Below are 72,089 nucleotides of genomic sequence, written 5' to 3' on the forward strand. Positions count from 1 at the left end.
GTAAATGGATCAAGATAATTCTATAGGGACATAGATTAAAAGATAACATACTTTATAATTTTAAAAACCATGATAATTTTTGTTACATGTATTAAATGTGAGAGAACAAACAGCATAAAAAATGAACTTTTGGGGGGATATAAACAAGCACTGAGAACAGTGTGAGGAATAAAATTCTCATCCTGGCTTGGTGTGGGCAGAACCTCACAGCCTGAGAACAGCCCCAGTATGTGGTGGTGTTAAGGCCCCTCTGTATAAAAACTGTCCTCATTTACCGAGAATTGAGGTCTCAGGAAAAAGAAAAAAAATTGCTAACTTCAAAATGAAATGATTGGTTCATCATTTGATATACCCTGTGCCTTTACAACATAAACAATTGTGTTGTCATTCTATAAGGTTTATCATTTGTTACATTTAAAACGAGAATAATTTCAAATTTGAAGTGAAATAAGTCCCTTAGAGAAACAAATTTCAAAATACACCCACTACCTATCCATATCTATATCATCTATGTCTGTGTTAGGCCATTTTTATATTGCAAAAAGCAAAAACATCCTTCTAGGCCTTCTAAATTTTATAGGATAACACAAACATTGATGCAATGGTGATAGACAAAGATGGATGTTAATATTATTTGGAAACATTTTCATTTATAGTATTGTGAGGAAACCATCAAGGGGTTGGTGGTCTTAGGCATTATTTCCCACTAGGGTCTATACCTTTGCATGTGAAAAGCAGGTACTAGAGGAAGAGCGAAGAGAGAGCGCTCATTGTTCCCAGAGAATTGGACTAGAGAAATATGAAGTCGCCTAGAGAATGATTGTGCACGCAGCGCTTTTCCCTGGGAAAGCCGTCTCATCACTTCGGTTGTATATTTTACTACAATGATAAATTATTGGTTTGAGTTTAGATGTGTTCATTAAATATGGGTTAATGTTATGGTCCCGTAATGTTAGGACGATACACAGAACCTGTGGGAAATTATCAGTCACTCACATAACCAAGGAGAAAGAGAAGACAACGGTGGGTCTCTTGCATTGTGATGTGATATTGAATTGACGGATTAAGACAGCCAGTGTGAGCTACCCACATGCAGCAACTGAAATTTCCAAAATAGATAATTACGATGTGCTAAGATCAGTTCATATGAAACACACATATTTGACGTGAACATTTTAATTTTGCATATCCGGTGCGTATGGGCTTTTTGTTTTGTTTTGTTTGTTTTTGTTTTTGTTTTGAGACGGAGTCTTGCTCTGTTGCCCAGGCTGGAGTGCAGTGGTGTAATCTCGGCTCACTGCAACCTCCGCCTCCTGGGGTCAAGCAATTCTCCTGCCTCAGCCTCCCGAGTAGCTGGGATTACAGGAGCCTGTCACCACACCAGGATAATTTTTGTATTTTTAGTAGAGACAGGGTTTCACCATGTTGGCCAGGCTGGTCTCCAACTCCTGAACTCAGGTGGTCTGCCCGCCTCAGCCTCCCAAAGTGCTGGGAGAGTATTTGTTTAAGCCGGCCTTGGTGCGCAGAGCGCTGCCTCTGAACTGGGGTTGCCCGTTCCTAGGGAACACGGCACGCCCTCTTTGCAGGGGAGCCACCAGCCCTCACGGTGCGGGAAAGAAGGCTGCTTATCTCCAGTGTGATCTGAAAAATTAGGGATGGGCCTGCGCGGTGGCTCACGTCTGTAATCCCAGCACTTTGGGCGGCCGGGGCCGGCGGATCACGAGGTCAGGAGTTAGTGACCAGTCTGGCCAACATGGTGAAACCCCGTCTCCACTAAAAATACAAAAATTAGCTGGGCATGGTGGTGCATGCCTGTAATCTCACCTACTCGGGAGGCTGAGACACGAGAATCGCTTGAACCCGGGAGACGGAGGTTGCAGTGAACCGAGATCATGCCACTGCACTCCAGCCTGGGCAACAAAGCGAGACCTTGTCTCAAAAAAACAAAAATTACGGATGCCTGTTTTACTTGTTTTCCAGACTTGTCTCTGGCTTGATCAGGGCATATAACTATGTATTTTTTTTATCTGTGTAACAAAAATATGTTGGTTTTTAAAAATAAAAACATAAAAGGAGCCTCCAGCCCGCAGCGGCTGGAGCCGGAGGCTGCGCTTGAACAGGCCAGGGAGCCACGAGGCAGCGCAGGACCTGAGCCCAGAGAAGCGACCTGGAAAGGAAGCTTCTCACAGAATGCAGCGCGGACAGCGGCTGCCGAGCAGGGGCTCTGGTAAGCACTGGCCCCTGAGCCCCAGCGCAGCGCAGGGTGACGCGAAGAGCCCAGGGAGCAAGGCCCCCACGCGCAGACGCGCTGCGCTCCCCCGCGCTGTGACATCATTGATGACCCCGCGCAGAGGCCTCCTCAACGCAGGCGCCTCCCTCTCAGCGCTAGAGCCCAGGCCACTGCCAGGGAAGTGTCCCTGCCAGGCGAGTGGCCCTGCCAGGCGCTCCTGCTGCTGCTTGCGGTCGCTCGCCAGGAAAATCTTATGTGGCGTGTCTCCTAAAACCGCTCGCATTTCAGGGTAAAATGTTTTAATTATGTTGCAGCCCTTTAAAACAATCGCTGATCATTATTGATTTCCTCAGGTATTTATTGTCACAATATTAATCATGATGACCTCGCTCGGTATTAATGTGCATGTCCCAACTAGTTCTTGCAGTGAATAATTGCACAATTATTTTAAGGGTTACCAGTTTTCCTCATGCCTCCTACTTGGCAGGAGTTTGGGTTGCATTTTTGCAGATACAGGGTGCAGCAGGTACACTTGTCCTCTACCTTCGGGGTCAAAATCAGTCCTGTGTTTAAATCTCACAGGCTACTTGAGCTTCTTGCTCTCCGTTTTCATTCATAGTCTCAATACGTCAACTTTATTAATCTTTTAAAGATTACTCATCTAATACAGGTGACTGTACATTAAATATGGATGGAAGTTGGCCTGTGAGGAAATACATGATTTTTTAAAAGGCAACCAACAAGTACTAGTTCTTAACTAAAAAGTGGGGGCAAGCTGAGAAACTAAAGCAGAAAAGGAAATTTTACCAGTCCGAAATAGATCCATTCTCGGAATTCACAGAATTTTCATAACATCTGACTCTCAGAGGGCATGAAGTGCATAATCTTCCCTAGATTACAAAAAACATATAGATGACAGATTTGCCTATGAAACTTCAGTACTACAAGAAACATAAAATATTTAAATATGAGATTTAAATATATTTAAAATTATTAAAGTAATATAAACATTTTTTAGTGACCGTGTTATGTTTTTCTGGTTATTTTCTTTTCTACTAGTATTTTTTCTGTAAAAATTGTAAAACTATATCAGCAATTTCTAATGCCAAAAAAAGTAAAAACTAGTGTGTATATAAATGCACACCATATCTCTTCCTTATGCTTTTATCTTTTGTCTCCCGACGACCCTAACCCAAACAATTACACACATGAGGAGGACAGTTTCTCCATGTTTAAGTATTATTCTTCAACTCTTGGTTATCTAATTACCAAAGTACACTTTACCATATATTCCAATTTGTCAAGGATGACAGTCCCTGCATTCAAATTTTGGATTTGCGTTTGCTTTACATTATATTAGTTGAAATTTTAACCTACTATCATATAGGTTAGGGAATGTCAGATAAACTTTAGTCAACAGATAACCACCATTATTTCAGTAGATCATTTCAACCTAATATATAGCAACGGCATAGAAATATTGCCTTTTTGTTAATATTTCCACATTTTATTTATTTATTTATTTATTTGTCTGATGACAAAAAAACTGGATTTTTAATAAATAAACTTTCAAAAATATTCTTAAAATGCGCAGTATTCAGAATAAATATGTTTTAAATTAAATAAATTTTAAAGATATCAGAGACAATGTACTAGGAAAAGCATGAGGCTCGAGAGAGAAAACAATACACTGTAACGATGATGACAGAATAATATAAAATGAGACCCCTTTCTACTCTAATCATATGAAAATAGCACAGACATATAACACCAACCACATCAAAACATAGTCTCCCTGGTTTGCAAACTGTTCACTGAAATAAAGTTTCTTTTCTCCAAATTCCTTTTCAGAGACCTGTTGTTCACATTAGCAACTCTAGTTAAAGCAGTAGAACAATCCAAAAGATATTTTAAAAAATCATTTTCAAGTAAAGAGCAAATGGACAGATAAAAAATAATGGTAAATGAGCAGTATAATATAAAAATAGACTAGAAAAAAGTTGTCAATTATTAGGACTATGAGAAAGAGTAATAAGTGATGTAATAGAAAAGTAACTGATACAAATCTGAAGATATACTTAAAATGGAAAAAATACACAAATTACTTCATAATGAGTACAGAGAAATAGATGGAAAACAGGAAATTATATTAAAGTAAATAAATGATAAAAAAAAAAAAAAAGATCCAGGCCAGGCATGGTGGCTCACTCCTATAATCCCAGCATTTTGGGAGGCTGAGGCAGGTGGATCACTTGAGCTCAGGAGTTGGAGACAAACCTAGGCAACAAGGCTGGACCCTATCTCTACAAAAAAATACAAAAAATTAGTCAGGCATGGTGGCATCTGTGGTTCTAGCTACTCCGGAGGCTAAGGTGGGAGGATCGCTTGAACCCAGAAGTTTGAGGCTGCAGTGAGTTGTGATCTCACCACTGCACTGCAGCCTGGGTGACAGAGTAAGACCCTGTCTAAAAATAAAAATAAAGAAATAAAAAGATCCAATAAATGTCTGATGAAATTTATCAATAATAAAACACTACTAACAGAAACATCAAAGGAGAAATTATGGTAGGAAGGAAATTCATCTCAGGAAAGATCTGGAAAGCAAAACAAAGTAATTAGTTAATACTAGTAAATGTATTAATATATCTAAGAGAATATTGGCTCTTAAGACAATTCAATACAAATTGGACCTAAAATCTTAAACAAAAGTAGTAAGGCAGATTCAAAGGAATATTTGGTTTTACCACATATTGGGGAAAAGATATTTATTAACTTTAGGTTTTGTTACAGTATGTATGCACGACAAAAATTTACAAACCTTCTAAAAATGTAGAAAGGAAATATGTAACTATAAAAAATGACAGAAATAGAAGTCAAAAAATAAGCAAATAAAATATTTAATTGAAATAATAAAGAACAGAATTGGGGAAAAGTAAGTTAATAGAAATCATAGTAAATAAAACTAAAGTCACAAAATAGCAACATAACATTTCAGTAACCATAATAATTATAAACAGGCTATACAAACCAATTACTAAAAACAAAATTCTGAAATTACTTGAAAAATTAATATCCAGCTATAATTATTATGACACAAAAAGTGAATTACATACATTCTTTCACTTCAGAATAAACTGGAGTAATAGTAAGCAGATTTACTTCACACTGTATAATCTAGAAAACTAGAAAATTATATGAAAACAGTTTTCATAAACATTGTAAAATAGGACTGTGCAGGACTGTGATCTATGACATAAAGGAAATAAGAAAGCTAAGTGTGAAAATATTACGTTTACTCCCTGGAAACTGTTTCCAGGCCGTGAAGCAGAGAATGGCAACCCGCAACACGGCCCACCAGTCTGGTAGCATTTGGAAGCCAGAAATGAGAATTCAGGAAAACGCAAAATGTTAAATTAGGGGAAAAGTACTGGAGAAAAAGAATCTGCAAAAGAAAAAATATTTTAATAACAATGAGTACCACATAAAGTTAAGAGTTATAAAACCATTATTTCGTTAACCTGATTTCAACAAATGTCTTTATACTGATAATTTTTCTAGTGTTATTTGTAAAACTAATAAACCATTTGTTTCCATACAATCATTAGTTCCACTTTTTTTTTCCTTGTTTTTTTTTTTGGAGACGGCGTCTCTTTCTGTCGCTCAGGCTGGAGTGCACTGGCACGAACTCAGCTCACTGTAACCTCCACCTCCCGGGTTCAAGGGATTCTCCTGCCTCATCCTCCCGAGTAGCTGGGATTACAGGTGCACGCCACCATGCCCAGCTAATTTTTGTATTTTAGTAGAGACGAGGTTTCACCACGTTAGCCAGGCTGGTCTTGAACTCCTGACCTCAGGTGAGCCGCCTGCCTCGGCCTCCTAAAGTGCTGGGATTATAGGCGTGAACCACCGCACCCAGCCTAGTTCCACTTTTAGTTTTGTCTGAGAAAATATATATTATACACATTCGGTTTTTTTAAATTTTGTATAAAGTTATGGGGCACAATTGTAATTTTGTTACATGGATATTTTGCTGCATGGGGTGCAGCCCGGGCTTTTTGAATATCCATCACTGGAATAACATGCATTGTACCCATTAGTAATTTTGCATCTTGCACCCCCAACCCTTCCAAGTCTCCATCTTTTCACACTCTATGTCCACGTGTACACATTATTTAGCTCCCACTTATGAGAATGTGGGGTGTTTGTCTTTCTGTGTCTGAGTTGTTTCATTTAAGGTAATGGCCTCCAGTTCCATCCAAGTTGCTGCAATAAACATGATTTCATTTGAAAATACACATATATGTATACATAGAATTTTTAAAATTATCTTTAAAATTTTTGCTTCTTTCTGGTTATTTCCTCAAGGTCATCCATATATCTCCTGCAGCTGAATATCTCGATATGCCTCTGCAGCCCTCTGTATCCCAATCTCAATTTTTATTTTTATTTATTTATTTATTGAGACAGAGTCTCGCTCTGTGTTGCCTAGGCTGGAGTGCAGAGGTGCAATCTCAGCTCACTGCAACCTCCGGCTCCTGGGCTCAAGCAATTCTTGTGCCTCAGCCTCCCAAGTACCTGTGACTACAGGTGTGCGCTACCACAACACGGGGTTTCACCCATGTTGGCCAGACTGGTCTCAAACTCCTGACCTCAAGGGATCCACCCGACTCAGCTTCCCAAAGTGCTGGGATTACAGGCGTGAGCCACTGGCCCAACCTCTCTCTAAATTTTTTAAATTATTCTTGAATAAGTAAAAGTAATATGAATCATCTTGTGCTTTTTTAAAACTTCTTGAATAAAATGTAATAGTTTACATCTTATTAACAAATTTATCAGTCCAATTCTGCTAAAGCAGAATGCCATCCCTTGGGAACCACAGCTTATTCTCTAAAGAGAGTTGAAGATACGCATTTAGTTATAATTATTTAACATGAAAAATGTATCCATTCCAAGCCTAACCTGAGAGATACAGATAATATACACTCCTATAATTGATTTCTAAAGTGCATTTATTCTTAGGATAAATTTTTAAAACTAGAATCTGTGGAGAACCAAGATCACATGTAAAACAAATATATATGTTTTTGTAAAGTATGTAAAAATAGCATAGAAAAGAATAAAAATCAGGCAATTTGTGAGTGGAAGGAGAGATGGCAAAAGTCTTTATTAACAAAATAATCATAGTTATGGAAGTTTTATTACATGCCGGCCACATTCTCAGTATGTTAAATGTATTGGCTTATTTAAAACTCACAAGAATCTCATGAGATATTAATATTTCCCCCATTTTAAAGATGAGGCTCAGAGAGATTAGAACTTGCCCAAGCTCATACAATGAGTGACCCTTGGAGCCCAGCAATGAACTGAGTCAGTGACATTCCAGACGTCATGATAAAAATGTGACTCTTGGCCAGGCGCGGTGGCTCACGCCTGTAATCCCAGCACTTTAGGAGACCGAGGAGGGCGGATCACGAGGTCAGGAGATGGAGACCATCCTGGCTAACACGGTGAAACCCCGTCTCTACTAAAATACAAAAAATTAGCCGGGAATGGTGGCGGGCGCCTGTTGGCCCAGCTACTCGGGAGGCTGAGGCAGGAGAATGGTGTGAACCCAGGAGGCGGAGCTTGCAGTGAGCCGAGATTGTGCCACTGCACTCCAGCCTGAGCAACAGAGCAAGACTCCGTCTCAAAAAAAAAAAAAAAAATGTGACTCTTAGGAAAAAAAAAGAGCAGATATTTGTTTCCACCAGTGGTGATCTTTAAAATTGTTACTCCCAGTTTTAGAATCTCTGGCACGATGAGAATAATCAGGCTTATATCCACAATGTATTTTAAAGGTGAATTTGTTTTGGAGTGGTTATAAATGAAGCTGAGAAATTGACAATAAGCATAAGATTGGCAGAAAGCAAAATGCTGTCTTACATATTGATGCATTGATGCATTGAAACATAATCTGCACAAAGAAAAATATTTCATTTTGAATAGACAAGCCTATCTGCGTCAATTGAAAGTTGGCCAGGTTTCTGTTCTCCTTTGTTTTGCATTATTTTCAATTGAATGGAAAACTATTGTTACTAAATTGGTTAAAATTATTACAGGAAGAATGTTGTTTCGAAGTATAAAGTAATTTATTCAGAATTTCTATGTTACATTATCTGATTGAGACAGTTAAGCAAAACAAGGTCAAATTTCTTCTTTTTTTTTTTTTTTTTTTTTTTTTCTGAGACAGTCTTGCTCTGTGGCCCAGAACTGGAGTGCAATGGCACGATCTTGGCTTACTGCAACCTCTGCCTCCCGGGTTCAAACGATTCTCCTGCCTCAGCCTCCCGAGTAGCCAGGATTACAGGCACACGCCAACATGCCCAGCTAATTTTTGTATTTTTAGTAGAGACGGGGTTTCACTATGTTGGCCAGGCTGGTCTCAAACTCCTGACCTCTTGATCTGCCCGCGTCGGCCTCCCAAAGTGCTGGGATTACAGACGTGAGCCACCTCGCCCAGCCAACAATGTTAAATTTCTTTTTTTTTTCTGAGACAGGGTTTCACTCTTGTTACCCAGGCTGGAGCCACTATGCCCGGCCACAATGTTAAATTTCAATAGCTTCAAGTGTAGTCATTAATTATCCTCTCTGAAAAATGTTTATTCTGAAATAATTAAAATTCAAAAATCAATTGATTCAATATATATTTTAATTTTGTTTTCACAAGTTTTGTTTTGTTTTGTTTTTGAGATGGAGTCTTGCTCTGTCTCCCAGGCTTGAGGGCAGTGGCCCTATCTACTCACTTCAACCTCTGCCTCCTGGGTTCAAGGGATTCTCCTACCTCAACCTCCTGAGTAGCTGGGATTACAGGTGCGTGCCACCACATCCGGCTACTTTTTGTATTTTTAGTAGAGATGGGGTTTCTCCATGTTGGCCAGGCTGGTCTTAAACTCCTGACCTCAGGTGATCCACATGCCTTGGACTCCCAGAGTGCTGGGATTACAGGCGCAAGCCACCGTGCCTGGCCATTTCACAAGTATTTTTATGTTAATAGTGGCAAGATTTAAAGTATATGTATTAAAATTATACCTACTGCCTATTATTATTTCATATGCATGCATTTTAAATAAATAGAAATATAGCAAGAAAAACATTTAAGAAATACTATGCTTTAAAACATCTCAATACATTGTTTATCTTACTAATATCTTTTAAGTTTTTGGTTTTTCTTTAAAAGATGAGGTATTTCAATGCTGCCCAGACTTGTCTCAAACTTCTGGGCTTAAGCCTCCCGAGTAGCTGGTATTACAGGCGTGCACCACCATGCCCAGTGTTGCCTGTTTCTTGACTATCAGGTAGGAAGCACATTAAATAGTTTTCATTCATTCACTCAACAACCATCATAACTAAAATTTCCACGGGTAAAAATCTGAATTCTCACCAAATGCATACACTGGAATGTTTTACCTGTATTTATCGTCTAGTTTGACAAACACCATAGTTATATTGCTAGACATACCCATTAAATTATCTTCCTTAAGGTATTAATATCCTGTTGTATCATTTAGGAAATACATTTTAAAAGTATAGTATGCCATTTTATCAAGATGTCCGGTTTCACTTTCATTTTACTCTGATTATAAGTTCTCATTGTTTTGCAGGTTTGTCTTATGCTCTATGTCATAGGTTGGCCAACTTTTTTTCTAAAGAGCTGCAGAGTAAATATTCTATGTGTTGCAGGTTATTCCATGCCTACCTAAATTGATGTGGCCATGTCCCAATTTTTTCTTTCTTACTAAAACAGAGGGTCAGCCCGATTTGCGTATAATCTCACAGCTGCTTGCCTCACTGCCTATCACTCACCCCCTTAATGCTTCTGTCTTAAATGACCTTTCTTTTGCTTGGGCAGACTTTAATTCCTAGATTAGATCTGCTGTGCTTTCTTTGCCCTCTGACTGTAAATATCTATCCATGTGTTGAAATGTCACCTCTTCTAGTGGCCTTTTCCAACCAGCTTCGTCTTGTAGCTGCATACATACCACACACTCTATGTATTAATTAGAGAATTGTATGTCCAATTGTGTGTCCTGATTTACAATGAAATGCCCTGGTCTGGCTGGCTGCAGTGGCTCACACCTATAATCCCAGCACTTTGGGAGGCCGAGGCAGGAAGATCAGGAGGTCAGGAAATTGAGACCACCCTGGCCAACATGGTGAAACCCCATCTCTACTAAAAATACAAAAATTAGCTGAGTGTGGTGGCGTGCACCTGTCATCCCTGCTACTTAGGAGGCTGAGGTGGGAGAACTGCTTGAACCTGGGAAGCAGAGGTTGCAGTGAGCCGAGATTGCACCACTGCACTCCAGCCTGAGTGACAGAGAGATACTCCGTCTCAAAAAAAAAAAAAAAAGGAAAGGTCCTGGTTTACATGGAACAGACCTGGTTTATTTCTGCTACTCATATATCAAATCTAGTAGAGTCTTTGTTCCAGATACTACACTGTTTAAAGAAATACTGTTACTTGCAATACATAGGCTGGACAGGGTTTGACAGAGCTCTTCTTTTTTTTTTTTTTTTAATTATACTTTAAGTTCTAGGGTACATGTGTACAATGTGCAGGTTTGTTAGATATGTATACATGTGCCATGTTGGTGTGCTGCACCCATTAACTCGTCATTTACATTAGGTATACCTCCTAATGCTATCCCTCCCCCCACTCCATGACAGGCCGCGGGGTGTGATGTTCCCCTTCCTGTGTCCAAGTGTTCACATTGTTCAGTTCCCACCTATGAGTGAGAACAAGCGGTGTTTGGTTTTTTTGTCCTTGCGATAATTTGCTGAGAATGATGGTTTCCAGCTTCATCAATGTCCCTACAAAGGACATGAACTCATCCTTTTTTATGGCTGCATAGTATTCCATGGCATGTACATGCCACATTTTCCTAATCCAGTCTATCATTGATGGACATTTGGGCTGGTTCCCAGTCTTTGCTATTGTGAATAGTGCCACAATAAACATACGTGTGCATGTGTCTTTATAGCAGCATGATTGATAATCCTTTGGGTATATACCCAGTAACGGGATTGCTGAGTCAAATGGTATTTCTAGTTCTAGATCCCTGAGGAATCACCACACTGACTTCCACAATGGTTGAACTAGTTTACAGTCCCACCAACAGTGTAAAAGTGTTCCTATTTCTCAACATCCTCTCCAGCACCCACTATTTCCTGACTTTTTAATGATTGCCATTCTAACTGGTGTGAGATGGTATCTCATTGTGGTTTTGATTTGCATTTCTCTGATGGCCAGTGATGATGAGCATTTTTTCATGTGTCTTTTGGCTGCATAAATGTCTTCTTTTGAAAAGTGTCTGTTCATATCCTTCACCCACTTTTTGATGGGGTTGTTTTTTTCTTGTAAGTTTGATTGAGTTATTTATAGATTCTGGATATTAGCCCTTTGTCAGATGAGTAGATTGCAAAAATTTTCTCCCATTTTGTAGGTTGCCTGTTCACTCTGATGGTAGTTTCTTTTGCTGTGCAGAAGCTCTTGAGTTTAATTAGATCCCATTTGTCAATTTTGGCTTTTGTTGCCATTGCTTTTGGTGTTTTAGACATGAAGTCCTTGCCCATGCCTATGCCCTGAATGGTATTGCCTAGGTTTTCTTCTAGGGTTTTTATGGTTTTAGGTCTAACATTCAAGTCTTTAATCCATCTTGAGTTAACTTTTGTCTAAGGTGTAAGGAAGGGATCCAGTTTCAGCTTTCTACATATGGCTAGCCAGTTTTCCCAGTGCCATTTATTAAATAGGGAATCCTTTCCCCATTTCTTGTTTTTGTCAGGTTTGTCAAAGATCAGATAGTTGCAGATGTGTGGCATTATTTCTGAGGGCTCTGTTCTGTTCCATTGGTCTACATCTCTGTTTTGGTACCAGTACCATGCTGTTTTGGTTACTGTAGCCTTGTAGAATAGTTTGAAGTCAGGTAGCGTGATGCCTCTAGCTTTGTTCTTTTGGCTTAGGATTACAGCCAATATCATACTAAATGGGCAAAAACTAGAAGCATTCCCTTTGAAAACTGGCACAAGACAGGGATGCCCTCTCTCACCACTCCTATTCAACATAGTGTTGGAAGTTCTGGCCTGGGCAATCAGGCAGGAGAAATAAATAAAGGGTATTCGATTAGGAAAGGAGGAAGTCAAATTGTCCTCGTTTGCAGATGACATGATTGTATATTTAGAAAACCCCATCGTCTCAGCCCAAAATCTCCTTAAGCTGATAAGCAACTTCAACAAAGTCTCAGGATACAAAATCGATGTGCAAAAATTACAAGCATTCTTATACACCAATAACAGACAAACAGAGAGCCAAATCATGAGTGAACTCCCATTCACAATTGCTTCAAAGAGAATAAAATACCTAGGAATCCAACTTACAAGGGATATGAAGGACCTCTTCAAGGAGAACTACAAACCACTGCTCAACAAAATAAAAGAGGACACAAACAAATGGAAGAACATTCCATGCTCATGGATAGGAAGAATCAATATCGTGAAAATGGCCATACTGCCCAAGGTAATTTATAGATTCAATGCCATCCCCATCAAGCTACCAATTACTTTCTTCACATAATTGGAGAAAACTACTTTAAAGTTCATATGGAACCAAAAAAGAGCCCACATTGCCAAGATAGAGCTCTTCTTCATACATCCTGCTTTTGCCATAGTTGCTTCTAATACCACATGAGATGCACCTTCAGTGAACAGAGTTCTCCCTGAAACAGATCATCAAATGTGAAAGACAACCAATGATAACCTGCCTCTCTTTTCCCAACTCTTTCCTTCTACTTGAAAGTAAATGTAATGAACTTTCCTTTCAAGGACATAAGGCTGTGTGTCCTGACATAATAAATCATGTTTGGATGTGAAAGCTAGGGGCAGTTTTTTTTCAGTCTCCAGTGATGTTGGGAAAAGTTTTAGAAGCTGCCATCCCCATGCTGGCTTCTTATTATACCCATGTCATGCCATAAGAAGTACACAAAAGCATCAGACCTACAGGTGACGCTGATAATACCAAATTCTGGCTATGATGTTGAATGGCAGAAAATCACATTCATTGCTGGTGGAACAAAATCATAAAATCCAGCATTCACACTCCTTGATATCTACCCCAGTGAGCTGAAAATTTATGCACACGAAAACCACACTTAGATATTTAGAGCAGCCTTATTCATAATTGTCAAAACATGGAAGCTGCCAAGATGTCCTTCAGTAGGTCCACAGAGAAATAAACTATATTACATACAGACAATGGAATATTATCCAGTGCTAAAAATGAATGAGCTATCAAGCCATGAAAAGATATGGAGGACACTTAAATGCGTATTACTAAGTGAAAAAAGCCAATCTCAAGAGCTACACAGTGTAAGATTTCAACTATATGACATTCTAGAAAAGGCAAAATTATGGAGACAGTACAGTGGTTGCCAGGAGTTAGGGGTGGGGTTGAGGGGATGAATAGGCAGAACACAGAGGATTTTTAGGACAATGGAGCTATTCTTTAAGATACTGTAAATGGTGAATACATGTCATTTTACATTTCTCCAAACACATAAAATGTACAACACCAAGAGTGAATCCTAATGTAACCTGTGGGCTTTGGTTGGTGACGACATGTCCATGTAGGTTCATAGACTGGTTGAACCACTCTGGTGGTAGTGTACCACTCTGGTGTGAAATGTTGATAGTGGGAAGTGTTGTGTCCATGTTGGGGCAGAAGGTCTATGGGGACTCTGTACTTTCTGCCCAATTTTGCTATGAATCTAAAATTGCTGTAAAATATAATGTATTAGAAAAAATTTATTGAGCACTAAAGCAAATGCAATATTTGCTGGCTCACCAACAGATGATTGGTTATGTCCTCTAATTTGATGTTATTCACTTCAACGGCTTTATTGCCTTTTAAATGTTTGAAGTTCACTCATAATTAGGAACATAGAATAGCACAGCATTCATTTGCATTATTTCAGGATAGACTGTGATTTCACTATATTTGGAGTTGTTGTGGATAGGGATGTTGTCTCTTTGCATTCCTAAGACCTAATGTAATGTCTCATACACAGCAGGCACTGGATTAGTTATTGTTGATTGAGAGAGAAAGACTTCTTTAAAAAAGGGTTTTTGTTAAGGAGTCTGGGAATCATGGAATCATAGTGACCAACTGTTATGGACTGGATTGTATCCCCCTCCAATTCAGTTACGGTGCTGCTTCAGAAAGAAAAGAGGTGAGCTGTTTTTCAAAAGCATTTTTCTATTGGTTTTGAAAATGCAACATTCTATCATGAATAGAATGTTGCTAAAATTCTGAAAACTGAAGGCCATTCTGGTGAGGTCTCATATGGAAATGAGATGCGGCTTATTAGAAACAGGAGGAAAAGTGATCCTTGTTATAAAGTGGCAAAGAACTTGGATGTATCACGTTCTAATATTTTGTGAAAGGTAGATCTTGCAAGTGATGAAATTGTATATTTTGCTGAGGAGATTTCTAAGCAAAGTGATGAATGAGTGGCATGGTTTCTCTTTACCACTTGTAGTAAAATGCAACAGAAAAGAGATACATTAAAATAAATACTTAAACAAAAAGGAATCACAGGCCAGGTGCAGTGGTTCACTCCTGTAATGCTAGCACTTTGGGAGGCCAAGGAGGGCAGATCACTTGAGGTCAGGAGTTTGAGACCAGCTTAGTGAAAACCTACCTCTACTATTTTTGTAAAAATACAAAAAAAGAGCCAGGCGTGATGTCATGCACCTGTAGTCCCAGCTACTGGGGAGGCTGAGGCATGAGAATCACTTGCACCTGGGAGGAGGAGGCTGCAGTGAGCTGAGATGGCACCACTACACTCCAGCCTGGGTGATGGAGCAAGACTCTGTCTCAAAAAAAAGAACCACAGCTTGAACATCTGGAAAATCCTCAGCCTATCTATATTGCAAAACATAAGACACATGTTCAGCCGGGTGCAGTAGCTCATGCACATAATCCCAGCAGTTTGGGAAGCTGAGGCGGGTGGATCAGCTGAGGTTGGGAGTTCAAGACCAGCCTGACCAACATGGAGAAACCCCATCTCTCTACTTAAAATACCAAATTAGCCGGGCAGGTGGTGCAGGCCTGTAATCCCAGCTACTCAGGAGGCTGAGGCAGGAGAATCGCTTGAACCTGGGAGGCGGAGGTTGTGGTGAGCCGAGATTGAGCCATTGCACTCCAGCCTGGGCAACAAGAGTGAAACTCTGTCTCAAAAAGAAAAGAAAAGAATGGAAAAGAGAAAAGAAAGCAAATGAAAAAAGAAAGGAAAAGAAAGAAAAGAAACAAGTTCTGAACAGAAAACAAAAGGTGTGGCAGAACAGCCATATGATACAGATCATGGGCGTGACTCATGGATTTAATCAGCCATCTCAGGAAAAGCCAAGAATGGAGACGGATTATATCCACAGAGATAGAGCTAGTTTGAACTAAAGAGGAATTAAAAAGTGGGATGGCATAAAGGAAGACTGTCAAACTTCTTGGATACTACAGGACAGGACAGTAAAGCTGTTAGGCTGCAAACATTTTCTTGAATGCTGTCTCATTTAGGCTATCTCAATGTATTCGCAAAGTTTCTAACTTCTCTTCTGTGTTTTCATTTTTAGGCTGCTTTCTGTATAGTTTCTTATGACCTTTCTTCAGGCCTATTACTTTTTTCCTTCATTTAAATAAGATCTGAAATCACTCCCATTCAATAATTGAAAAAGGAACAATTTCAGTTTTGAAGTTTTCAGTTGTAAAAATTATACTCTATTCATTTTCAAGTTTTTATGTGATTTTCTTCTATTTTTTGAGTAACCAGTTTTCTGATCAAATTTTACTATCTTGGCTTTTATTTCTTTTTTCTTTCTTTAAATTTTACTTTAAGTTCTGGGATACCTGTGCTGAACATGCAGGTTTGTTACATAGGTGTACATGTGCCGTAGTGGTCTGCTGCACCTGTCAACCCATCATCTAGGTTTTCAGCCCTGCATGCATTAGCTATTTGTCCTAATGCTCTCCCTCCCCTTGTCCCCCAGCCGCCTGACAAGCCCCGGTGTGTGATGTTCCCCTCCCTGTGTCCATGTGGCTTTTATTTCTTAGAACAAAATCATATTTGCTTAATCATCTAAGCCTCAAGATCTAAAATGTGAACACTTTTTGAGAATATTTCCGTTGTGAATTATTTCTCTTGATTTTTCCTTATAGTATCATGTCTTGTGTATCTTTTTATCTTTATGTATATCTTTATATCTGGAAATTGTATCTGCTAACTATATTCCTAGGTCTTTGAATCACACAAATGAAAATGACTTAGGTCCATGAAAATGTGATTATTGGTTTGCTTTTTGAGCTACTAGAAGAATAATAAATTATGTAACCACATTATATGTGGAAGAGAAAATATCAGTTCTCATAAAATATAGGACTTTTATTAATATTTTAATAATAAACTCATCCTTAAATTTTGACACTTTTATGCTAGTGCTATTATTGTTTGGAGTTGACATATTAAAATAATAGATATTCAGAACTGTTAAGAATTTAAAATATTTTATTCAGTGTCAACAATTATATAACTTTTTGGTTTGAAAAGTAATCTTTATAGAAATATAAATAAAGCTTGAATAACATCTGAATAAAAATGTATTTGTACTAAGGTATTTTGCATTAGATACTGAAGACTATTTTGATAACACATTTCTGAAGTACTCTGCACATTGGAGTTAAAGAAGATCAATTTCTTTTGGTTATAGGTTGGGACACTTTGACCTTGTCCCCGTCATAAGAATGGGCTTCCTTAATTTTGAAGATGTTCTACACACATCACATAGGTCAGGATTTATCAGTATAGTAATTGTGCTAATTTAAGTTGCAAGTAAAAGAAAATCCAGCTTAAATTTGCCAACCAATAGAGGGATATGACTTACTAACAAAAGTCAAAGTATAGGTTTCAGGACTAGTGTATTTCAGTGTGTTAATAAAATCATAACACCTGGTTTGTTTCTATTAAGTCACACTTGGTTTCTTGTTTTCAGATAGTTTCCCTTGCAAAGTTATCAAAGTGCTCCCCAAAAGGCATTAGGTGTTTGCTTTCTAGTCTACATACAATGAAAAGGAAAAAATGTCAGTTCCTGAAGCTCTCTCAAAACATCAACAGATGGAAAGACGTGCCCATGTCCTCCCCTCGGTCCACTCTGGGGGCTTAGAAATGCTGCAGCAGGGAGCAGGCCCCAGGCTGAACCTGCCCTGTCCTCATGACAAGTGTGTGCAAAAGTGAACAATAAATCATTTCAAAAATGCAAGGAATAAAAACCAAAACATCAACAGAATCGTCTTTCCCATAATCTTCATGCACCTCCTGGTCCAGATGAGTTCATGTTCCCATCTCTGAGCACAGGGATTGATTATGATGGCATTTATAGGACTGAGCGCTCCCACACTCTGTGATCCAGCATGGAGTTATGATTTAAATCACCACAGGAATAGTACAGAGGCTTCGACAGAAAAAAAGGCAAATTTTCAAGTAAACGGGCAAAGGATTTGGGGAAGGCATTAAAAATTTCTGCTATATCAGAGATATGATCCAAATTACAAAATGTTGCAAATCAAAACATTTATGCTTAGTTTAAATAGTTTTCAGAAGATGTGTGCTAGGCAAAGCCATCGTCCTCTGATGAAAGTTTCACTGAGTTGCTGTCACGGAGTGAACAGGAAATATTCGTACATGGAAATGGATTTTTTTCTGAGTTTTAAAAAGAGAAGTTTTCCAGTTCTTTGAAATTATCAAATATATTAACCATGAACAATCTTACCTTAATAAAGAGAGTTATTTTCGCTTTTTCAAAAAAAAATCCAAACACAGAACCAACAACAGTGATGAAACTACAAAAGAAAAGGTCCACAACAAAAGCACTGATATGGAGCATAGAAGATCTAGAATCACACAAAGACTCTAAGCCTGACTCACACATTGACTGTTGTGACGTTAGTGCAAAACTTACAATGATATGTATATACAAAACTTACAATGATATGTATATATAACACTTATATGTATATATAATCCATTTTACCTGGTTTTGGGTCTCATAAGAATAACAAATAATTTATATTTCAGGAGCCCCACAATGAATTAATATGTAGACAGATGTACTGATTCATTTGTTTCTATTTTATTGTTAAATTGATTGAATTTTATCACAAATGAACATACCATTTTTACCCTCTTAACCATTTTTAAGTATACAGTTCAGTATTTAGTATATTCATATTGTTGTAAATCCAATTTCCACAACTTTTTCATCTTGCAAAAATGAAACTGTGTACCCATTAAACAACTCCCAATTTCTCCCCCTCCCACCCCCTAGTAACCCTATAGTATCATTCCACTTTCTGCTTCTAGGAGTTTGCCCACGCAAGATACTACATATAAATAACATTATACAGTATTTGCCTTTTGTAAATGGCTACATTTCACAATGTAGTCAAGGTTCATCCATGCTGTAGCACGCATCAGAATTCCTTCCATTTTGAGGATGAATAACATTTCATTGTATGCCAAAACGTGTACCACATTTTGCTTATACAATCATTCATTGATGGACACCTAGGTTGCTTCTACTTTTTGGCTATTGTGAACAATGCTGCTTTGAACATGGGTGTAAAACTATCTCTTTTAAACCCTATTTTCACTTTTACTTGGTATGTGTCCAGAAGTGGAATTGCTGGATTATATAGTAATTCTGCTTTTAAGGTTTGAGGAACTGACGTACTATTTTGCATAGCATTTGCACCACTTTAAATCTCTTCCAACAGTGTACAGGGGTTTCAATTTCTCCACATCCTTGACAACATTTGTTATTTTCTATTTTAAAATACAGTAGCCCTGGTTATTATTTATTTTATTCACTAGATTATCTTCTTCGGTGTTTGAGTTTTATAAGAATATCAATTCTATTTTTCTACTATTATCCTTTTATAAATATTTCATGTAAATATCTCATCAAATAAGAATTTATTGTTACTGTTCTTATTTCAATGCTTTATAGTGAAGGCCACTGAAGATATATAAATGATACATTTTGCTGTGAATGGCTATCAATAAAAATTTTTCAGTAACTTACTATGTGCCAATCACTCCACGATGTTCAAAGTAGGCTTTAACGTTGCTGTGTTAAACTTCTCTGCTTGTGATTTCTATATCTAACCCAGTTGGCAGCAAGACAGTTTTGTTCCTTTGTTGAAATGGCTCTGGCTTTATGTAGACCATTCATTCACTTTCCATGCCACTTCCCTGAAATATTTGTGGTTCATTTTTTCAACTCAAGTAAACATGTTTTTTTTTCAATACTCTGCTACATTCCTGATGTCATACACACTATGCGAACGGTCAAAACATAACTCTGGTCCTTTTCAGGAGAAATATTTCACTAAAAATAACTTATGAAAACATGACCAAAATATGATAGACTATTCATTTGTCTTTTAATTAGGTAAATGCTTATTTGTCTTTCTTAAATGTTTCACCTTCTTCTATAAGTTTATCATTTTACTTTTTTACCTTGTCTTTTGATTTCTAGATTATATTCATTTCTACAAGACCACATTTTAATTTTTATTTCACTTTCTATACATTTGGCATTCCTATCTGGCAAGCTTCCTTTGTCATTTAGTGGTATACAAGTAATTGCTTCTTTTTCATTTATATTTTACTGTCTGTGACATCTTTACAATTAGTTGATAATTTCTGTCATGCATCATTAGATAACTCATTGCTATAAATGTCCAATTTTTAAAATTTTTCTCAGCTCCTTTTCTCATTTTTATTTTAATTCTTCATATATTCTATTTTCTGATTCTTGTTTTTTAGGCTTCAAAAATACCTTTATATATCCCTCTGGATTACTTTAGTTTCACAATTATTCTTTAAATTTTATATAAGCCTTACATACATTTAGTATTTTCTGGATAATGATATTGTATTTGAAGCTTGAGTATAAATACAAAAAATCTTTTTTTCCCAAGACATTTAATAAAAAGAAATAGTGTTAATGTAGTTAGAGCAGATGATTAGATGAAATGCATGACTTTCCCACCCATGAATAATGGTGCCTCTTTCACTTTGCCACAAAGAACATGCCTTATATAAAGGACAGTATTTTCTTTCCTATCTGCATATGAAGATTTCACAAGCCTTATGCCTGTGATAGCTAATTTTAACGTATTAACTTGTGTGGGCCCAGTGCCCAGATACTTGGTCAAACATTATTCTAGATTTTTCTGTGAATGTGTTTTTTGGATGAAATTAACATTTAAATTGGTAGACTCTGTGTAAAGCAGATGACCTTCCATTCTGTGGGTGTGCCTCATCCAATCAGCTGAAAGTTTTGACGGAATGAGGGCTGACTTCTCCCAAGCAGGAAGGGATTGTGCCAGCAGACTGCTTCGGAAGCAAACAGCAACTCTTTCCTAGGTCTTCAGCCCGCCGGCCTACCCTGCAGTCTTTTAGACTTTGAAGGGACTGGCTCGCATGATTGTGTGTATCTATATCTATATCTAATCTATATCATCTGCATCACTCATTTCTCTGGAGAACCCTAATATATGCCCTTAAAGTTCATTTTATATCAAGCGTTTATTTTTGCCAGACATGATTGGGTTGCACTAATATTTGCCTTCCTTTTCTTAAAATTATGCCTTCATTTTTTTTGTTGAATATTACATCCGTGACTTATCTTTCTAGTGTGAGTGTGTTATTTGTTGTCAAGATGAAAAATACACATACACAATTTAATAAACATTAAAGGAACTGTGGTGACCAAAATGCAGATGGATGTGAGAAAGAAGGGCTGTGAGCTGCCACCTCATTAATCCAAATGGCACCATTTTTCTCTCACCTTAACTTTTAGAAACTTTCTTTCCACCTTACAATTGCTTATGCAATAAACTTCACTCTCACTTAGACTCCATAACTTATCCCAGGAACCTTAATGCCTCTAAGCAGCAACAAATAGACTCACAAAGAGATGTGTTACCTTGTTCAAACAACCCGATGATTCTGTGAAAGTACATAATGACCATCTTCACTTTACATAGTTAACCCTAATTGCCAATTAAATTGAATTGTTCTCATCTGATGTGGTTATTGGCCTAGCTTTTTCCCTGTATTCTTGTACTGGAGACATTTAATATGGTCATCATAAGTGAAGGTAAGTTATTTCAAATAAATATACTAATTGGATCAGACTCAATTCTATTTTACTTTTTATATTTCAACTGTGCATGTATACATGCACTATTAATTTGGTTTTAATTATAATTTTGATTATTAATTTGAATCTAAACTTATCCCCGTCCCTGATACTTACCTGGCCAGAGTTAGCACGATCTTTGACTGGATTATAGCAATTGCCTCCAAATGACCCTACTGTGTTTGCTTTTGCCTCCCATTAATGCTTGCACTCAGTCCAGTGGCCAGAATGTTCCTTTAAAGATACACATCAAATCACATTACTCCTCTGCTCACAACTTTCCCATAGCTCTTAATCATACTTCAACTGAAAACTAGAATCATTAAAATGGCCTGCAAAGTGCATTATGGTTCAGTGCTCAGTACCTTTCTGACTATTTCTCCTGCTGCTTTTCCACTTTGCTTTCTCCACTGAAGTTATGCTGGCCTCCTTGAAGTTTCCTTCTCAGCACTTTTCAGCTATAGGAGGTTTGTGCCCTATCCTCCTTCACCTGTAACAGACTCTTGCAGGTATTTCTACAACTCACTCCTCATATCATTTACATCTTCTCTCAAATGTTAACTTCACAGTGAAGTCTTCCTTCCATATCCTACTTAAAGTTGTACCAAGTTTACCAACCCAGCAGGAGCTTCTGTCTCCTCTGTGATTTGTTTCCCTCCCAAGCACTTATCGCCTTCTAATAAATTATACAACTTATTTTACTTTTTCTCTTCGTCTCTTTTTATTGCTTTTTTGGTACATTTCTTATTGTATCTCTTCCACCAAATAAATTTTGAATAAAACTTTTATTATTATTATTATTATTATTATTATACTTTAAGTTTTAGGATACATGTGCACAATGTGCAGGTTAGTTACATATGTATACATGTCCCATGTTGGTGTGCTGCACCCATTAACTCGTCATTTAGCATTAGGTATATCTCCTAATGCTATCCCTCCCCCCTCCCCCCACCCCACAACAGTCCCCAGAGTGTGATGTTCCCCTTCCTGTGTCCATGTGTTCTCTTTCTTCAATTCCCATCTGTGAGTGAGAACATGCGGTGTTTGGTTTTTTGTCCTTGCGATAGTTTATGGAGAATGATGATTTCCAATTTCATCCATGTCCCTACAAAGGACATGAACTCATCATTTTTTATGGCTGCATAGTATTCCATGGTGTATATGTGCCACATTTTCTTAATCCAGTCTATCATTGTTGGACATTTGGCTTGGTTCCAAGTCTTTGCTATTGTGAATAGTGCCACAATAAACATACATGTGCATGTGTCTTTATAGCAGCATGATTTATAGTCCTTTGGGTATATACCCAGTAATGGGATGGCTGGGTCAAATGGTATTTCTAGTTCTAGATCCCTGAGGAATCGCCACACTGACTTCCACAATGGTTGAACTAGTTTACAGTCCCACCAACAGTGTAAAAGTGTTCCTACTTCTCCACATCCTCTCCAGCACCTGTTGTTTCCTGACTTTTTAATGATTGCCATTCTAACTGGTGTGAGATGGTATCTCCTTGTGGTTTTGATTTGCATTTCTGTGATGGCCAGTGATGATGAGCATTTTTTCATGTGTCTTTTGGCTGCATAAATGTCTTCTTTTGAGAAGTGTCTGTTCATATCCTTTGCCCACTTTTTGATGGGGTTGTTTGTTTTTTTCTTGTAAATTTGTTGGAGTTCATCGTAGATTCTGGATATTAGCCCTTTGTCAGATGAGTAGGTTGCGAAAATTTTCTCCCATTTTGTAGGTTGCCTGTTCACTCTGATGGTAGTTTCTTTTGCTGTGCAGAAGCTCTTGAGTTTAATTAGATCCCATTTGTCAATTTTGGCTTTTGTTGCCATTGCTTTTGGTGTTTTAGACATGAAGTCCTTGCCCATGCCTATGTCCTGAATGGTAATTCCTAGGTTTTCTTCTAGGGTTTTTATGGTTTTAGGTCTAACGTTTAAGTCTTTAATCCATCTTGAAATAATTTTTGTCTAAGGTGTAAGGAAGGGATCCAGTTTCAGCTTTCTACATATGGCTAGCCAGTTTTCCCAGCACCATTTATTAAATAGGGAATCCTTTCCCCATTGCTTTTCTCAGGTTTGTCAAAGATCAGATAGTTGTAGATATGCAGCGTTATTTCTGAGGGCTCTGTTCTGTTCCATTGTCTCATTTCCATAATTTCAGCAAAAACAACAGACCTTCATTCAGCTTAGGAACATAATAAATAGGACGAAGTTGAATAAACGAAATGGACGCAAGTGAAGTATTCCAGATGGAAGAGGCAGTACGTGGCCAAGAGGAAACAGACCATGCGCACTGGAGAAAAAGGATGGCCAGACTTGCAGAAACCTGGAATTGGTGATTGGCTTTAGAAGTGGAGAGACAAAAAAGGGGGCATAGAAAGTGCCAACATTTGGCTACACAGGGAAGAAAGACGTAAAATAATAAAAACATTGGCATCACCTGTAGACTCAAATCCTGTGAGTGAAGGACCTGAGCAATGAAGGATGGATTGAACCTGTGACTAGCCTTCTTCAGCATATGTAAAACGATGTCTGCTTTTCTTCTCTATTTGTCATTTTACCGACTTTTTATATATAGTGGTTTCCCCATATCCATGGAGGATGCATCCCAAGTCCCCCAGAGGATGCTTGAAACCACAGATAATAACAAACACTATGAATCCTATGATTTTTCCTGTACATCCTTACCTATCATAAAGTGAGTTTATAAATTAGGCACAGTAGGAGATTAAAAACAATAACTCATAATAAAATAGGACAATTATAACAGTACAACGTAATGAAAGTTATTTGAATGTTATCTCTCTCGAAATATCTTATTGTAGTGTACCATGGGTAACTGAAACGATAGAAAACAAAATTGCAGGTAAAGGGGGATATTGTAGTAAAATAAAGGGGGATGGGTAGAGCGTACGAAGCATCCACAATTAGAACAGTTGGCAGTAGGGAAAGAAACATACTTTAAATTGGAATGTGGATCACATGGCTGCCTCCTGCCAGTCATGATCGCAGGGTACAGAGGCCTCTGGTATGTCAGGTCTTCTCTCCCACCACTCATACTGCCCGAAAGACTCCATCAGCAACAAGAGCTGAATCACACACAACCCAGAATGTCATTTCTGATGACTTTGACTTAAACAAACAGACATATTTTTAATCTTTTAAGTGTGTGTGAAACCTTGAAGGCCTAATGAATTGAGTATATGGATGAGGGTTGTGGCCTCTGGAACATTTTCTCCAACCAGAACCTACTGAAATAGTACAGATGGTGATGAGTACAGTTCAAACACGAGAATTCTTGGAAAGGTCACTGGGTAAGTGACAAGAATCTCGATCTCCTGCCATTTCCATCTCTGCATTTACTTACTGTGTGAATTTGGACGAGTCATGTAATTCTCTGGCTTCAGTGTGTTTATCTCTGTAATTAATATGTTCAGTAACAGTTCTTCCCTCTGACCTAAAAATAACCACTTTTTCCAAAGGTGTATATTAGAACTATATATATATATAATATACAAATATCTAACATTTATATACTTAATATATGTAATAAACATATTACACATGTAAATTTAATGATCTACCCTATTCTCAGCCTCTACTTTCCTCTGATAATGACATCATTCAAATACTCTAAAAAGCTCATATTATAGAATCTTTATATTTAAAAAAATTTTGTAATGCTCTAAACTTAATTGCATATTGCTAAGTGAAAGAGGCCAGTCTGAAAAAGCTACATACTGTATGATTCCAACTATATGACATTCTGGAAAAGCCAAAACTGTAGAGACAATAAAAGTATCAAAGGCCTTTAGGGGGTTCAGGGAAATGGGTGAGGAATTAAATAAAGGGAGTACAGCACACTTTTAGGGCAGTGAAACTATTGTGTATGGTACTCTAACAGTGGATATGTAACATTACACTTTTATCAAAATCTATAAGCCCCAAACAGAATGTTGTAAATGTAAACTCTGGACTTCATTTATTTGTTGAGACAGGACCGTAGTTAATATTGATTTATTAATGGTAGCAAATATACCACACTAACGCCAGATGCTAGTAAGAGCAGAAACTGTGTTGGGAGGTGGGAAGGCGTATGGGAACTGTACTTTCTGTGCAATTTCTCTCTGTAAACCTAAAACTGCTCTAAAATTTTTCTATTGGATTTTTCAATTATTTCAGTTATTCTCTATAAATTAGCATACCTATCGGCCTCCAATTACCTTGCTAATTTTAGGTTACTTATTTATATATGGTTCTTGATTTAGTCTCCTTGCACAAATAGTAAACTGCATGGCTTTTACTCTCTCTGACTTTCTTTTTCTGTCCTTCACAGAAATTGAAGTTGAAGTATAAGGAGAATTTTTACATTGCCTAGGTTCTAATTTGGAAGGTTTCTAACAGCCCTCTGTCCTCTTCTGGTGCTCACTGTGAAAGAATTTGCACGCTGCACCACTAAGTGTTTGTGCTAGAATCCACTTCTGATGTTGGCTGCTCTGACACAGCTTCCATTCGGTATTTATGTTGAGTTCTTTCATTTTATGTTGCTCTAATAGAATACTTGAGACTGTGTAATTTACAAAGAGCGAAATTTTATTTCTTACAGTTCTGGAGGCTGGGGAGTCCACCCCAGGTGCTGGCACCTTGTGAGAACCCTCCCGCTGTATCATGCCATGGCAGAAGGCACAAGTGCAAGAGAGTGCCAGAGAGCAAGAAGGGGGAAGAACTCAGTTTTATAACAAACTCACTCTCAAGATAACTAACCCATTCCTGCTGTAGCAACGTTCATCCATTCATGAGAGCAGAGCCCGCATGACCCAATCACATCTTCCTTGGCTCCATCTCTCAACACTATTCCATTAGGAACTAAGTATTTAACACATGACCTTTGGGAGACACATTCAAACCATAGTATATGTCCTCTATGCAGTTGCCTTGTCTAGATGTAGGACACTGAGAATTTACCACCCTTCCCAGCATTGACATGCCCTCTAGGTGGCTCAAGAATTCTTGGCTGTGTCTCCACCAGACCTCAAGACCCCCTATTAGCCTGGCTTTTGGACTTCTATGGTTCCAGCCCTTGCTAGATACGGGTTTCTCTAAGAGATCTGTATTCTCCACAGTCTGTATACAGAAAAGACAGTCTCAAATCTCCTCTGATTTAGGGCCCTGATAAAAATTACTTGGTCTTCTACTCTACGACCTCACCATACCCCTTCTGGTTTTGAACCTGGGAAGAGACAGAACATGGAACCCTTTCTTAAAAATAAATGCATACTTGACATTAATAAGGGATTTATAATCTATTCATTATGAAATCCTCAGGAACATATAGGTTTTTCCAAGGAGTAAAAAATAATTATTTTCATTTAAGTCATATGTCAATTAACAATATTTTTTACACGATTAAAAATCTCATTTTTGCTATGAAATGTGGAACACATTTCCTTTTTTGTGAGGCAGGGTCTCACTCTGTCACCCAGACCGGAGTGCAGGGGGTGATCTCGGCTCATTGCAACCCGTCTCCCGGATTCAAGCAATTCTCCTGCCTCAGCCACCCGAGTAGCTAGGTTTACAGGAATGTGCCACCATGCCCAGCTAATTTTTTTTGTATTTTTTTTTTAGTAGACATGGATTGGACAGGCTGGTCTTGAATGCCTGACCTCAACTGATCCACCTGCCTTGGCCTCCCAAAGTGCTGGGATTACAGGCATGAAGTCAGCATACCAGGCCACATTTCCTTTTTGAAATGTGATTTATTTTATGAGGAAGTGTGTGAAATATGAACAAATGAATAAATAAATCTCATATTTTTTATGTTAATGGATTTGTGACCAGGCCAAGAAATAAACAGTAGTAGTAAATGAGAGATGTTGGCTTGGACTCATGTGAATTCCTGTGTGTTTGCTAACTGGTAAAGGAAATAGGCCAACACCAACTTGGAACACATTGATGCTGATTTCTAATACTTCATCAGAGGTAAGCATTTAGGGTAGTGGAGCAGACAAAATCAAGGACTTGGTCAGGGCTCAGCAAGAACTGGGTTTGCTAGATGTCTGCTAGGCAGCTTTCATCCCATTAACCTCTGGGATACTCTGTCCATGTTGTCCTTCTAGATAAACAGAGGAATCGACTCTGTAGAGCTACTATCAACAGAGTCTAAGGCCACCTTCAACATTTCCCCTTGATTCCTATGGGTAACATGAGAGCCAAAATTTCATCCCACCCATGCTAATCACCATTGTTTACGAGGTTCTTAGATACCCCGAGGCTTTCCAACATGTCCACTCACACGATGGGAGCTAAGTAGCACTGAAATGTAAATTTAAATCAAAAAGTATTAATAGAACATTTGATAAGATTTCAATCACCATGATAAGTAAAAGCTCACATCTAATCCATTTAGAAAGGTCTCTGGAAAAAGTATACAAAATCATTTGTATAAAAATACATATACATACAAAACTCAATTATATTTCTATGTATCAATGATTAATAAAAAGAAATGCAAAGAATAAACCTGGAGGACCTAAACTATCAGATATGGAATGTGTTATTAATTTACAGTAAGTCAGGCAATAAGCACAGGGTAGAAAAACCATCAATGGAATAAAATGGAGTCTAGAAAAAGATTCAAAACTAGAGAAAACTTGATTTATGACATATGTGGCACTGCAGTTTACAGAAAAAGCTTAATTTTTAAAAATTTTGCTGAGTCAGTGACTATCAACTTGGAAAAACAGTGTCGTAGCCCTTACCTTACACCACAATTAAAAATTTATCCCAGTTGCATAGATCTAAATGTGAACAGCAAAACAATAAATGTTATACAGAAAAACACAGGAGATCACATCACACTCTTTAGAGGTGGCACACATTTTTAAAACAGAACACAAAAAGCATGATCCACAGGGAGAAAAAAGAAAACTGGATTATGTTACAACTGAGCATTTTATTCAGGAAAGCAGTGGGACACAACACAAAGTAAAACATGTTTACTACGTATATATACAATTTAAGACTCATATCTAGAATATACAAAAAGAATATACCAAAGAACAGAATATGTATAAAGAACCACTATAAATTGGAAAGGGTAAGTCAAGAGATATTTAAAAAATTAGCCAAAGGCTTGAATATATATTTTACAAAATTATATATATATAGATGGACAGTAACATGCTAAAAGTGGCTCAACTTATAAGGAAAATTAACTTAAACTTGGTGTCAGTAAATACACACTCTAGTGATTATAATGAAAATAGACAAAAAAACTAATATTTTTTTTTATAAACTACTGATGAGAGTTTAAGCTGGCAAAAATTCTTAAGAATTCTGTTTGGCGGTATCTATTAAAATTGAAAAAGTGTTCAGAATCAGTAAATCCACTGCAAGCTATGTGCCCAACAGAAAATAGTACCGATTTTTACCAAAAGATATGTGCTAGAATGTTAACAGAAGCAGTCATGGTGACGGTCCTACCTGAAAACTGCATAAATGCCCATCCACATTAAAATGTATGAATTAATTGTGGCATAGTCACATAATGACACTTCCAGAAAAACGTGGAAGAATCTTACAAACATACTGCTAAGTCAAAGCATCCAGACACCAAATAGTACATATTGCTATATTTTAAAACTGGCAAAACAAGTCAATGCTGTTAGAATTTACGACATGGTTATCTTCAGGAAAGGAATGGCCGGTAGCGACTGGAGAGGAGTACTAGAGACACTTTTGTGGTGCAGATAATGTTCTGTTTCTCAGCCTGGGATCCTGCTCACCAGGCATGCTCAATTTGAAGAAATTCATCAGCATATTTGCATTTATGATATGGACACTTAGAGTCTTGACTATATTATCTGAATAAAAATTTTTTAAATGATTGATAGAGGAAACTGAATGATGACTAAGAAGAAAGGGACATGAAATTTGATACACATAAGTAGTTGAAAAAGTTATCAATGTACAGAGTAATGCAGGAATAATAAAATAATTCCTCCAGTAAACAGACTTTTACAAATCTTACCAAGCAGTGTAGTATTTCCAGACCAAAAGAGACAGAAGGAAATGATTCATGACATACAGTTTGAATCTTTGTTATTTTTGGCACAACCCTGTGGAAAGCAAATGGACTTTCAAGAAGAATTATGTTGTTTTGAATCTTCACTACCAAAAATTCCCAGAGAGGATAGTGCTTGCACAAACACGTTCACTGTAAAATGTACTTTTCATAGCAAACACCTGAAAGTAACTGAAAGGTCTCACTGCAGGATATGGTAAAGCCAGCTGAGACTGGTTAGGGGAGCTGATAGTGCTCACCTCTTCACAAGTTCACAGTCAGGGACATCATGTTGGCTGCCTTCATCTTTGAAATGCTGGTGGTTTAACATTTACAAACTGGGTGAAAGCAAATAGATATTTTTCTACCATATATTGGCAATATTAGAGAGCAATTAAGTTTAAGAGACTTTATACTATTCTGCTGAAAGTGCTTCATTACAGTTTTTTTATATTGCCATTCAATTACACATATATATGATTTAAAATGATACATGGGGGAAAACTAAAGGAAATGCAGTATATTAATCTCAGAAGCTATGATTTCATCACTTTTAGGCTATCCTATAGTTTTAAATTATTTACAAAAGCCTATTATAAAATTTCAAAAGATAGTAAAATGCATTAAGCTTTTAAATTCATTCAGAATGGCTACAAATAATGAGAGTCTTTAAAAATTTGTATTTATTATGAAACAAATAAGACCTAGTAACTCCAATGCTTATATCGGCTAAAGCTTGCTGCTGTCAATATGTGTCTTCATTTTTAAAGTCCTAATTTACCGTATCGTTTGAAATAGCGTTAAGATATATGTTTCATTTGGAACACTTAGTTTTTCTTAAAAGAAAGACAATTAGTACAAAAGAGATTAACATCCACATAGTTACAAAATTCAAATAATATGGGTAAAATGGTACACTCTATTAAAAAGGATTCAACCCATTAATTACAAAAGTCTGTGAAAATTGTTGTAGGACTCCAATATATATAGCATTACCCTTTAAGACTTGTATTTCAAACGTAACTTAAAACTACCATATCAAAATTAAAAGCACAGAAACCCACGAGAGCCATAACACAATAACCAAGCAAGCAACCAAGTATTACATATTGTTTTCTTTGTGGACGAATATGTATTAATTGCAATATCATATGAGCTTCATGTTTTCAGTATAAGACATCATATGTTGTAAAATCTAGGTAATCACAGGGTTAATTGGATAAAATATGGGATTTGTTTATCTGCTACTCAAGGCATAATCTTTTGGCTTACTTTGTGAGTCACACTCTAAACATTTGGTTTTAACATGTGATGTAATAAATTTTAATAAGGCTCCCTTTTGAAAGGGGAAGAGCTCTGTATGAGCAGGAAAATGTGTCTGTTGATGCAGTGAAATGAAGTTATTTTAATGTATTCCTTTTTACAGCTATGTAGGCAATTGTTAATTATATTTCTACCGGCAAAACAAAACTACATATGTGTTTGTGAGTGTGTGTGTATTCCTGTGTGAGAGAGAGAAATAGGGATGGAGAGAACACTAAGTCTGATGCATTACAATTCAGTTAAATTTTCAACTTAAGTCAGACTGCCCACAAGAGTATCATTTGGCCGGGCGCCATGGCTCATGCCTGTAATCTCAGCACTTTGGGAGGTCGAAGCGGGCGATCACGAGGTCAGGAGTTCGAGACCAGCCTGGCCAACATGGAGAAACCCCGTCTCTACTGAAAATACAAAAAAAATTAGCCAGGCGTGGTGGCAGGCACCTGTAATCCCAGCTACTCGGGAGGCTGTGGCAGGAGAATCGCTTGAACCCTGGAGGCAAAGGTCGCAGTGAGCCCAGATCATGCTTGCACTCCAGCCTGGGCAACAAGAGCAAGACTCCGTCTCAAAAAATATATATATACATATATATGTATATATATATATGATATTGCAGAGTGTGTGTGCTGGGGCGCAGAATGACCTCTGAAAACAGGCTGCGGGGGCATCGTGTGGTTGGGCACGGACCGCGAGGTGCAAGGGGACCCTGAGCTCCCAAAGGCGGAGGGTCAGAGGCAGGGCCTGGGGGCCCCAGGGCAGCCTCCACAGCCAGCCACAGACACAATAAGCATCCTTTTCCATGACACAGAGGACACAGTGCTTGGTGAGCCAGGTCAGGATCAGATGCTGGTGGTCTCTGTCTAGTGCGGGTCTCGCTTTCTGACGCAGGTGCGCCTTGGTCCCCCACAGGAAGCGGTCACATCCAGACTCACCAGGCCTGAGATGTTGGAAGATGGAGAAGCGCTTGCCACGGGAAAAATCCTCCAGGGACACAAGAATGAAACTTGGCCTGCATCTGGGATATCCTTCTCTACGGCTGGTCTACAAGGCAAGTGCTCTGCACATGCTTCTTTGCTGACCCCACGGCAGAGAAGAAGCACGTGAGCCGCACCCCCACGGCAGGCATGGACACTTGCCTCCCTTTTATAACAGCTGTATTCAAATGAGGTATCCTGGAAGCCTCGTTCTGATAGGATGGGAGCAGACTCTACTACAACACGGATTGGATAATAGTCTCCAACTCTGATTGGTTAAGATTGTGCAATCAGAGATGGAGATTATTATCCAATAAGAGTTGTCGAAAAGGTTCTTTGCGCAGTGGTAGTCATGGACCGGAAGCGACGAAGACTGGGAGCGTGGTCCGTGCGCGCCTGCCTTGAGGCCAGCCTCAGAGAGGGGTGTTCCAGGTGCAGGCGAAGCGTCCTCCCTGTGTTCCTGGAGGACTGTCCCAAGCCTCTCTCCATTCTCCCAACCTCTCTGGCCTGGTGAGTCTGGATGTGAGCGCATCCCAGGGGCCCGAGGCGCAGAGAGAGAGGAACGGGGCAGAGGGAGGGAAGCATGTGCAGGAGCCAGGAGCGCCAGTCAGGCTGCCTGGGCTTCACCCCATGGCCGGGAGCTGTGGCCCCACTCGGCCCAAGGCAGAGTCCGGCCCTCCTGCTGCTGGCACTGTCACCTCCCTGGGATCCTGCCTTCTGGGTCCCTGCGGGCCTCCTGTCGTCTGGCACTGGAAATAAGCTAGCGAAGTAAAATTTCGTGAATATTGGCCTTTGCATCTTTTTCTTCATTTTCAATGCTGGTTTTTCTGTTGGGTCACTTACGTTCCTACATTGATTTGAATAATTTTAAAATGTATTTTATAAATTAATTCTTCATGGGCTCATTTCTAGTGTAGATAGTTGTTTCCTAGTCTGGTCATTGCTTCTTAATTTTATTTTGCATTTCTTTCTTGCCGATGCATAGGAATCTAATTGATTTTATGTATTCATCTTGCATCCTGTAGCCTGGCTTAATTCACGTATTCATAGCCATCATTTTTGGATTGTCGTGTATTTTTCATGTACATAATAGTGTCAGCCACATACAGTAACAGCTGTATTGCTTAAATGTTGGTTCTTATACCTTTATTTTGTTTTATTGTCCCAATTACACCTCCAGCACTGTGTGAAATAGAGGGGGTGTGTTCAGGAAGTCTTGCTTGGTTCTGATTACAGTGGAAAAGCTTCAGTGGTCATGTATTGTAATTTCATTTTAGACGAGCTTAATCAGATTAAGGAAGCTGCCTTCCTTTACATTTGCTAAGATTTATGACTAATTGCTGAATTTGAATAAATGCTTTTTTTTTACATATATTGTGAATAATAATGTTTTTCTCCTATTTTTCTGCAAATAGGGTATTTTACATGATCTATTTTTTAATGTTAACCAATCCTGAATTTTTTAGTATATCCCACCTGGTATCCATGTGTTGTGTTTTCATATGTGGTTTAATTCATATGATACAATTTTTCTTAGAATATTTGTATCTCTGGCCAGATGCGGTGGCTCACGCCTGTAATCCCAGCACTTTGGGAGGCCGAGGCGGGCGGATCACCTGAGGTCAGGAGTTCGAGACCAGCCTGACCAACATGGCAAAACCCTGTTCCTACTAAAAATACAAAAATTAGCTGGATGTGGTGGCGGGCACATGTAATCCCAGGTACTCGGGAGGCTGAAATAGGAGACTTGCTTGAACCCGGGAGGCAGAGGTTACATTGAGCTGAGATTGTGTCACTTGCACTCTAGGCTGGGAGACAGAGCGAGACTGCATCTCAAAAAAAGAATATTTGTGTTTCTGTTAATGAAAGAGTGGGTCTATAATTTTCTTTTTTTCTAATGTCTTGTTCAGATTGTGGTATCAACGTGATGCTGGCCTCACAAAACAAAATTGAAAAATAGTCCCTGTATTTCTTCTCTTTGGAAGGGTCTGAGAAATTTAGGTGTTTACTTCCTTAAATATTTGGAATATTTCTTTAGTCTGGGCATGGAATTTTACTTGTGGAACATTATTTGTTAGCTGTTTTGATTTTTTTTTGTTTTTTTTTAGTAATTCAAATCCTTTAGTATATATGGTAGTTTTCTTGTTTTACGTTATTTCTGTGTCCAGTTTTGTAAGTTTATTTTTCAATGTGATGTAATTTCATCTCTGTTGTCAAGCTTGCAGTCCTAAGTATTTCTCAAAATTTTCGTAGTATCTTGATACACTGCTCTGGAGAGCAGGCCTCTGTTTTCATTCCTGATATTGGTCTTTTGCATCTTTTCTCTTTGCCTTAATCAGTTTCGCTAGTGGTGTATTTAGTATATTAATATTTATAAATCAACTTTTTTTTTTTTTTTTGAGACGGAGCCTTCCTCTGTCGCCCAGGCTGGAGTGTAGTGGTGCGATCTGGGCTCACTGCAAGTTCCGCCTCCTGGGTTCATGTCATTCTCTGGCCTCAGCCTCCCGAGTACCTGGTACTACAGGCACCCGCCACCATGCCTGGCTATATAAACCAACTTTTATCCTTGATTTGTCTCCATTACATTTTTTTTTTGCCTATTTCATTGATGTCTGCTGTTCATTATTACTTTCATTCTGCATTCTTTAGTTCTAATCTTTTTTAGTTCTTGAAAGGTTTATGTGATTGATTTTCAATATTTTTTCTATTCTAACACATTCCCTTAACGTGTGTCCTGTTTCTCTCTAAGCGGGGATTTATCTGGCAGCCCACATTTTCCCATAGGTGTTTCCAGACCCTGTATCTGCAGCCACGTTGGCCTCCCAGTGTCTCCACCCTGTATTGCCTGCAGCCATGTCAGGCTTTGTGTGTTTCCATCCTTGTGCCTGAAGCCTGTATCTTCTCTCCAGTATCACCATCCCATAATGACTGAAGCCCATGTCTGCCCTTGTGTATTGTCACCTGGTCTGTCCTCTGTCTGCAGTTTATGCCAGCTGTCAAGTCTCCATTTCTTGCACCTGCGGCCCATGCCAGCCATGTGAGTCTCCATCCTGTGTGCTTCCAACACATTACTTGCTTTGAGTGTTGCCATCTCCTTAGCCTTCAGGCAGTAGCAGTCCTCCAGTGTCTCAATCCCTGTGCTTGCAGCCCATTCCGATATTTTCGTCTGTCTGTCCCCTGAGCTTCTGCCCATGCCAGCCCATGTTTGCTGCATTCTCTGTCCCTCTAATCCATGTCCACAGTGTTTTCATTCATGCTTTTCAGTCATGTCTGCACTCGTGTGTCTCCTGTACCTTTAGCCTCTTTCTGTCCTTTCTCTGGATCATTTCTCCCAGGAGACTATGCCCAAAACTCCTATCCCCAGTGTTTGTACGTGCAGCCACGTACGTTGTTCGTTGGGCATCTCTGTCTGTTGTTACTGCAGCAGAGGCCTGTCATTGAGTGTGCCTGCTTCCCAGCCCTGTCTTCCTGTGTCTCCAGCCCTTGTGCATGCAGCCCACAGTACGACTCTTGTGACTCCACCCTTCAGCCTACAGCCACATCTACCTTCGGGTGTCTTTATCGCTGTGCTTTCTGCCCACGCCAGCCTTCGCCTACTCCTCTGTCTTGCCCCTGTACCCATGTCTGTCCCTGCTGTGCCTCTCTGCCATGCATCTGTAGTCAGTGAGCTCTCTTTGTATCTGGATCCCTTATGACTCTAGCCCAGGTCTTCTCTCCTGTGCCTGCAACTCATGTCTGCCCTTGAATGTCCCCATCCTCTGTGCTTGTCGCCCATCAGCAGGGCCTAGCGTGTTTCCACTCTCAGTGCCTGCACCCATGTCTGCCTCTAGGGTCTCCACTCGTGGTGCCACAGTTTGATTTCCCATCTCTACTCTCCTGGTGTAGATTCTGGCATTGTGACTGGGGAGAGAGAGGTGACCCATAAAAGGGAAGGCTAGAATGATGTAATGGGCAAGGAGCTGCCATTGGAAGGGGGACGCACAGTGGTGGAGAAGACATGAGCAGTCAGAATCCTCCCTGCATTGGGGCGCTCACGTGGGACTGTGCCTGGTGTGGGGAGTAAGGGGAAGCTGGAGCAGGAGGTCTGGAGCCACCTGGCCCTCTTGGGCCCGACACCCTCTCCACTGCAGAGGCTCTATCACCTTCCCCAGTGGTCCTGCCTCCTGGGATCCTGCCCTGCAGTGTTTCTGCAGGGATCTTCTCACCTGGAACTTGCTGTGGCCGGTTTCATGTAAGGTAGAGTTTAGCAAACGTTGATTGGCCTCTGTGCCTTACTTTTCTTCATATGCTTTGCTCTTTCTGTGCATGTTTCTGTAGGGTCCTTTTTTGGTTCCTATATTGATTTGAAGGATTTATCTCAAATCTGTAAATTAATCCTTGATTGCCTCATTTTTGTCATAGATACTTGTTGTCTAGTTTGATCATTAATAGTTACTTTCTGTTGATTTCATGCTAATATACAGTAATCTGATTGATAACAATCATGTATCCAGGATGTTTTTGTAACAGTTTTGGGGTTATGGATTGTCTAAGCATGTAATAGTGTCACACACACATAATGACAATTTTTTTGGTTAAAAAATTAATCCTAATGCCTTTTATTTCTTTGTTCTTGCTGTATTGTTTCTCCAGTACAATGCTGATTAGAGAGTGACAGCAGGCATCCTCGTCTGGTCCTGCACTGGGGGAAAAAGCTTCCCATAATTCTCTATTAATTATGTTGTTTGTTATAGGCTCATATTAGACAAACCATCGAATTAAACAAGTTCCCATCTTTTATATTTTACTCAGACTTGTTTTCATGGTTCAGTTTTAAGTGTTATTAAATGTTTTTTTAAAAACTTAACCTAAATGATCTTATTCTTTTTCTCTGTATTTTTCTGCTAATGGGGTGACTTACATGATTTATTTTGAATGTTAAGGACCCTTGCATTTGGGGGTATATTCCACTTGGTATTGATCTGTGTTTTTGTTTGTTTGTTTGTTTTTTAATGAGACAGAGTCTCGCTCTGTTGCCCAGGCTGGAGTTCAGTGGCACGATAGCTCACTGCAAGCTCCGCCTCCCGGGTTCACGCCATTCTCCTGCCTCAGCCTCCCGAGTAGCTGGGACTACAGGCGCCAGCCACCATGCCCAGCTCATTTTTTGTATTTTTTAGTAGACACGGGGTTTCACCATGTTAGCCAGGATGGTCTCGATCTCCTGACCTTGTGATCCGCCCACCTCAGCCTCCCAAAGTGCTGGGATTACAGGCGTGAGCCACTGAGCCCGGCCTAATCTGTGTTTTCTATGTGGTTTCATTCATGTAATATTTTGCTTAGAATATTCGTAGCTTTGTTTATGAAAGAGGAGATACATACTGTTTATGAAAGAGGTGACCTAATTTTCTTCTTTTTTGTTCCATAATGCATCCTGGTCCAATTGTGTTCTCAATCTAATACTGGCTCCACACAAAACTTTAAAAACACTATCTTTATTTCCCAGAAGTTTGGGAAATTTTGGTGTTTTTCTGCCTTGAATATATGGAGTATTCTATAATTATGAGCTTGGAGTTTCACTTGTGAAACATTTTTGTTTGTTGGGTTTTTTCCCCCAAGAATTTATTCAATTTGTTTAGTAGGCAGGAGTTTTTCTATTTCATGTTATGTTTGGATTAGTTTGGGTAAGGTGGTTTTTAAAATGTGGTGCATTTTGTTCTCTGTTGAATTTTTAGACCTACATACTTCTTCAAATCCTTAGTTCTTATTAATGTCTACAGGCTCTGTAAAGAATGTGTCTGTGTTGATTGCTCTCTTGTGTTTGTGTTAACCTCTCTTTTCTCTCTTCATCCTGAGCTGCCTGGAGTTGGGGGAGGGATGATGCAAGCACCCCTCTGGCTACCACCACCAGGACTGCACTGGGTCAGACGTGATGCCACCATAATACTGAATCTTGCTAGGGGCCCGTTGCTGGTACTCATGGCTACCACTGATGTTTATTCAAGACCCAAGCAAGGGCTCTTTCACCAGCAAGTAATGAACCCTGCCAGGACTGGGTCCTTCCTCCCTTCAGGGAAGTGGGCTCCCTGCTGGTCCAGGGTGTGTCTTGAAATGTCATCGGAGAGCTAGGCCCTGAATGGCCACTTCAGGACTCTACTTGGTGCTCTGTTTTACTGTGGCTGAGCTGGTATCCAAGTTGCAAGGCAAAGTGCTTTTTACTCTTCCCTCTCCTCCTGGAGCTGTGAGCTGGGCTGCCTTCAGCTGGAGGAAGTGTGATGCTAACACTCACTTGGCTACACCAGCAGGTATCTCACTGGGCCACCTGCATCCCAAGTTCACCGGCTCTGAGCCCGGTACAGCACCAGCCCTTGCCTAGCAATGGCAATCCTTGTGGCCTAGACTGGCTTTCACATTTGTCTAGGACCCCAAAGCACTTTAGCCTGCAGTGGTGATGGTGGGGTTAACGGAACTTGGGTTTTGATTACTGGGATGGAAGATTCCCCTCTGGCTAGGGCTGGTCTAAATGCGGCCTCCATGGGTGCTGGCTGAATTCTGCCTTGTGTTGCTCTCCACTGTGACAGGGCAGCGCTGAGTTTCAAGGTGAAGTCCCACAATCACTGAGCTCTCCCTGCCCTGGGTGCACAGATTCTGTCTCTGCACCACATGTGGCTGCTGCCGGGGGATGAGGGAGAGGTGGTGTAGGAGATTTGAGATTGTCTTTCCCCTTTCTCCAGTTCCTCTTTCCTTGATACGCTGTGAAAACCAGGCGCTGTGAACGCTTACCCGATTTTTGGTTCTCATGAAGATGCTTTTTTGTGTGGATAGTTGTTCCATTTGATGTTACTTCAAGGAGGAATAGAATCGCTGGAGAATTCTATTTGGCCATCTTGCTCTGTCTCCAGGTCTCCCCTCCCTTTCTTATTCTTTATCATAACTTCACAATGAATGACCCTGCAGTGCTGCGTTCCAGTGTTCATTCATTCATTCATTCGTCAGATATTCATTAAGTGCCTCCTGTATGTCTGACGCTATGTAGACACTGGGGATGCAGTGGTGAATAAAGCAGACAAGGTCCCTATCCCCTTAGAGCTTACAGTCAGGTTTTGCACGTGAAATGTAGCTTTAAAATACTTTCTTATACGAAGACACCCTCTGTCCCAATCTAGAAAGAAATCTATTAGGCATCAAGCTTAGATTACCTGGTAAATATACAGCTATTTAGTAATGTTAATTAATGGACTATAGAAAAGGGACAATGGTATTTATTACAGCGTTTTGTTTTTTCTTTTATTTATTTGTTTAACTTTTATTTTAGGTTCAGGGGTACATGTGCAAGTTTGTTACATGGATAAATTGCATGTCATGGGGGTTTGGTGTACAGATAATTTCATCACCCAGGTAATAAGCATGGTACCTGCTAGGTAGCTTTTTGATCCTCACCCTCCTCCCACTCTCCACTCTCAAGTAGGCCACAGTGACTGTTGTTCCCTTCATTGCGTCCATGTGTACTTGATGTTTAGCTCCCACTTACAAGTGAGACTGTGGTATTTGGTTTTCTGTTTCTGTGGTAGTGTGCTAACTATAATGGCCTTACAGCTCCATCCAAGTTTCTGCGAAGGACATGTTCTCTTTCTTTTTCATGGCTGTGTACATAGTAGTCCATGGTGTATATATACCACATTTTCTTTTTTCAGTCTACCTTTGGTGGACCTTTAGGTTGATTTCATGTCTTTCCCACTGTGAATAGTGCCGTGATGAACATATGAATGCATGTGTCTTTATGGTAGAATGTTTTATATTCCTTTTGTGTATACCCAATAATGTAATTCCTGGGTCAAATAGTAGTTTTAAGTTCTTTCAGAAATCACCAACCTGCTTTCCACAGCGGCTAAACTCATCTGCATTCCCACCAGCAGTGTGTAAGTGTTCCCTTTTCTCTGCAAACTCACAAGCATCTGTTATTTTTTGACTTTTTGGTAATAGCCTTTCTGACTGGTGTGAAATGGTATCTCACGGTGGTTTTGATTTATTTCCATTTCTCTAATGTTTAGTGATGTTCAGCATTTTTTCATATGCCTGTTGGCCAGCTGTATGTCCTCTTTTGAAAAGTGTCTTTTCACGTCCTTTGGCCACTTTTCAATGGCATTGTTTTGTTTTTGCTAATGAATTTATTTAAGTTCCTTATGGATTTCTGGATATTACACCTGTATTGGATGCATAGTTTGCAAATATTTTCTCTCATTCTGTAGGTTATCTGTTTACTCTGTTGATAGTTTCTTTTGCAGACAGTGGAATACTATGCAGCAACTAATGTAACCACCTAGCATGATGTGTGTCAGTCTGGATACATTGCAAAAACAAAGCTAAAAACAAGCTACCAGACATATTAAGCACAGGATGGTAGAGGACAAACTATACTACAAGGCTATAGTAACCAAAGCATGATATTCATACAAAAAACAGGCACATAGACCAATGGATCAGAGTAGAGAACTGAGAAGTCTGCACATCTACAACTATCTGATCTTCGACAAATCTGACAAAAAGAAGCAACAGGGAAAGGATTCCCTGTATAGTAAATGGTACTGTGAGAGCTGGCTAGCCAAATGCAGAAAATTGAAACTGGGCCCTTTCCTTACACCTTATACAAAAATTCAGATGGAGTGAAGGCTTAAATTAAAACTCAAAACTATAAAAACCCTAGAAGAAAATCTAGGCAATACCATTCAGGACATAGACATGGGCAAAGATTGTATGATGAAATCACCAAAAGAAATTGCAACAAAAGCAAAAATTGACAAATGGGATCTAATTAAAGATCTTCTGCATAGCAAAAGGAAACTATCATCAGAGCAAACAGACAACCTACAGAATGGGAGAAAACTTTTGCAATCTATCCATCTGACAAAGGTCTAATATCCACAATCTACAAGGAACTTAAGCAAATTTACAAGAAAAAAACATTAAAAAGTGGACAAAGTTCATGAACAGACACTTCTCAAAAGAAGACATCCATGTGGCCAACAAACATATGATAAAAAGCTCAACATCACTGATCATCAGAGAAATACAAATCAAAATCACAATGACATACCATCTCACACCAGTCAGAATGGCGATTTTTTTTTTTTTTTTTTTTTGAGACGGAGTTTCGCTCTTGTTGCCCAGGCTGGAGTGCAATGGCGCAATCTCAGCTCACTGCAACCTCTGCCTCCCAGGTTCAATCAATTCTCCTGCCTCAGCCTCCCGAGTAACTGGGATTACAGGCATGCACCACCACGCCGGGCTAATTTTGTATTTTTTAGTAGAGACGGGGTTTCTCCATGTTGGTCAGGCTGGTCTCGAACTCCCAACCTCAGGTGATCTGCCCACCTCTCAGGTTCCCAAAGTGCTGGGATTACAGGCATGAGCCACCGGGCCCTGCCTAGAACCATGATTATTAAAAAGTCAAGAAACAGTTGCTGGCAAGGTTGTGGAGAAACAGGAACACTTTTACACTATTGGAGGGAATGTAAATTAGTTCAACCATCGTGGAACACGGTGTGGCAATTCCTCAAAGATTTAGAACTGGGAATACCATTTGACCCAGCAATCCCATTACTGGGTATATACCCAAAGGAATATAAACCATTCTATTTTAAAGATACATGCACATGTACGTTCATTGCAGCACTATTCACAATAGCAAAGACATGAAATCAACCCAGTTGCCCATCAGCGATAGACTGGATAAAGGAAATCTGGTACATATATGCCATGGAATACTATGCAGCCATGCAAAGGAACAAGATCGTGTCCTTTGCAGGGACATGGATGAAGCTGGAAGCAGTTATCCTCAGCAAACTAACACAGGAACAGAAAACCAAATACCACATGTTCTCACTTATAAGTGGGAGCTGAACAGTGAGAATACATGGACACAGGGAGGGGAACAACACACACTGGGGCCTCTTAGCACAGGGTGAGGAGTGCGGGGAGAGCCTCAGGAGAAATAGCTAATGCAAGCCAGGTTTAATACCTAGGTGATGGGTTAATAGGTGCAGCAAACCACCATAACACACGTTTACCTGCGTGACCTGCACATTCTGCACATGTATCCTGGAATGTATAAAATAAAATTTAAAAATGTTTAAAAACAAAACAATCAAAATCAAGATCATTATTTTATTTAGCTATTTATTTTTAGAGATGGGGGGGGGCCTCACTATGTTGCCCAGGCTGGACTCGAACTACTGAACCCAAGTGATCCTCCTGCCTCAGCCTCCTGAGTAGCTGGGACTACACATGTACCCAACAAGATCATTATAATCACACCTGTACCCTCTGGTCACCAAAGGATGTGAATTTTAAGTGGAGGTAGAGGGAGAATAGGAAAACTAGATTTCACAGTGTTCCCTACTGAAACAGTAGTGAGGCCGTTCTGGGTGGCCTCTGCATCTGCTTTTGTTTGTTTGCCTCTGTCTTGATTCCCTGTTGTCTGTCATTGGAAGAAAATCCGAGTCAGGTCTTGCATTGCTTCACATGAACGGTATTTTAATGATAAACGGTAAAAGACAAGTCCTGAGTTTCCATGGTGGCCCTGAATAGGTTCTTGTATGAGATGCCACGTTTCTTACGTATATTCTGAGACACAGGCCAGGTTCTTGTATGAGATGCCGTGTTTCTCAGGTATATTCTGAGAAACAGGCCAGACCGTGCAGCATGAACCTGATATTCTAGGAAATCTCCGCATACGTCCTGGCGGTTTAGGACTCCCTATGCTGCATCCTGCATCTTCAATCTTAACATCACCTTTTTTTTTTTTTAACACAGAATGTTTCTTTTTTGATATTACAGTGATTTACAAACCTACCTTCTCAATCTAGCAGTTTAATCCCTTACTACAAAACATTTCAAAATTTTAGAACTAACACCAATGAGAACATGTCATGGTACTGAAATTAGGCTTCGGAACATTTTTGTCTGTCATTGCATTTGGCAGGAAGTCAGACAAGTGCCGGTGATGCTGGTTTCTTGTCTGATTTTTGTGCTTCTCTGGCAAGCTGCCCCCTCTGAAGAGTTGACTATTGGTGAGTTACTCACTGATGGTTCAGCCACTTCCAGAACCTACCCCAAGAACAAGACTTCAAACCAACTCACACCCTCAAAGCTCCGGAAGCCATTCAGTGTTTCCATCTTGGCCGAGTGAGTTCTTCACTGAAACTCAGTTTGATCTCTGACGAGGTCCTCAAGGACAACTGAGAGAAGGTAAGATCCAAAAAGCACCTGGATCCTGACACAGGATTGCCTAGTTCTTAAGCTCCGTTTGCGTCCATGGGCACTCACAGGGTTGATTGCAGCCAGGCCAATGGGCAGGAGATGAAGTGCCCAAGCCAGAATGCAAGTCAGCATTTATTAGACGAACTCAGTAACTACACAGGTGGAATGTGTCTAACTCATCGATGATCTTCAGTCCTGTTATATTTTCACAGATATTTTATTTCAGAGTCAGAATAACTGATGTTAAGGTACATGGGGAAGGAAGGCAGTAGCCTCATCTTTGTAGCCAACCAGCAATATCTCATTCCCAGCCCTGCCTCCTACCTCTGTTAAAAGAGATGGGAAGAGTCGGTAGTTTTCAAGGTTCCTTGAGCTCTGCCGTTCTCTGGACTAGTCGGCTGACCTTTCCCTGGTGGGAGAGTCAGAAACTCCAGTGTCAGCTTTAACACTTGAATTCTCCTAGAATTGGTAGTTTAGCACTTTTGCCTATATTTTCACTGAGCTGATTGTTTTTTTCTCATCAGTATATAAGTCAGTATTTTATTAAGGGATGTGGGTTCTTTCGTTGTTTTTTTTTTTCTCATCGTTTTATAAGTCAGTATTTTATTAGGGATGTGAGTTCTTTTGTTATATGGAGGACGGTTTTTGTTTTTTTCTGAAACAGCGTCTCACCCTGTCACACAGGCTGGAGTGCAATGTTGCCATCACGGCTTACTGCAGCCTCAACCTCCCAAGCTCAAGCAATCCTCCCAGCTCAGCCTCCCAAGTAATTGGGACTACAGGCATGCACAATCATGTCTGGCTAATCCTTTCTAATTTTTGTAGAGATGGAGCGTCACTTTATTACCCAGTCTGGTCTTCAGCTCCTGAGCTCAAGTGATCCTCTCGCCTTGTCTCCCAAATCACTAGGATTACAATTGTGAGCCACCATGCCTAGCCAAGGATGTGTTTTTGTCCTCAGTATGTTATGGGCCTTTTGGCCTTAACATCTTTGTCATAGACAATTTTATGTCGTTATATAAACTGCCAGTGTCATCTTGTTTCTGGTTTTTTAAAGATTTACCCTGCCCAATCTTATGCAAATATCCTATTAAATGTGTTCATCTATTTTATGTACACACATGCAGGTGTTTGATCCGCCTCTCTTTATTTAATCTGATGTGAAGTGTGGGTCTTTCTCTCCCAGGTAGATAGCCGATCATGCCAGCGCTATTTATTACCAGAACCGTCTTTGCCCGCTGAATTGAAATCTTACCTTGACATGGTTTATTTCATCTACATTCAGAGACCTGCCCTAGATATGCCCCTATTTCTTTTTCTTTTGAGCTCTGCTTTAAAATATGTCTCATGGGTTATTAGATTGCTTATATTATTTTTAATTTATCTTTTTATTTTAAGTTGTCATTCTCCATTTATGTTTCCTTATTTTATTTGTTTATATATCTATTTATTTCCTTTTTTCGAGACAGACTCTCACTCTGTCACCCAGGCTGGAGTGCAGCAGCGTGACCTTGGCTCAGCGCAATCTCCACCCCCTGGGTTCAAGCAATTCTCCTGCCTCAGCCTTCCAAATAGCTGGGACTACAGGAGTGCACCACCATGCCTGGCTAATTTTTTGTAGAGACAGGGTTCCACCATGTTGGCCAGGCTGGTCTTGAACTCCTGACCTTAGGTGATCCGCCTGCCTCAGCCTCCCAAAGTGCTGGGATTACAGCATAAGCCGCTGCGACCTGCCTTCTTATTTTATTGAATTTTAAGGTAGATGCTGTCAGTGTCAAACTCTGTTTCCAGTCATGAATTTACAAATGTCGGTTCTCTTGAGTGCAGTTTCCCCTTCGCTTTGTATTATAAAATACTTGCATCGAGCAGGGCATGATTTTGCCTGTCACCTTCTCTTGCTGAAGCAGATCCAGGTGTGGCAGGGCCTGACGTTTGCCCAAAGTCCGTGTCTGGATTCTGCTCAGACCCACTGCTTTTGCCTGACAGTGCTTCGGATCTTCTCATGACTTAAATGCGATGGAAGGCTCTTGAAGTTGCATTTATATTACATATTGGGAGGTACAGAAGCTCAGGTAGAGTAGAGAAGGGCGAGTGCCTAGTGGGAAATTCACCTGTGCCCAGTTTCTTCTCTGCTTGGTGAGCCTGGAATGCAGAGCCAGCTCTCTGAGTCTATGTTTGCGTGCCCCTCCTGCCTTTCAGATGCACACTGTCGCTCTTCCTGCCCTCCCCTTTGTCACTACTGTCCTTTGTGCCTGGGGCCCATGGCCTCCTCTGATGTCAAATCTTCTTGTTCCTGATCCTTTGCCAGAACGCCCTTGATCTTCTCGTGCTCCTCTCCAGCCCTGGCCCTGTAGGGTGAGGGGCGTTAGTGGAGGTTTCCCATATCTCCATTTTCTCTGGAAGGGAATTGGGGGAAAGTCCTGTATTTTCTTTCCATTTTCTCTCACTCTCTCAGTAGAAATTTTTTAAAGTCTAAGCTAGTAGATGACACCCGACTACAAGATTTTTACTATGTCTTTGATTATTTTTGTTGGGGTTTGTAGATGAAGGTGCTGGTGGTGAAACTGCTGGCTTATGCTGTTTGATTTTATTGTTACTTACACTTATGTAGAAATTGGAGAGTGAAATTCAGAAGATAAGTTTTTGACACCTGAGAGACAGAGTACTTCATAATTTATGTCTCAGGATAGAGTGACAGATTTCTCTTAGATTTGTTTTGTCTAAAACAGTAAGTATTTAGAGAAAATTGCATTCCAGGCAAGGGCATGGAATGAGCAAAGGCAGAGGGGCAGGACATAAAAAATAAAAATTAAAAAAGTCAGGTGGCTGGGTGAATAGTCCAAAAACTAGACGGGCAGAGGGGAGTCTTGGGAGATCAACCAAAAGGCCTGGGCTGGGCTTCATCCAGGTGTTCAGGAAAGAACCCGGCAGGCGTGAGCGTGTGGTTGACATGACCCACCCCTTCACAAATATTAATCTGCCTGTTGTGAAGGTAGCAGTGGTGCCATGCAGCGCTTCCCAGAGTTAACCTTTGAATACTTCAAAAATCATCATACACCAGGAGCTCACCTGTGCCTGGATCAGAATAAATGACAACATAAAGTGATGTCTTGAGGAAGGATAGGTTGGTGCAAAATTAATTTTTGCCATTACTTTTGCAGCACCAGCCTATATTTACAATAAATGCTGCAGACAGTCACAGACATTTGAAGACTCTATTCTCTAACATAACAAGGAAAGAAAAAAATTAGAGATGTTAAATAAAAGTTTTAAAGAAAAACAATTACAGACATATACAGACATATATGTGTATGTGCTTAAATGAAAAGACACAGAAGGCAGACTGGCATTCAGTGAGGAGGGCCGTGCACCCTGCTGTGCTCCCTGGAGACACTGCCTGTCTGTGGGGTGCACAGCACCTGCAGTGGATGACAGTATTGGGTGGTCTGGCCTCCAACTGTCATTTTCAGGCATGAGTTGCCAGCTCGTAAGAGCAGATTACTGTATAAAGATAACACTGGAATATCGGGAGTATTTTTTCTTAAATACGCTTAAATTTTTTTTTTTTTTTGAGACGGAGTCTGGCTCTGTCGCCCAGGCTGGAGTGCAATGGCGCTATCTCGGCTCACTACAAGCTCTGCCTCCTGGGTTCACGCCATTCTCCTGCCTCAGCCTCCTGAGTAGCTGGGACCACAGACACCCGCCACCACGCCCGGCCAAGTTTTTTGTATTTTTAGTAGAGACGGGGTTTCACCGTGTTAGCCAGGATGGTTTCAATCTCCTGACCTTGTGATCCGCCCACCTCAGCCTCCCAAAGTGCTGGGATTACAGGCGTGAGCCACTGCGCCCGGCTAAAGTAAATTTTAAGAAGAAATATTGTCAGTATTATTTTAGAACCTTGTATAATTCTCACAGAACACTCGCGCACTACAGAAAATTTGAGAAAGCATGGCCAAATAGAGCCGGATTTGCATCCCAGATTCACCATTTATGAACCACATGACTCTTGCCAAATTTTCATCTGAAATAAAGGCCAATATGTGGGAGTTTTGTGGAAAAATTAGATAACTTTAGACACATGGTACCATGCCTGGCATATGGAGTGGAGTCATATCAGACACGTATTTATTTGTTTCAGTAAAATTATCTATTATTATTATAATTTATATGGTGGAAGCAGGTAGAACACATGCTTCATTTTGTTTTAAATGTGGCCCCTAAACACAAAGGAGCTGTTTCATCTGGGATGTAACTAAAGAAGGAGCCAAGCCAGGTGCAGTGTCTCACGCCTGCAATCCCAGCATTTTGGGAGGCTGAGGCAGGCGGATCACAAGGTCAGGAGATCGAGACCATCCTGGCTAACATGGTGAAACCCCATCTCTACTAAAAATACAAAAAATTAGCTGGGTGTGGTGGCGGGTACCTGTAGTCCCAGCTACTCGGGAGGCTGAGGCAGGAGAATGGCATGAACCTGGGAGGCGGAGCTTGCAGTGAGCCAAGGTTCCGAGGTTGTGCCGCTGCACTCCAGCCTGGGCGACAGAGCAAGACTCCGTCTAAAAAAAAAGGAGCCAACTCTGAAATGCTGGAAGGAAAGTGAATGTGTGAGACTTACTGAGAGATGGTGTGTTTATAAAACAGTTGTGTTTACAAAAGCACATATTTCTGAGTGACTGGAGGGATTTTCAAGGCTTATTTGACCGCATGTGTGATTGTTACTTTACAGGTTGAGTTTAGAACCTAACCTCAGCCTTACAGGCAGTAGCTAGCCTTGAACAAATGTTTAGCCAGTAGTGGTATCTTGCAGTTTTTCCTTTATTTAATGAATTTGCTAAGATATATCTGGCTATATGCTTAAAGATTTTGCAAAATATTTTTTAAAATTATTTTGAAATTCTTTATAAAGATTTATTAATATTCTTTATGGAATACAGAGTTTTCTTCATTGGAACAGAGGAAATGTAATAACTTCATTTATTGCTAGGGCTATGATTGATTCTAAACAATTCTATGATAGGCTTCTGCAAGGAATTTCAAGCTTATTTATGATTAAAGTACATACTAATGAACTCAATAGCATTATTAATAACCGCTTTCTTTGGTTATTCAATTCAGGCTTTGTTCTGTGAATCCCCCTACACACACACACACAGACACACACACACACACACATCACTGTTGTATAAGATGGTGGGTATGTAGTGGGCATTTCTCTAATGTGCTTAAAATAAGACAGGGTTTTCTCATACTGATTCTTACTGTTCTAGCCAAGGAGACTGTGTTTGAAATGTCATCTTTGGATACAAGAAGGCAGGGGTACTGGAAATTGATTTCTTGTGTCCTTGCTTTTTCCTTATGAAGAGCCTAAATTAGTCTATTTATCATTTGATATTTTGAATTCCAGAGAAACTTAGATAACTGAAGGGAATACCTCAGCAGAGTGTAGGCTTCTCTATTTTGTTCTTATTAAATTATCAAAGAAGGAAATGAAAATGAATTATTTAAAATAATCGTCCTTGGAGGTCTTGGGTACTGAGTCATTTAAATGGACTGGTAAGGAGGTGGCCCATTTTGTTTGTTGATTACCTTCCTGAGAGTGGCTGGCACAGACAGAGGAGATATTTTTCTGCTCAGACCTAACCCGATTTCATTATCTTCCTGCATTCACCACATGATTTTATTCTGTAAAGTATGAACACTGGTCTGACTTTTCTATGTCTTACTTTGTCATTTAAGCATATAAATTGTATTATGTAACATAAAGGGGAAAATATGAAAACCAGTTCCTCTCAGTAAACCTTTTAAAACGTTATTTAAAAGCCCAGCCTCCTACAATTTCCAAAGTTCCTGGTAATTTTTTCCAGTGGAGTTTTCAGTTTACTGATTTTTTTTTTTTTCACTCAGAAGGGGCTGTGAAGTCAACAATGTTAAGGCAGTGTCGTTTAAGTGTTTTAAGTTCTGTTTCTGTTAAATGTATTCTATTCATGTTTACAAAGCAACAGAAGAAAGCTTAGAGAATTAAGTACACATGAATTTAATCACACAAGCTTGAGTAGCTAGATTAACTTCAAAACCATCAGTAAATAATATTTTAAACTTCCACTGACCTTATTAAAATACACTTCCAGAAACATTCTGTTTGAACTATTCTCGTAAATTAGTCATCTTGCAAAACAGCTGTGGCAATATGATCTAATGAAGAGAGCAGTGACTCAGCAACGAGAAGGTTGGGAGTCCTTGTCTTGGCTCATTCACGGGGAGATCACATGACATGCCAAAGTCCCCTAGATGAGGAAGCCATGCATGAGAGGATTCAGGATTGGGTCAATGATCTATCATAGAATACTTTCTATGAGTCTGTGCTTAAACTTAGAAACCTCACAAAGAACACACCGGGGAATTTGGTGAGAGCAGGAGCTTCACCTCATGCAGAATTGCAGTGTGATTTTAGAGTGCTGTTACCATTCTTATGCTTAGAAGGCAGAGTGTCTTCAGTTAGGATTCTGTCGTGTTTAATGGATCCCACTCTTGTTGGCTTAGGCAGAAAGGTGTTAAATGGTTTGCAGAATTGTTGGGAAGGCTAAGCTTCCAGGAGCCGCTCCCAAAGTCTCCACACACAACTGGACCACCAGGGAACCTGCTCCCTCCACCAGGACAGGACTTGGAAACCTGCCACCACCATTACCAACACCAGAAGGATCTTGTCTCTGCTAAGCCTCTGTCCACATAGTGAATGCCCTGTGCCCTGCCTCTCTTCCTCTGATTCAGGTCCCACTCCGGGTCTTGCCCAAGTCTTTCTGATTGGTGGAACTTAAATCACACCCAAAATCCCAGCTGCAGGAGAGCTGAGATTTCATCTTTCCAACCTCTGTGTGCTGCATGGGGGTTGGAGCACTTGCTGACAAGCCTTGCAACAACCATTGACAGTAAGTGAGATATTTATGATCAATAACATTTGCATTTTTCACAATTTACAGCATAGCTGTACATTTTATTTAGAGCTAATATCAAGTCACTCTGCAGATAACAATATTATTTCTGACCATTTTGGAAGAAAACGGCTTTTTTAAAATTGAGAGCAATATCTACGTTATTTCCTAAAGAGCCAAAGCTGATAGAGAAAACAGGATGTTGAATTTTGAATTTTCCTTTCAGCTTTATCTTCTCCATGTCAGTTCTGTTTTCTTCTGTGTCTTTTTTGTCCATAGGGATGTCCTCCACCTTTTCAGTCTGATTTGCTCTTTGCCATGCAGACCTGTGGATGAAAAGCCAGAGTCCTCCAAGGTAAATGCTCCTGGCCAGTGGCCTGGTGTCTGTGTTAACTGAACGCCCTCAGAGTCTGCAACCACCATTAAGTCACTTATCAAGTCATTTGACTTAGGACGCCCAGGTGTTTGATCACTTTTTTTCTAAAAGCAAAGCTCCAAATTCAAACTTTGGCCCAACATTTGATATGTCTACTATCTCTACTCCACCCTGGCCCTCTGTTGTTACAACCATAAGGGCGCTTTCCAGGTCCTACCACGTGCAGCCACTGCATGCAGGAGCCTGGCTGAGGCTCCAGGGAGGCACTGATGGAGAGCCTGGTGCATGAATAACACAAATGCAGCCTCTTCCTCTCTACCGCTTGCTTCCATCCAGTTCCTGCCTTGTCATCTTTCTTTTCTGCCTCTCATAGCCATTAAATTCAGGTCACTACTATTTGCCTTTTTGTCATCTCATGAGAATTACAAGGGTCAGCTGGAGACTTCGTCTCCTAGGAAACGAGGCATCACATCTGTGCACCTGGCCCTCTTGTAGGCACCCCTGGCCATCCCTATCTTGCAACCTACTAGATGTTTTTCTGCCTGGTCTTGTACCTGAGCACCTGTGCTGATCTGTCACTCCCGATCTTGGCACATTCCCAGCTTTTCCTGGAATTGTCTGATGGACTCACAGTTCCACTCTAGTCATGCTTATCTTTATATATGAGAAAGATATGTAGCTATACTTCATACGTATACTGTACACATAAACATAGCAAATAGAAGAAACAGAATGTGCATCTCTCTACAGTAACAATACATGTCTTCCCTGGACTGCAACAAATATGCCATTGTATTGGAAGACTGTTGTAAAAGTTAATCTTAGGATGTACCTGGTTGTCTCTGCTAAAATAGTTTGCAGCTAAATTAGATGATTAGACTATGCATATTGAAAGACATGGAAGGGCTGGGCGCGGTGGCTCATGCCTGTAATCCCAGCACTTTGGGAGGTCGAGGCTGATGGATCACCTGAGGTCAAGACCAGCCTGGTCAACATGGTAAAACCCTGTCTCTACTAAAAATACAAAAAAAAATTAGGTGGTGGTGCACACCTGTAATCCCAGCTACTCAGGAGGCTGAGCAGGAGAATTGCTGGAACCCCAGAGGTGGAGGTTGCAATGAGCCGAGATTGTGCCATTGCACTGCAGCCTGGGCAACAAGAGTGAGACTCCATCTCAAAAAAAGAAAAAAAGAAAGATATGAAAGCTGAAAGGCCAGTGAGTGAGTCTGTGAAGGTGGGAAATGAATTAAGAATAACAGTTTGTGCAAGAACTTTCCTGTTCCTTCCTCCCCAAGGCACCTCATTATTTAAACATTTTCATTTTACTCAGTTATCCTACATCTAAGACTGACCTCCACTCAGCTAAGTCCTCCTGCCCTCTCATTTCTCCAATTCAGCTTTAGTCCAGAGGAGAAAAGGATAATAGAGTAAATGTTACACTAAACATCATGCGATACTTCTTAAGTCACCAAAAAAGTAACAACAAATTAAGAGGTATTATTTGCTATTTTGAACTGGATCAACATATAAATGTTCCCATCTCTTTTCTTGGCAGGTGAAGCTGGACTGAATATTTCTGTCCATAAGACTATTAGAATCCCCCAAAGTGGGATACCAGTGAGGACTTCACCAGCAGCTGCTGTCTCTCCAATGCAGGTAGATGAGCCTCAGAAATAACCACTGCTTGTGGTTTGCTGTGTATTCCTCTAGATGTTTTTCTTTACACATATTAGTGAGTGTGGAGAGAGAGAGTGTGTGTGTGTTTTGTAAATTTGATTACACTGTGCATTTATTCCAAAATCCATTTCACTTTATCGTTGGAACGTAAGCTCTGTGAAGGCAGAGATTTTTGTTTATTGCACTTGCTGTTATAGCTGTTGTCTGTAACAGTGGCTGGCACATGGTCACATCATAGTAGAAGCTCAATAAATATTTGTTGAATGAATGAAAAAATACGTCCAGGACATCTTCAGATTTCAATATTTGGAGAAATGATTCCTTTTTTAAAGAAGGTTATGTAATATATGGTGATTTGTTTAGCCACTATTCTACTGATAGACATTTAGGTTGTTTTGGGTTTAACTTATTACAGAAACAATACAGGGAAGAGCCTTGTACAAATTTTTGACCATTAAAGGGGCTAGTTCTGTATAAGGGTATATCAGGATTCATTTGCAAATATCAGCGATCACTGTAATTAAGCAGAAAGGAATTTAATCCAGGGCATTTGGTACTAGAAGGGCTGGAGAAGGCAGTAGGCTCCACTGAGCTTCCAGGAAGGGTTCCCAGAGCATCTCAATGCTGACCCATTAAAAGACCTTCTGTTTCTGCCAGAATCAGGAAGGCTTTCTGTAGGTGCTTGCTCAGGACCACCACTGCTGCCAAGATATAGGATAAGCCTCGGGATCACACGGCCGCAGGTGCAGTCCGTACCAGCAAAACAGACTCCGTGCCTGCCTCACACTGCCCAGATGATGATTAAACAGACTCCAGAACCTCTGCTCCCCTGCCACAGAACAGCAAATGCCTTTCCAGACATGCTTGCCAGGAGAAGCTGCAGACGGGCAGCCTTACACTCCCTTGCACCTTCCAGATCCTCTAAGAGGGGGCCTCTTCAACAGAAACTAGGCCACTTGATGAGCCAAGCTTTTAAGACTTTGGCAAATACACCCTTCAGGCAAATACATCCTAGTCTCTTATGATTCAGTAAGTCACCCTACAAAGAGATGAGGATGGAGTCGAGGGAGCCTGTGCTGACATCTTCCACACATTGATTCCTAGAAAAGGAAAATGGAGTCCTAGAAAAGGAAGTAAATTGACCTGTCCCAGCATGTTGAAAAACTTGATAGACACATTGCCCTTCAGTTTGCCCTCCAGCTCACAGCATGCAAGGTACTGTTTTCCCAGAATTTTCACACTCTATAAATAATTTTAAAGATTAAGTAAATGAACAATGATAACTTGTTTTGCTTTGTTCATCAGTAAGGTTGAGCACTTCTTCATATGTTTAGAGGCCATTTATCTATCTTTTGTATGTGTCTATGGAAAGTCATATACTTGGCTTGTATTTCTTTTGAGGTGTTAGTCTTTTTCCTGGGTTTTTTTTTTATTATTTTATTTTTTTTTGAGACGGTGTCTCGCTCTGTCCCCCAGGCTGGAGTGCAGTGGCGCAATCTTGGCTCACTTCAAGCTCTGCCTCCCGGGTTCACGCCATTCTCCTGCCTCAGCCTCCCGAGCAGCTGGGACTATAGGCGCCCACCACCACACCTGGCTAATTTTTTGTATTTTTAGTAGAGACGGGGTTTCACCTTGTTAGCCAGGATGGTCTGGATCTCCTGACCTCGTGATCTGCCCTCCTCGGCCTCCCAAAGTGCTGGGATTATAGGCGTGAGCCACCACGCCCGGCCATCTTTTTCCTGTTTATAAGAAATCTTGATATATTGTGCTTTTTAACTTTTTTTCATATGTGGTGCTATTATTTCTTAGTCATCTCTTAACTTTGTTTATAGTTATATTTTACTGAAGAGAAATGTTGCCTTTTTGTGTTGCTTTTCTTTGATTTTAAGTGTTTTGTTTCCTTCCTTAAAATGTCTTTCTAGCTATTAGTTTATTAAAATATTCTTCCTTAGCATCTTTAAAAAGCCTTTTATTTGTTCAGTCTTAAAACCCATGCAAACACGGGCTTTGGATTTTGATGATCTTCTCCTATCTTGACTGTCTTCTGGAATCAGAAATGAATATTCTGGAGGAATATTACATCACGTAGAACTTCAAATTATAGCCATGTTTTATTTTATTTTTATTACTGTACACAAAATAGAATGAGTTTCTGTATTCATCTTCTTTCTTCCCTTTTTAACAACTTTTCAGTTCAGGGGTACATGTGCAGGTTTGTCATATAGGTACATTCGTGTCGTGGAGGTCTGTTGTGCAGATGATTTCATCAACCCGGTGTTAAGCCTAGTACCGATTAGTTATTCTTCCTGGTTCTCTCCCTCCTCCCACCCTCCACCCTCAGGTAGGCCCCAGTGTCTGTTCTTCCCCTCTATGTGTCCGTGTGTTCTCATCATTTAGCTCCCACCTAGAAGTGAGAACATGGGTAGGGATTTTTTTATTAGGCAAAATGCAGGAATTGATTCCAAGGTAGGGAATGTGGGCTGTGCTGTGTAGAGCACGTGGAGGGGTGGGGGGCTGCAGGTCACCATATCTGCTGGCGATGGCTGTCTTGAGTCTTTCGCCACCTGGTGCTCTGACCAGTGGCAGCAAGGCTGTGTGAACCAGTTCAGTTTTCCTTCCTGAGGTGGGACAACTCACAACCTTGGTTGGATATTTTGGCTCGCCTAAGGCCAGTTCCTGGAATTCTTTAAGTAAAAGGCAAGGTTAAGCATTATGAGAGCACCAAAGAGCAAGTTTTTTTTTTTTTCTATAAAGGTCAGATAAGGAATTGATACCTGATACAGTTAAGCGTTTTTGTGAAATACCATACACAAAGATAAAAGCGAACAAAATGTAAATGATAGTTTCTTGAATGATTAGAACGTGAAAAGTCATGCAGTCACTACTCCCATCCAGAAGAGGAGCAAGCGCCAGCTCCCCCAGACCTCTCCTACGATTTTCCCATCATAACCCTCACTACTCCCAAAGATAACTGTTGTCCTCACAATTCTTCTCCTTAACAGATATTTACAAAACTGTGCAGCCCTAAACATCATGTTACTTTTCCTTACATCTGAATTTTATTACAAATGGAATTTAAAAACTATGTAATATTTACATTTAGTTTTTGTACACATTATTAAGTTAGTGAGATGTATCCATGTTGTTACATATACCATAATTTGTTCATTTTCTTCACCTAAAAGCCATTGTATGAGTATACCTTTATTTATCCATTCTGTCATTAATGGACAGTTGAGTCATGTACAGTTTGGGGCTATTGTGAATAGAGCTGTTATGTTCTTGTGGATGTCTCTTGAGACACGTATGTGCTCGTTCCTGTTGGTTACATACTTAGCAATGGAATTCCTGGGCCTTAGGGTATGCATACTTTCTAGGATAGTGCCAAACAGATGACTGAAGTATTTGTATAACTCATGTCTTTTCAGCAATTTATGAGAGGTCTGTTTCTCTGCGTTCTCATCAATACTTAGTAGTGTGTTAGTCTTTTTACTGGCGTCATGTGGGTAATGCGTAGTAGTGTCTCACTGTGGTTTTGATTTGCGTTTTTTTTTGGCTGGGGAGGCTGAACACCTTTTCTTTTTTTTCTTTGTTTTTTTTTTTTGAGACGGAGTCTCACTCTGTCTCCTGGGCTGGAGTGCAGAGGTGCGATCTCAGCTCACTGCAACCTCTGCCTCCCAGGCTTAAGCGATTCTCCTGCCTCAGCCTCCTGAGTAGCTGGGATTACAGGCACCCGCCACTACACCTGGCTGATTTGTTGTATTTTTAGTAGAGACGGGGGTTTTACCATGTTGGCCAGGCTGGTCTGGAACTCCCTGACCTCACAATTTGCCCGTCTTAGACTCCCAAAGTGCTGGGATTACAGACATGAGCCACCTCTGCCCACCAGCTGAACACCTTTTCATATGCAAATTGACCATGTGGATAGTGCCTTTTGGGATGCACCTGTTCAGGTTTTTTGCCCGTTTTGTTTGTTTGGAGGGTGGGATTTATTGTCTCTGTAAGCAGGATATGAACTTTTGCCCATTTATAAAATCAGATTCTCGTTGTTCTCATTATTGCTTTAAAGAGTTCTTTAGGTAATCTCCATAGAAGTCCTTTGTCAAATAGATATGTGGCAAATACCTTCTCCCAGTGTGCCTTAAATTATCTTCTTTTGATGAACAAAGTTCTTAATTTAATTAAATCTAATTCATCAATCTTTTCTCTAATATTAGTTAGTGCTTTTTGTATTCTGTGTAAGACATTGTTTATTCCAAGATCATGAAGATATTGTCCTATGTTTTCTTGTAAAAGCTTTATTGTTGTATCTTTCACACTAAATAGATACGCTCTTTAAAATTGCCAACTCCTACTGCATTCTTACAACATTTTGCTAAAACTTCCGACGATTCCAGCGCCACAACACTCCCTTCCCAGGCTGAAGCTTTTTGGGAGGTGGGGATGGAAAATGAAAGAAGCTGGCAAGAAAAACCCAGGCTTGGCCGGGCTCGGTGGCTCACGCCTGTAATCCCAGCACTTTGGGAGGCCGAGGTGGGTGGATCATGAAGTCAAGAGATCAAGACCATCCTGGCTAGCATGGTGAAACCCCGTCTCTACTAAAAATACAAAAGTTAGCTGGATGTGGTGGTGCATGCCTGTGATCCCAGCCATTCAGGAGGCTGAGGCAGGAGAATCGCTTGAACCCGGGAGGTAGAGGTTGCAGTGAGCTGAGATCGTGCCACTGCACTCCAGACAGGGCGGCTGAGTGAGACTCCATCTCAGAGAAAAAAAAAGAAAGAGAAGAAAAGTAAAGGAAAGGAAAGGAAAAAGAAAAACTCCGCCTCAGCCAGGACCCAGCCCAGAGAGTAAATAAGCAGGGCTGGGAGTCTCTGCCATATCAGCAGTCAGATGTCTTAAAACCAGAATCTACCCAGAATATATGTATCTTGTATCTTTGCCATAACCTTCTTTTCACTTTACGTTAAAGAAGAAAAAGAATCCCAGCACTTTGGGAGGCTGAGGCAGGACGATTGCTTGAGCCCAGGAGTTTGAGGCTGCAGTGAGCTGTGATAGCACCACTGCACTCTGGTCTGGGTGACAGAGGGAGACCCTGTCTCCAAAAAAATTAAAAAAAAAAAAAAACCTGTCATGCTACTGACCAACAATAGAGGCTCTCAAGGTATAAACTCACCTCAGCTCCCTGTTTGTTCTTCCTGGTACTCTGTCCACTCTGTCTCCACCCTATTTCAAGGCTGGACCATGCCATGAAGGAAGGCTCCTCGGTTACAGCCTCCCCTACCCCATCAACCACGCTGCTGAGGACACGGGAAAGAAGAAGAAGCCAGAGGGAGGAGGCTGCCTGCAGGAGGTTTAGCATAAAGGAAATAGGAATGGAATGGTAATGAAGAAAACATTTAAAAAGAGCTGTCATTCAAGTATGACACCACTGATGCCGTCTGTGCTGTCCCCCACCTGACAGCAACGGACCAACGCGGCTGCCAGAGTGGATATGAAAAAGCAATTAACATTTTCAGAAGGAGTGGCCTTCTATGATGTAACCTTGATGTACCGAGATTGCAGGGAAGAGACACAAAGTTTCCAGTCATGATCACAAGAATAGTATTTCCTGCTGGAGTGATTTTTTGGTTTGTTTTTATGAACATCCTGGATTAGCTTGCAAAACATTTTACGTTTGAGGAAACCCAAAACTCATTTTGCCTGAAGAGTTAACATTCTTTCATCGTTAAATCTGTAAAATTACAAATATAAGTATGTGTCTGCTTTATTTACTCTTCACAACACAGTATATGTCTAGATCTGATTGTCATAGGCTTGTTCTCTCAGAATTAGAAAGCCAAAAGAAAAAAAAGAAAAAAACTGGTGAAAGTCAGATGGTTCATAGTCTTTCTGAAAACCAGTAGCCATGTGCATTTTACTTAAAGTAACTTTATTTCTACCTCACCAAAATACACCATGGTAGGTTATGTCTTTCCCTCTCTTTCTTTCTCTGTCCTCCCCGTACACACACACACACTCACACACACACACAACTTTTAGATTCAAGGGGTACATGTGCATGTGCAGGTTTGTTACAGTGGTATATTGTGTGATGCTGAGGTTTGGGATATGGTTGAGCCCATTACCCAGGTAGTGAGCATAGTACCCAATGGTTAGCTTTTCAGGCCCTGCCCTCCACCCTTCCTCACCCCTTTTGGAGTCCCCAGTGTCTGTTGTTCCTATCTTTGTGTCTCTGTGTACTCAATATTAAGCTCCCATTTATAAGCGAGAAAGTGTGGTAAGGTTTTCTGTTCCTGCATTGGTCACTTAGAATAATGGCCTCCAGCAGTGTCCATCCTGCTGCAGAGGACATGGTTTCCTTTTTTATGGGTGCATAGTATTCCATGGTGTATATGTATCATACTTTCGTTATCCATTCCACCATCGATGGGCATCTAGGTTGATTCCATGTTTTTGCTATTGTGAATAATGTGATGAATATTCAGGTGCATGTGTTTTTTTGGTAGAATTTTCCTTTGAGTACATACCCAGTAATAAGATTGCTAGGTTGAATGGTAACTCTGAGCTTCCTTGAGAAATCTCAAAACCGCTTTCCACAGTGGCTGAAATAATTTACACTCCCAATAGTGTATAAGTGTTCCCTTTTCTCCACAGCCTCACCAGCAGCTGTTATTTTTTGACTTTTTAATAGTAGCTGTTCTGACTGGTGTGAGATGGTATGGTATTTCAACGAAGTTTTGATTTGCATTTCTCTGATGATTAGTGATGATCAGAATTGTTTGTATGTTTGTTGGCCACTTGTATGTCCTCTTTTGAGAAGTGTCTGTACATGTCCTTTGCCAATTTGTTAATGGGGTTGTTTTTTGCTTGTTGATTTTCTTTATCAATTCTGGATGTTAGATACATAGTTTGCAAATACTTTCTCCCATTCTGAAAGTTGTCTGTTTACTCCATTGATAGTTTCTTTTGCTCTGCAGAAGCTCTTTAGTTTGATTAGATCCCACTTGTCAATTTTTGGTTTCGTTGCAGTTGCTTTTGGGGACTTAGCCAAAAATTATTCGTCAAGGTCAATGTCAATAGTATTTCCTGGGTTTTCTTCTAGGATTTTTATATTTTGAGGTCTTCCATTTAAATCTTCAGTTAATTTTTGTGTGTGGTAAAAGGTAGGCCTCTAGTTTCATTCTACTGTATATGGCTAGCCAGGTATCTCAGCATCATTTACTGAACAGGGAGTTCTTTCCCCATTGTTTGTTTTTGTTGAAGATCAGATAATAGTAGGTATGCAGCTTTATCTTCTCTTCCATTGATCTGTGTGTTTGCTTTTATATCAGTACCATGCTATTTTCATTACTGTAGAGTTGTAGCATAATTTGAATGCCAATAATGTGAAGCCTTCGGTTTTGTTCTTCTTGCTTAGGACTGCTTTGGCTATTCAGGGTCTTTACTAGTTCTATATGAATTTCAGAACAGTTTCTTCTAAATCTTTGAAAAGTGCAGTTGGTAGTTTGATGGGAATAACATTGAATCTGTAAATTGCGTTGGGCAGTATGGCCATTTTAATGATACTGATGCTTCCAATCCATGACCATGAAATGTTTTTCCATTTATTTGTGTCATCTCTGGTTTCTTTCAGCTTCCTTCCATATGTTAACTCAGTAATGAACTTGTGTTCAGGGACCTGTTCAGCTCCAGGTAATATTGTAGGTGCTGGGGATTCCACAGTGAATGAAACAGGCAATAGTCCCTGCTCTCATGGAACTTACATCCTCATGAGGTCTGGCAGTTAACTGAAATAAAAGGTAACATATGTACCCTATTTGAAGGTTGTATTGCTGTGGAGAGAAATAAAGCAGGGAAGGAGGATTGGGAATGTTGGGTGAATGGTACAATTTATACACAGTGGTCAGGGAGGTGACATTCGAGCACTTGCTCCCCTCCCCTGAAGGGCTTTGGTGTCTGCGTGAAGGTTTATTTCCCACCAAGGACTATGTGTGGAGGGTCAAAGTAAGGAGGTCATCACTGCCGTGACTGTGCCGATAGGACCTAAAGTGACACACGGTGGGCGCCCCAGGTCAGCAGCACTGGGAAGTGAGCACCACAGCCAGACCCACCTGCCGAGCCCTGGGCCAGCTGCGTGACGTCTTGAGTGGCCCAGGATTGAGACCCAGTGAAAGGATGTGAGTCTGCCCTTGCTATGAAGTGAGGCCCTCACTGAACTCAAAATGGCACTCCTAGGAGACCCTTCCACACATTCTGCTCAACTCAGCCATTTTTCCAAGCCAAGTGGGCAGCCCTGACCCAGGGAACTCATACACCTCCTTTTCTTTCACCTAAAAGTCTACTTTGGGTTCCTAGTTTTGTGTTCTGATGGGGAAATTTCCATCTCTAATGTAATTTCCAGTAAGAATTCTGAAGGGACAGAAAGCTGAGATGGGAATATGTCAGGAAGAATTCTAAAGATAACCTCCATGACTCTCCCTGGTAGAATGTCCTCCCCTTTATATGACACAGGGAGATGGTCTGGATGTGCCCACCAGAGCCCTGTAAAAGCCAAGTGATGTCTCTGGCTTGTGGCAGAAGTCAGAGAAATTCAAAGCATGAGAAGGACTCTGCATGTTCTTGGTGGCTTGAAGAGGGAGGGGCATGTGAGGAGCTGAGAAGGGCTCCTGGCTGACAGCCAGCAGGAAACAGGGACTTTCTAGCACTAAAACATTAGTGCTGAGGTCCTAGCAGTGCCCAGAAATTGCCATGTCAGTGCTCTGGAGTTTTGAGGTTGACAACTCCAAGTGTGGTGCCACTGGGTCCTTTGTCTCCTCCTCTGTCCTGATGCCCTCAGACCTCAGCCAAGCCAAGGATGCTCAGTTTGTTTTGCCTTCTGCTTTCCCTCAGCTGGGGCATCTTGGGCTGGAAGTCACTCTGGTGAATGTGTGGAATTCAGCTCTAAGTCTCTCCTAAGTCCTCTGTCACCTCCCAAGAAGCATGATGAGGCACAGCCACCCTACACCTCCATGGGTGGCACCTTGGCTGCATTCCTTGGTCCCTGCCATACCACTGGGCCCTTGGACACTGGTGAATCAAGCAAGGGCATGGATTGAGTCCCTACATCTCACCTGCATCTCCAAAGCTGGAATCCGTAACTCTTAGCAAGTTGTAATGGGATGTTTAAGAGTTTTAAGGGCCGCTGGTTTCCTGAGAGGAATTAGAATATTAGAGCAGTACTGTAGCATTAGAACCAGCTGCTCCGTGAGGTGGTGAGAGTCCTGACCCTGGGGGTGTGAAAACAGGAGGTAAGGAGGGACATAATGAGGGCATCCCATAGTGACTTTAGGCTTGCTCATTTCCGCAGACAGAAAATTCCTAGCAGTGGGATCTCTTTATTATATCGCTCTTAGAAACCCACCTGCGAGATCCCAGCTGTGGTTTTGTTACTATTCATTGAAATGAGTAATGAAATTTAAATGTTACAAATACAGCTAAAGGCCTTTTTGATGCAGTCCTGGTTCCCTCTTGCCTCACTTGGTGAGAGCTGGTGACATCATGCAAGTCCTTGCAGGCTTCTTATGCTTCACACTCGTGTGTGTTCAGACAACACAGCACTTTACTGTGTGTGTGATCTGTTTGGTTTTAGTATTGTTTTACTAAAAGGGATCATACTGTAAGGCTCATGCTATAAACTACTTTTATTCACTTAGCATCTGTCCTAAGAGCTTCCAGATCTGTCTCGTTAACTGTGGCATAGACTCCTCACTCTGGCCTGTGCACTCTGCTGATTCAGGCATCCTCTCAATAGAGGACATTTACATTGCTTCCAATTTCTGGCTGTCATTAGGGGGCTCACTGAGGAGGAGAATTTCTTGGCAGGTGGGTTAGGTCTGTGGTCTACCTTTAACTGACCCTGGCCAGTTGCCCTCCAGAATGCTGCTGCCAGCTCCCTCCCTCCAGCGGGGCGTGAGTTTATGTTTCTGTAGATCACCCCCTGCCCCTGATGTTACCAAACGTTAAAACTTTGCAACCTGATGGGTGAAAGTTACTTTTTCATTGTTTAGTTGTGTTTTTCTGATCTGGGGGAGATGGCGTTTTCTGTGTTTGCTGACCGTCTGCATCTCCTCTCCTGCTCTGTGCACCATCACCCTGTTCCAGCTGCTTCCTGGAGCCTCCCTCCTTCCTCTCCACCTGCCCGCGTCCTCTTCATCCTTCAGTTTCTTCCTAAGGGCCCATGGGCTTTCTTTGGCTTTTACGTTCCTCTCACTTCGCCTTTGGCTGTTGCTGGGCCTCCCATCCCCTGGGAGGTTTCAGAGGATGGGGAAGACACAGGAGTGCAGTCGCCATGCAGTGCAATACGGGCCGTAGTATTCATCCTCCACGGCCTTTATTGAAGACTTACTGTGTACCAAGAACCTGCTCTGAGAACTTAACTGTGCTCCCTCCCTTCATGCTCATAACCACCTGTGAGACCGGCAATGTTCTCATCCCCTTTTACACAGAGAACATGGAGGCACAAAGGAGTTTCATAAATTGCCACCAAGGCCGTCCACTGGTGTGCAGCAGGGTCAATATTCAAACCCAGGCTGTCTGGCTCCGGGGTTCCTCTGTTAGGTGTCAGATAGGGCCAAGGAGACACAGAGAAGGAACACCACCTGACTTGGGCTGGGGCAGTCAGGGATGGCTTCCTGGAGGAGGTGACACCTCAGTGGAGCCTTCAAGGAGGAGCTGACCAGGCATTGAATGTCCAGGAAGAGTTAAATGCCTGAGTGATGCTGGGAGGCTGGAGAGCTGGCCTGGCTTGGGGTGTGTGCCAGGGGGCAGGAGATCAGGACTAAGGGGTGGCCAGGGTCAGCTCTAGAAGACTTGGGCCATCCCATAGTCAATACCTCATCGCAAGGCCAGGCAGGCCTGCCACTGCTCTGTATGTACCCCATGGGACACCAGGAGCCTGGGCCGCGGCCACCCACCTGGGCCCCTGAGACCCAATGCTCAGGCATGGGGGCGGGAGTGGGTGTGGCTGATTTATGTTCAACAGGTTGAGAGGAAAACCCAGGAAGTGCAGCCCAGGCACTAATCAAATCTAAGACTAATAATAAGCATCCTGAGTAGTGTGTGGCCTGGGCTGGAGTGGACAAGCTGGCCAGAGTGGATGGACTAGGAGGAGCCGTGTGAGTAGCCAGGCAGGAGGGCAGGTGGGAGGTGTGAGGAGGGTTGGGCCTGAGTGCCGTGGGGGTTGCAGGGTCCAGTAGGTGTGAGGCCCACAGCAGATCCACACACTGGGGCAGTCCCAGCCTCCCCAAGCCCCTGCACGTGGAGAGCCCCGAGTCTGGATGCCTCTGGGGTGTGGGGCTTGCCTTCCGGGAGAGAAGCCACTGAGGCTGCAGGGTTGGCCACACCGGCAGGAATTCTCTTTGTCACCACGGCCCCCACACAGCCCCCATTTTCCCCCTTACATGCTCACTGGACCATTTTAATGCTGATCTCAAATACCAGATTGTTTGAGTTGCTGAGACTGCAGGATTTATTCCTTAAGAACACAAACTAAAAACAAACAAAAGACTAAGCATCATACGATTCCTGCTAAAACAATTCCTGAACATCATCACATAGCCCGTCACGGTTCAAACTGCTCCGACTATCTCTTCAATGTCTTTCTCAGTTGATTTGTTCAAATCAGGATCCCAGCATAGCCCACATTAGACATTTGGCTATGTTTCAATCTATAACAGTTTCCACTCATTTTTTTCTTGGTTGGTTGTTAAAGATACTGGACTATTTATACTACAACATTTTTATCAGGGTGGGTTTCTAAGGCTTTATGAAAGGGCTCCAGATCCTTCACTGTGCAGACAGAACCCAAGGCCGGATGGACGTAGTGCACAGCCTGGATTCACAGCCTCTCCCTGCTGCTCTGTCCCCACACTCCAGGCAGAGAACAAATCTGTTCTCTCATTCTCTTTTGTGTCCTGCGACCACGTCCCCAGAATCTACCCAGCCAGGGGTTCAAATACATAATGTTTCTCCTTCTGAGAGAGTTGGACAAGGCAGTGACCAGAGGCTGCCTTGACACAGGATGAAATTGCCCAGAGCCTTGGGGCCAAATTGCCCAGAGCCTTGGGGCCCAGGAGTCAAGACCCAGCTAGAACTGTGACCTGGCATCAGCAGAGGCCGCCTGGTGCTGCAGAATCAGCCCTGGCCAGTTGTTCAGTGACCCACTCTGGGACCTTGGCTGAGCCACTTCCCCTCAGTGTAAAATGAAGAAGACTGTCTTTCCTACCAGATATCCTGCAAAAAACACGAAAGTGCTTTGAACCTGTCAGATCCCCTATTAAAGAGTCACAAGGAAAGGCTCTGGAAAGACCTGCAGTTAAAAAAATCCTTTGGCTTTTTTTAATCCAGAGGTTTTTCAAGCTAATTTGACCACAGAGAACTTTCTTGGTGCAGCAACTGTTAACTAGCCAAACGTGTGGAGGCACAAGCAGAGGGCTCAGAGAATCACCCTCCTTGGCTGCTTTCTGGTCTCGGGGGTACAGGGGAGAGTCTCTGTCCTGCATCCGAGTCTGCAGCAGCCTGGAGTGTGAGCCTAGCCCGCAGAGCTAGTGTCCAAGTGGAGTTCCCTTTCTTCCCTTTCCATCAATGGAGCTTCTCTCTCAAGCTTTTATTCTGCCTGGCTGGTGTCAGTCTTGGGGTTTTCCTGCCCTCCTTTGACACTTGATGGTGGTTCTGGGATTTTGATGGTGGTAGAGGAGGGGGCAGGGACAGGCCCTCTGGTCAGCTTGGCATCTGCCATCTGGTCAGTCAGGCACTGTCTCTCCATAGGTCCAGTGGCTTTGGTGGCTTCTAGGCCATGAATGGGTCTTGGAACCTCTCCAAGGCTGCCCTTGTCCCATAGAACCTGCTGCCCACGTTCCACTCAACCATCCCTTGACGGTGATATGTGGTGGGTGGTGGCTTTCTCCCTCTTTGCTCCCCCCACCCGAAAGGGGGAAGAATCAGGGGTCTGTCTTTAATTTTGTTTGATCCTTTGATTTTACATTTGCTTTTGAATATACAGTATAGTCAGATGGTTTGAAACCCAGAAAGTATTGAAAGCTATATAATGGAAAGTCTCTTTCCCACCTTGTCCTGCATCTGCCCAGTTCCCACCTCCCCTAGAATAAGCAGCTTTTTATTGAGGTATAATTTACATGCCATGAAATTCGCCTGTGTAAAGTGTACAGGTCAGTGTTTTAGAGTTGTGCAGCCATCACCATAAGCTAATTTTAGAACATTTTGATGACCCCAAAAAGAAACTTTGTCAGTCTTCATTCTTCCCCAACCCCAGGCTACCACTACTCTCTGTCTCTGTAGATTTGCCTGTTTTGGACATTTTCCATAAATGGAATCATATGTGGTATATTGTGACTAACTGCCTCCACTTGGCATAATGTTTTTAAGGGCCGTCCATGTTGTAGCAGGTGTCAGTACTTCCTTCAGTTTTGTGGCTAAATAACATTGCATTTTATGGATATATTACATGTGGTTTATCCAGTCACCAGCGGAAGGACATTTGGGTTGTTTTTACTTTTTGGCCACTTTGATTATTAACAATGCTTCCATGAACTTTTGTGTTCATATTTTGGGTGGACATGTTTTCATTTCTTTTGAGTAGATGGATACCTAGAAGTGGAATTCCTGGGTCATATGATAATTCTACATTTAGCATTTTAAGGACCTGCCAAACTGATTTCCAAGGTGGCCGCGCTATTTTATTTTATTTATTTATTTATTTTTTATTTTTTATTTTTTTTTGAGACAGAATCTCGCTGTGTCGCCCAGGCTGGAGTGCAGTGGCGCGATCTTGGCTCACTGCAAGCTCCATCTCCCAGGTTCACGCCATTCTCCTGCCTCAGCCTCCCGAGTAGCTGGGACTACAGGCGCCCACCACCACACCCGGCTAATTTTTTGTACTTTTAGTAGAGACGGGGTTTCACCATGTTAGCCAGGATGGTTTCAATGTCCTGACCTTGTGGTCTGCCCACCTTGGCCTCCCAAAGTGCTGGGATTACAGGCATGAGCCACCGCACCTGGCCTATTTTATTTTTTAAATTTAATTATTTTGTTTTATTTGTTTATTTTAATTTTTGTTTTTTGTTTTTTGTTTTAGATAGAGTCTCAGTCTTGTTGCCCAGGCTGGAGTGCAGTGGCACAGTCTGGCTTGCTGCAACCTCCGCTTCCCTGGTTCATAAGATTCTCCTGCCTCAGCCTCCCAAGTAGCTGGGATACAGATGCCCACCACTATGCCTGGCTAATTTTGTATTTTTAGTAGAGATGGGGTTTTGCCATGTTGGCCAGGCTGGTCTCGAACTCCTGACTTGAGGAGATCCACCCACCTCGGCCTCCCAAAGTGCTGGGATTACAAGCGTGAGCCACTGTGCCTGGCCGGCTGCACTGTTTTATAACTCATTTCATGCGTGAGGGTTCCGATTTCTCCACATCTTCACTGACACTTGTCATTGACTGACTTTCTCATTGTAGCCACCCTAGGGGGTGTGAGGTGGTATGTCGGTGTGGTTTGGATTTGCATTTCCCTAATGACAAATGATGTTGAGCATCTTTTCATGTGCTTTTTGGCCATTTGTATGTCTTTTTTTGGGAAAATGTCTATCGAAATCTCTAGCCCATATAAAAATTGGATTATTTGTCTTTTTTCATTATTCTGTTATAAGCATTTTTTATATATTCTGGATACAAACTCCTTATCAGGTACAAGATTTGTAACTATTTCCTCCAAGTTTGTAGATTGTCTTTTTACTTTCTTCATGATGTTCTTTGGAACACGAAAGGTTTTCATTTTGATGAAGTCCAATTTTTATCCATCTTCTCATCTATCATGCACATTTGGTGTCATTGCCTAACCCGAAATCATAAAGATTTACTTCTATGTTTTCTTCTAAGAGTTCTATAGTTTTAGCTCTTACATGTAAGTCTGTGACCTACTTTGAGCTCATGTTTGTGTGTGGTGTGAGAGAGGGGCTCAAGTTCATTCTTTTGTATGTTAATATACAGTTAACCCAGCAGCATTTGTTGAAAAGACTATTGTTTCTCTCATTGACTTGTCTTGGTACCCTTGTTGAAAATCCATTGATCACAACTGTTATTCTCAATTATATTCTGTTGATCTATGTCTGTCTTCATGCCAGACCACCCTGCCTTAATTAGTGTTGCCTTGCAATAAGTGTCGAAGTAGGGAACCATGAGTCTTCCATGTATTTTTTCTTTCGATTCATGAACATGGGATGTCTTTCCATTTATTTAAATTTTTAATTTACTTCACCAATGTTGTATAGTTTTCACATCTTGCACTTCTTTTATTAAATTTCTTCTTAAATGTTTTATTTAAAACGGTGTTTTTGGTTTCTTATTTTTCAACAGGATTTCTTTATGCGTATATGATCATTTACAAAATACAGATTAGAACTTCCCCCTTTTTGCAAAAACAACCCCCGAAATAAAAACAGAGCCTATGAGCCATGCTGTTATATACCTTGTTTTGTTTTTATTTTTATTTTTTTAGTCAATGTGTCTTGCTGTTCTTTCCATAGCAACATATAAAGAGCTTCCTCATTACTTTGATAGCTACATAATAATCTAGTGTATAAATGTACTGTAATTTACTCGGTCAATTCCCTGCTGATGGATGTTGGGTTACTTTTAATCTTCTGCTATTACAAATGTTGCTGCAATGAATTTATCATTTCACACTTCAGGATAAATTGCAAAGTTTAATCATTGGGTCAGTGGGTAAATCCCTCAGTCATTTTGACAAATGTTGCCAAATTACCCCCATGGGGGTTATTTCTATTTACTCTCCTTTCATGAGGAATAAGAATGCCACTCTCCCCATGGCTCTGCCAAAAGAAGGTGTTATTAAACTTTCGGAGTTTTAACAATCTCTTAGGGTGAAGATGGTATCAGTGTAGTTTGAATTTGCCGTCTCTTGAATGAGACAAAGCATCCTTATGTTGTATTTCCCTGTCTATGAACTGTCTATTCATGCCCTTTGCCCATTTTTCTCATGGGTAGCTGGTCTTTATTTTTCCGTTTATTCTTTAGATCTGAGTTGCAAAGGTTTTGTGCCTGTTTTTCATATGTCTTTGGACTTAGGTGTTTGTTGTCATGAAGAAGTTTTTTTGTTTGCTTCTTTTGTGGATTCTATGTTATGCATCTTTTCTTTTATGGATTTTGGGTCATAATTAGAAAGGCGTTTCATATTCCAACAATGTAAAGAAATTATCAAATGGTTTCTTCTCTATTAACTTTACATATTTTTATTTTTTTCACATTTAAATATTTTGTTGGGTTGGGTCTTGATCTGAGGGAAGTTATTTCCTGTGCTTGTTTCTGGTCCAGTCACTTTGTGCCAAGAATCCTTTCTCCAAAGTGTTGAAAGCAACAGCCAGGACTTTCCCATTTCCCCACCAGGGCACCTCTCTGGATGGAGTCCTCGCTGGATGGAGGATGGAGGAGATGCAGGCAGGGAGGGAGCTGCTGATGAAACTCCGTATGATTGCTGCCCAGCTGTCTTATCAGCACAGTGCAAGAATGCAGCTTGCTTTTCCTTCCACAAGCCTTTACTGAGGACAACTATATACAAGGAGTCCAGCTACTGATTAGCATTTATCCAGCAACTGCTGTGTGCCTGCTATCATGGAAGGCACTGGATTCAGAGACAAATGAGACAGTAGGAGGACGCAGAATGGCTACACCCTGAAATGTCATCAGCGAGAAATATCACCCAGCAGTGGGTGCTGGGAGTTCAGGTTCTGGGAGTAGTTCAGGTTCTGGGAGTAGTTCCCTCCCACCAGGAGCACTAATTTGATGCTACTATTATTAATAATTATCACTGGCTAGGCACGGGGGCTCACACCTGTTGTGTTAGCTACTTGGGAGGCTGAGTGGGGACAATCGCTTGAACCCAGGAGTTCAAGGCTGCAGTGAGCTATGATTACACCCCTGCAGTTTTGTAGAGACAGAGCAAGACCCTGTCTCTACAAAAAGTTATCATTAATATTATAATTATTTTATATTATTATAAGATTATAACTATTGACCCATTATATTTCATACTATTTATATCACAATAACAACTACCAGTAGTAGCAGCCATGTCTTGGGCCAGTTACATGCTCGTCATGTATACACCCTTGAGAAGATCTAGAAAAGGAAGCCTAGAATTCCCGTTTTACAGGTCAAGAAAACTGAGGTTTTGCATGGCCCAGGTTCTTCCCAAGATGACTCAGCTGTCCTTTCCCCACCACGGGCACTTCACTCTGGCACGCTCTGGGTTACTCATCCATGGTGAATCCATTTCCAGCATGAGCTGACAGGAGTCAAAAATTATGACAGGTAGAAGTGGCTGTCCCCATTTCACAAACAGAAAACTGAGAAGGTGACTTGACCAGTTCACCCAGGACCTAATTAAGTAGTTCTTCCTTTAGAACTAGCACGGGGACGGTGGGCTCTCAACCCTGAATATCTCTGATGGTTCATTCTGGGTGGAGATAGGAGCAGGCAGGAGTGGGTCTTAGAGCCATTTTCAATATTTCAAAATAGCCTGGTGAGAAATCATATACAACTCACAGAAACCAAAAGCATCTTTTCCTCCTTCTCCATCATCCTCTTCCCCCTCCTCATCTCTTCTCCTCTTTTTTCCTTCTTCCCCCCTTGTGTCTCTGCCTCTTCATCCTTCTCCTTCTCCTCCTTTTCCTCCTTCCTCTCCTTCCTGATTAACAGAAGCCAGGTTGTAAGGTCGTCATCTATTCCCATGCACGTCGCCCAGGTCTCAGGCTGCAGCCTCATCCAGGCACACATGCCGTGTTGTCACACTGGAATCCTCTCCTGTTCCCACCTCACTGATGAGCTCAGCTCATAGCCCCCAACCCAAGTTTGCACTCAGTGTTTGCTTGAAGGATTGAGTGAGAAATTCCTCTATCTGCCAAGCTTTACTGTCCTTTTCCAGTCACATCTGCAGGTTTTCTTGGTGAAACTGCAAAGGGCAAGAACAAGGAGCCAACCTCTCCCCCCACCCCTGCTCCAAACTCCTGCACAGACCCCTCCCCAACAAGGAGGAAAAGATGGAGTTGGCTCACGCCAACAGGAATTGGCCCCTAAATTTTTGTTTCCTCAATCCAGGTGTGGGCCTTGTCCAGCACAGCATTCTGTATCACAGAGAGTTGGCAGTATTGATAAGGGCAGCAGCTCAGGAGGTTAAATCTTTACTAACATGCTTAGTACCATGCTAGGCACCTGCCATGCATATGCTGCTCACAACGACCCTGTGCAGTAAGCAAGAGCATCCTCATTTTACAGGGGAGGATGCTGGGTCTCCAAGAGGGGAAGTTGTGCCCAGGGTCACACAGAGAGGAGTACCAGCCACGTGATGCACAGTCCAGGGTTCCAAGCAGGGCTGCTCCGTGGCTTTCCCCAAGCTCATCCCCAAAGAGGCTCAGAAACTGGTCCACTCCCCCTGCTGGTCCTTGACTTGTCCATTTTAGACGCTCTGGATTGATTTCCTACTTTCTAAGGTGAGAACTTAACTTGGACATCACCATCTGCGTGCACGCAGCCTCCCCTCCCCAGGCCCCCAGTGAAGGAGGGGTGCATGTTCAGCTGGAGTCAAGACAGACCTGCTGGCTGCCAACTCTGTGCCAGAATGTCAACTACTCTGCAGTTTTGTTCTCTTCCCTCTCCTTCCTCTCTCCTAGAAAGCCTGTTTTTGCCTTCGTTCATTGACAGTGGCCTAATGGCTCAAACAGTGAGTAAACTATTTTACAGAAGAAATAATTCCACAGATAGCTCACTTATTTATGATGATGTAAATACTGCCCACACCTGAGCTGTACTTTTACCATTTTAATCATTATGATGTGTACAGTAAAGTGGCATTAAGTACATGAACAAGTACCACTATCGATACCCAAGACTTTTTTGTCGCCCCAGACAGAAATTCTGTACGCATTAATAACTTCTGCCTGTGGTAATCTCTGTTCTACTCTCTAACTCTATGAATTTGCTTCTTCTACTTTCTTCATGTAAATGGAATTGCACAATATTTGTCTCTATATGACTGTCTTATTTCACTTAGCATAATATCTTCAAAGTTCATCCATGTCGTAGTATGTGTAAGTATTCCATTCATTTTAACAACTGAATAGTATCCCTCTGTGTACCTGTAACACATTTTGTTTATCCATTCATGTGCTGATAAATGATTGGGCTGTTTCCACCTTTGGCTGTTGTGAATATGCTGTTCTGAATGTTGAGGCACAAGTATCTCTTTGCATCCCTGTTTAAGTTCCTTTGGATATTTACTTAGGTGTGGGATTACTGCGTGGTAGTTTTATGTTTGTCTTTTTGAGGAACTGCCAGACTTTTCCACAGCTGTTGCTCTTGTTATACATTTCCATGAGCAGTGCCTTCAGATTCACTTGCTTCACATAGCTAATGCTGCTTATTTTCCATTTTTTTATAATAGCCATCCTAATGGGTGTGAAATGATATCTCATTGTGGTTTCAATTTGCATTTCCCTAATGACTAATGATGTTGTGCATCTTTTCACGTGCTTATTGACCACTTGAATGTTTTATTTGGAGAAGTGCTGATTCAAGCCTTTTGCCCAGTATCTTGTTGTTGTTGTTGTTGTTTTTAGATAGAGTCTCTCTTTGTAGCCCAGGCTAGAGTGCAGTGGTGCGATCTCAGCTCACTGCAAGCTCCACCTCCCAGGCTCACGCCATTCTCCTGCCTTAGCCTCCTGAGTAGCTGGTACTACAGGCACCCGCCACCATGCCCAGCTAATTTTTTTGTATTTTTAGTAGAGACAGGGAATCACCATGTTAGCCAGGATGGTCTCGATCTCCTGACCTTGTGATCCACCTGCCTCGGCCTCCCAAAGTGCTGGGTTTACAGGCGTGAGCCACCGCACCCAGCTGCCTTTTGCACAGTTTTGACTTGTGTTGTTTGGTTTTGTTGA

At 41.0% G+C, this 72,089-nt stretch overlaps 1 long non-coding RNA gene across 2 annotated transcripts; it reads left to right on the forward strand.

The window, feature by feature from the left end:
* The first annotated feature begins 32,210 nt into the window (after positions 1-32,210).
* Positions 32,211-54,051, forward strand: LOC129051454 (uncharacterized). Of its 2 annotated transcripts, XR_008515738.2 has the most exons (5): positions 32,211-32,388; positions 49,879-50,036; positions 50,319-50,394; positions 51,971-52,071; positions 52,750-54,036. It is a non-coding gene; the product is annotated as an uncharacterized LOC129051454 (long non-coding RNA). The 2 variants fall into 2 exon arrangements; XR_008515737.2 differs by lacking the exon at positions 49,879-50,036 and having other exon boundaries at positions 52,750-54,051.
* Positions 54,052-72,089: the final 18,038 nt, after the last annotated feature.

This window comes from Pongo abelii, chromosome 19, assembly GCF_028885655.2.
Source record: "Pongo abelii isolate AG06213 chromosome 19, NHGRI_mPonAbe1-v2.0_pri, whole genome shotgun sequence".
NCBI classification, from domain to species: Eukaryota; Metazoa; Chordata; class Mammalia; order Primates; family Hominidae; genus Pongo; species Pongo abelii.